Below are 71,601 nucleotides of genomic sequence, written 5' to 3'. Positions count from 1 at the left end.
GCGGGACCCTGTATTTATGTATTTGGAATTTTACCCCAGTTTTCTCAATATATATCCACGATGAAGAAGTAAAACAAAGCTAATAATTTCTTCAGACTAGTATCTCAACAACCATTTTTAACCTCTCTCTCTCTCTCTCTTTCTTTTTTTTATTTTTTTTTATTTTTTTATTTTTTATTTTTTTTTTATATATAAGGGAAAATGTTGTTCTTCATCCTGAATATTTTCATTCCCAATTACACCAAGTTGATGTAAGACCATTTAAACTGTCCGACATCAAACGATGTAGTATAACAAATTCTCGATGAAAAGTAGCATATGGTTTGCACAAGATTACAAAGGAATTTGATGCTTGATTTCAGCTACTAACTGGTGGCGTGCGGTGATTGATGAATCCAACTAGCTATCGAAAGTAATTTAATCTGCACACTGTTTCAGTCATATAAGGTCTCTAAATTCAGTGTTGAACTACTGTTTAATAGTAAATTAACAATAATAATAATAAAAAATGTTGAACAACTAGTAGCATTACAATTATTGAAATCGATCCTAATGACCGATTCATGTTATTCATCAATTGTGATGGCATTGAACTTCATCTTAGTAGCTGGTCTTGAAGAGCTTATCAGAATGAAGATCAACAACAACCACAGCAATTGAGCCAGCAGAATATCACCACTTATACCAAACATTTAAGTGGATGGGAAGAGAGAGATTTTATTATTTACTTTATATCTTAAGTGAGGTGAACTCAAAAGGCAGAATATCCATGCAGCATCAAATGAATCATGTAAAAAAGGGATGTGACTTCAAGACTGCAACGCCAAGTACAGTAGCATTTTTTCATTGGCCTAGCCTCTGTTGGTGGGGATTCAACCATGTCGTGGTTTAAAACATATGATGCTGATTCTTAGTACCAATTGGCAGGGAATGGTGATTAATGAATCCGACTGCAAATCCAACTGCAGTTCAATTTTCTCAATATAAAGGTCCCGCCAGATGGCCAACGTACATAAATATACAGATACGGCACCTTCATGAGCACCATTGAAGGTGCACAGCTTATTTCAACACTGACAAATAAAGGGAAGCGGCGTAGACAATCAAGACCATAGAATGCACAATTGATCTGATGAGACTAGCTATATAGAAAACATAAGAAAAGCTATGACAACCCTTGTAGGAGTACCCAAGATGTGGGTTAGAACCACTAACAGTAAGTGACGGGTCAGCTTCAGTAGCCATTAACCAACCATCCATCTGAATGGGATACCCCACCACCACTAAAGAGTAACAGTGGTGGAAAATTACCACTTGAAAATGATATCCGTATATGGAAAATAGCACACCTAGAGAACTTTTTTTCCTTTTAGGGATACTAGTTTTCCAAAGGGACAATGACCTTCTTTTAGTCCCAACTGAACAGCCAGAAAGGCAGTGTGTACTTGGGATTAGAAAAAAATGGCAAACCAAGACAGCAGTTCAAGTGAGTGCTGGATCTTGAAACATGTGCAGCACTACTTACTCAACATTCAACTCCATGTTCATAACTTTATTGAGTAACTGGTGCAAGTATCTGAGCCATGATGATATAAAGGAAATATACAAAACAGATTGTTATGTTTTGATTTCAAGTAAAGAAATGGAGCATTTGCTGAAAAGGTTTAGCTGTTTAGCACTTAATCTCCTACCACTTTTTCTTCGAGATCATGCTGGAAAAAGAAAAGGAAAAAATCTTATCGCCATGCTAAACACTAAACAGCTAAACCTTTTCAGTAAATGAAAAAGAGAAAGTTCTTGGGTTTAAGATCTCAGCCAGCTGGTCTGGTATTTTTTTCATTTTATTTTTCACATGCTCTAATACACTCATATACAAACACAATCTATTGGGGGGAAAGAAACTAAAGATAGCTACCCCTTAAATTTGGAGATTCCTGATCAGTAAGCGGACACCTCAGGCCTTTCCACAAAGAACTCATGACAGGTTGTTGAAATACTTTCTGCACGTTTCCCATGCACTGCATGAGGATAGATATGTGGACATGGAAGTAAGGTACTTTCCTATAAAGAATTTTGAACACGAGGATAGAGAAAAAGAAAAAAATCCATTTACAAGTTCGCTTATTGACACGCCCAACATATTATTGATGTATATACACACATGCATGCTTTAATATGTCTGATTGTAGTGGAGTGGGAGGAAAGTGGCCAAACCCGTGGCAGCCGGAGGTAAGTGGTAGGCGTTTGGAGGCAACCATCGGATGTGGCTAAAAGAATTCTTTTAGTACTTTTCCCACTAGTGGGCTGTTGTTAATGGTGAGGTGGGCTTTCCATGGAAGGAGCTCCCTCTTTGCCAGTAGTGATGGAAAAATGTTTTATTGGCTCTTTTTGTGTATCATAATTGCTTATTGGCGGTGGAGCCGTAAAGAAGAATCTCCAAGATTCAATGGGACGATGAAAAGTCTCTCAAAATTTACTGTAGGATCTGCGCTGGGACTCTAGAGCAAGTTAAGGCACAGCTCATGAGTTTTGTATCGTGCAACACTTTCCCTTTTGCTTTTAATAAATTAGCAAAGTGAAGCTACATCGACTATACGTTTGAATTAATACATGATTTTATATTTTTATTCCATATGAATTTATCATCTTGCCAACTTGTGACCTCACATCAAGGTAATGCAAATATAGTGAGATATGTGCATACATAAGCAGCATATGGATAACACAATAAATCATAAGCTCAATGGCCAATTTTGGGCTGCTGAAGAATCTTGATACAAGTGACATTCATACTTGCCAAAAAAATCAATAACACAACTTTTTTAACACTATAAACAACGCGCCCAATAAAATGTTAAGACTGCAGCTTTACCATGGGAACAAAAGATTCTAGCATAAGAACAATTGGGATGTTGAATTCAATCTTAATGGGGGGATGTATCCTCTAAACCTTGAATTATCTACAAACTTCATGTATCAGTATTATTTTACATGACTTCCCAAAAGACCTTAATCTTACATTAGATTCTGAGCATACCTTATCAGGCATCCTGCAAACAGGGATAGTGTTTCAAAATCGGCTGAATAGCAATTCTACTGGTAAAGCACTGCCTCTTCCTTGGCCAAAGGAAAACTTGAAACTGCAATCCAATGTGTTCCAGAAGCACAAAATGAACAAATTACCAGTGGTATCTAAGAAAGTTCCTCCACATTGAACTTTTCCAAGCTTCCTATATTAGAATCAAATCAAATCAAGAATGAAAACCAACATGTAACAAGATGCAGCAATTGTTATCGAAGGGAAAAAAGAGGATGATAACTTCTATATGTACTTTCCCATTGAGAATGAAGAATTATTAGATCAAATGAGAAATAGTGCAATAGTAGACATATGGTTAACAAAAGAATCATATTCAACTTCATAAATATTTACAAACTTTTCATATGAATTGGCAGATTCTTCCAGGTGAAGAGATTTTGAAATATGCTTCCCATAATCATTTTGGGAGTTGTGGTATATTACTTATGACATAGTCTTTGTCTCAATACACCCTCACAAATTCAACGGTAGCTTGCAACTGTTGAAGTTGTGCCGGATAGAGGAGAAATGAGTTGTTAGTCAATGCATCAGCCAGATGATCTTTAGAGGAATGAAAGTGTACAAAGAGGGATCGTGATGCCACTTGATCACGGACAAAGTGAAAATCAATGGAGATGTGCTTAGTCCTAGAGTGAAATAGAGGATTGGCCGTTAGATATGTCGCTCTGATGTTATTGCACCATATAGTTGTAGGATGAGGTAGCTTGAGACCAAGTTTGGTGAGAATGGATTGACCTAAAGAAGCTTGGCAGTTGTGTTAGCACTAGCCTTGTATTTTGCTTCCGTACTTGAGTGGGAGACTGTCTTTTGCTTGCAAGGACACCATGAAAGAATATTTGATCCAAAATAGATGTAGTAGCCTATTGTGGAGCGGCGATCATCAGGGTATCCAGCTCAGTCGGAATTCAAGAATGCTTAGAGGTTGTGAGAGGTAGAACATTTAAGAAGAAGACCATGGTGAGTAGTGAGCCGAAGGTAGTGAAGAATTCTCTTGATGGCACACCAATGATCAGTCATGCATAAATCAACATACTTTACTAATAGCAAAGGCAATGTCCAGTCGAGTGAAACTTAAGTATTGTAATGATCTCACCATACTTTTGTAGAGAGTTGGATCCGAGAAGGGATCTCCATGATGTTGTGACAAGGCAGACGTGGAAACCATTTGAGAAGAAATGGGCTTGGCGTTGTGCATATTAGCCATGTGGAGAAGGTCCTGAATGTAGCATTGTTGTGACAAGAAAAGACCATTAGCCGTGAAATGGGCTTCTACACCAAGGAAGTAGTAAACAAGGTGAGCTCTGTGAGATCGGGCCCAAAAGAAGAATTCTCTGTAAGGTAGGCATGGTGTTGGCGGGCCACAGTGCCATCAAAAAATTGCCTAGGTTTGAAGATCTTGTTGCGCGCACGAGTATGAATGAGAAGTTGCGACACTCAAGAAGGCACTAGACTAGGAGCAAAAGGTATAGTTGGTGTTGGAGAAGAGTTGGCAAGGACCACAGGCTGCCTTTGTCAGGTCATTTGGTGGGGATATGCGAATTGTAGAGGGTAAAATAGTACCTGTAGATAGGTTAGAAGAAGAAGGAGCATGCACATGTGGCTCAGCAAATGAAAAGACTAACTCATCAAAGACAACATTTGTAGAAATATATATGTGACCAGTGGAAATGTCTAAACACTTGTAACCTTTGTGGTTGGTGCTATATCCAAGCAAAACACACTGAGAAGAACGAAAGCCCATCTTGTGTTTATTGTATAGGCAAAGGTGAGGCCAACAAGCACATCCAAAGGCTTTTAAGAATTTGTAGTCTGGAATCTTGTTATAAAGGAGTTCCATGAGAGACTTATGGTTGGCGATAGGTGATGGTAATTGATTTATGAGGTAGGTAGTAGTGGTAAAATAGTCATCCCAGTATTGTTTAGGAACATATGCTGTAGCCAGTAGTGTGAGACTGGTTTCCATTAAGTGTCTATGTTTATGTTCAACCGAACTATTTTGTTGATGAAGGTGAGGACAAGAAAGGCGATGTGATATGCCAAGTGAAGTCAAAATAGGATGTAATTTGCGGAACCCAACCCCTCAATCAGATTGTATAGCTTTAATAGGTCAGCCAAAGAATCTTTCAACCGATTTTTGAAATTAATAAAAACAGTGAAGACAACAGATTTAGAGGAGATTGTTATAAGATAAATATATTTGCAATAATCATCCATAAAGTAACGGTAATAAAGATTTTCATTGATAGAAGGTTGGGGAGATGGACCCCACATGTAATACTCAAGGCCATAACTTGGCCTAGGCTGCAAAAATTTTAGCCCTTTTGGTGAATGACGACGAACGGTTTCTACTCCCTCTTCCATTCCCCAATGGTTTTACTCTTTTTTTTTTTTTTTGGTATCGTATTGTGTTTCTTATCCTCTCACATTCAAACCCACTATAGCAGATGCCCTCCCACTCTTGAGTTTTGGCCGATTCTATGATCTATCAGTTTCATTGGTGCGTGTCTTCAACTTCACTCCGAGTCCCTCCACTCCAACCCAAATTGCTGGCCACTATACGGGCATATATATAGATCAACCACAAGCAATTTCCTCCCCAAAACCCATAGCCTCTGTCACCTTCTACCCACAACCCTAGTTACACCACCGTGCATGACCTCCACCCCTCAAGCCATGCTGTACACTGTTGATCTTGTCCAGTCGTTGCTTCTATCGTCCCTGGTCATTTCTCTTTGTGAGTTCGTCGTCGTACAACCGTTGGTTTTGAAGTTTATGTAAAACTCATGCATGTCTTTTAAGTTGTTAGAATAAATTCGTGTGTACGTTTTTACACTTATTTTTAATCTACGACATATATCATATTTTAGACTTACTAATTTATCTACTGGCCATAGTACTAGTAGTCTCATTGATCGTTGTACCTTGTTTAAAAAAATATTATATTTTTAAACATGCTGTTAAAAAGTTAAGATTATTTTTAATGTTAATAGTATTTATTAGATTTCTAATAAGTAGATAGTTATCAAAGCTATTTTTCCGTAGTATGAATTTAAGTAGATGGAGAGTTTTAGCAGTCATTTTATAAACTTAGTAAAGTTTAGTATTCCATATAGGTGACAATTGGTATTCATTCGGCATGATTATGGAAAGATTAAAAAAGAGCTAAAAAGTCCAGGTAAGCGGGGTCCCTATGCTAAGCTTTAAATGAATTGTTTTAGATTGAGGTTGACTTTTTGAAAATTTTGCATGTTTTGGTATGAAATGAGAACTTGGGAAAAACAACCTCAGTCGTATATTTGCATTACTCATTAAATCTGTATGAAAGAGGAAAATGTTTTCTGACATGCATTGTATAGACATAAACTTCATTTTGTCATGATATCTTTGAATTGTGAAAAAGAGCAATATTCAAATTCTGAAAAATTGTGCATTGATTAGAAAGATGCTCTGGCTTTTGTTTTCAGTATGTGAGAATGATCTGAATATATTTTGATACTTAGTTTAGTTTTGATATGACATATGAAAACATTTGGCATGGTGTACTAATTTTGTATTTGACTCTGTATCTGCTCTGTTCTGTTATGCTTTATTTGAGTTGGTACCAACTTCTTTATCTTTGAGTACACCCACTTTGAAAGTAGGGTGGTTTATTTGTCTTTCCTATGTGTACACTTGGGACTCTGAGAATAATAAGAGAAATATTTCACCTTTGTCTCTACCCAGTTTGGCTGCCAGGGTTAGCACAACCCTACCACGATGGTGAAACATGGTCTCTACTTTGTGAGATACTTTGTTTTGATGTGATGATGATACTTAGGTTATGTTATGCCAAAGTACTTTGGATTTTATATGTCTTAAAACCATCGCTCTGTTACGTTTGAAAAGATGTTTTGTTTGCTTGATAACTCTGGAAAATATTTTGTTCTGCATACTATATTCTGCAAATGCTCATGTTTACATACTAGCATATCTGCTTTGCTTACTGAGTTGTTAATAACTTACCTCTTATCTCTATGATATTTTTTAGATATTTGGATATTTCAGTTGATGGTCAGATTATGAAGCATTGGGTAAGATATTTTAAGACTGGTGGATTAAGCATAGAGAATTTTTATATGAGTATTGGCGAAGTTTATCAAAAAATTTTTATTGTGTTCTTATAACTTAGCATTTAGGGATATTAATTATATTAAGAAAATTATTTGAATCACAATTTTTATATGATATTAGAAATTTGGAGTCTGTAATTATATTGTTAAAATATGAGTTTCAATGGTAGGAAGTAACTCTCCAACCCCTGCGGGACTGGGGTGTTACGCCATATATCTGTAAATAGCAAATCTAATAGACCTTCAGAAATAGATAGAGATAAATAAAAAGGAAGTCTACGACTCTTGCCTAGTTGACAAGAATGACAAACATTATTGACAGATTTTTGGGATGCGTCTAAGTGACGTGTAGATAAAATATTACAAACAATACATAAGAAAAAGTGACCAAGATGATTGTGCCACTGAAGTAGAGAAGCCTGAGCACTGAAGAAAGCTGCAGGTGAACAAGAAAGCTTGGACAAATTCTGTAATGGGTAGAGACCATTGCTACTCTTACCTTTGAGTAGTGTAGCTCTAGAGAATTGATCCTTAACACAAAAGACGGAAGGGTGAAACTTAAAATAGACAATTGTCTTTGGTAAATTGATATACGGAAAGAAGATTCTCTTTGATATTAGGAAGATGTAAAATTTAATTTAAAAATAAGGATTTAGAGGAAGAGAAAAGAGTGAAGGAGCCAACATGGTGAATACACAAACCTTTTCCATTACCAACCATAAGCTGATCTTGTCCAGTGTATTATTCAGTGTTTAGATTTAGATTGCCCAAGTCAGATGTAATATGGTGAGAAGTACTAGTATCCGGATACCATGACTAATTTGATGGAGCTTGTGTGTTGGCAGCATATGTTTGAGGTGGTCAAGGAGTTTGATATTCTTGATCAAACCGGTAACAATATTTAGGTGTTGTGTGCCCCACTTTGAGACAAATCTAGCAAAATAGTCGAGAAAAGCCAGATGAGTTTGTTGGTGAAGAAGATGAGTTAGAGCGATCACAGCCTTGACCACGATTACATCCACCAAAGCCACGAGATGACTTATTTGAATTGTTGTGACCACGACCATTTAGTGAAAAATTCCAAGTAGCCATATTAGTAGATGGAAGGCTAACATCGGAAGTAGCAGCAATTTGCTCTAGGCAAAGTTTGTGTATGATCAAATGGCCGTAAAGTTCATCAAGCGGCATAGGCTTGAAGTGAGTGTTGACCGAGGTAATAATAGGATTATATTCAATACGTAATCCATGAGTTCAGAGTCACCAAATGGTTGACCAATAGTAGATAACACATCAGCAAAGCTCTTAGCTTTTTGAAAATAATCTTGGATTGAGAGATTACATTTTTTCAACGTGCTAAGTTGGTATAAGGTATTCATTTGTCAGGCATGATATGTAGTGAAAAACATCTTCTTAAGAGTCATACAGACATCATAGGAGGTTTCAAGACCGACGACCTATGTAAGAATAGATTCTAAAAGAGAGGAGATTAGGGCGCTCAAGATCGATTGATCTTATTCAAACCATAATTCATACTTGGGATTTGGAAGACGAGCTTCGGAGGGAGAGGAGGTTGGTAAGAATTGTGGAGGGGTAGGATGACTGCCATTAACAAAGCAGTAAAATTTCTAGCCATGTTGGTAAGGAAGGAGTTGGGCTTTCCAAGAGAGGTAGTTGTCACTATTTATTTTAAAGGTAATTTGATGAGTAGGATGAATGAGAGAGGCTAAAGGGTGAGACATGGAGGAGAAGGTGGTGAAGGAGAACATAGCAGTAAGTAGGGATCAATTGGCTCTAGATACCATGAAGAGAATTTGAAATATGCTTCCCATAATCATTTTGAGAGTTGTGGTGTATTATTTATAGATGAATATACATGTGATTAGTTACAACAATCAAATTAAAAAATAAAGATATATATATATATATATATATATGTTATCTAATCTTATCATCATCTATTAATAAAGCAAATGAAGGAGATAAATTTGTGCAGTTGGAATTATCTTCGGAATCTTTCTCTGGTTTTGAATTTGAATTTGTTGTAGATGAGGATGACTTGGTCTTTATCTGAATACCCGATGATTGAATTTAATGAAAAACTAATACAGAATGGTTTCTTTGATTGGTAGACCTACTTGCACTTTTGTTAGCTAAACTACCTCGGGAGATTATATCCACTCTATAAAAATGTTTGAAATCATGAAAATGCACATGGGATTGTGTTAACTAAATAAGGACAATGCTGGACAATTAACAAAATTAGCATCGGGTAGAAATAATTAATTTGCAATGTCTTAAAAGAAGCACTATTGTAGAGCACTTTTTCATTGTCAATTAAACCACAAACCATTTAATAATACCAAAGACTTGTCAAACCTATTGGTTTTTAAATTTCAACATTTAGGAATTAAAGAAGCAAATACCCATATGAATCTTCATTTAAATTAATTGAAAATGCTAGTAGAGTGATTGCTTAGTTAGAATTTGCTAGTACAATCGTTAGTTTAATGTATGCAATGCATTGCACCAAACTAGATATTTCATTTGTAGTATGTAAACTTTCTAAATATACAGGTAATCCTAGTATGAAGCATTGGAAAGCAATTGGTAGAGTCCTAGGGTACTTTAAAAGAACTAATTAGTTAGGATTGTGTTATACCAATTTTCCTGCTATACTAGAAGGATATTGTGATTTTAGTTGGATTACTAATGCAAGTGATAATAAGGCTATGTCTGGTTGGGTTTTCACCTTTGGTAGTGGAACTATTTCATGGGTTTCTAAGAAATAGACATGTACTTCACATTCTACAATGTAACATGAATTTGTAGCCTTGGCTGCAATGGGCAAAGAGGCAGAATGACTGATGAATTTGTTATTTTATATTAAGTTGTGGCCACAACCGATGTCAGCCATTTCTTTGTGCAGTGATAGTGAACCTATTATGTCTAGGGTTTATAGTAAAGTCTATAATGGAAAATTTAGACATATTAGTTTTAGACATGAATATGTCAAACAATTAATAAGTGGTGATATTATCACTATTATATATATGGGGTCAAATAAAAACTTGGTGGATCCTTTCACAAAGGGGATCTCGAGAGATTTGGGGAATAGTACATCTAGGAGAATGGGTTTGAAACGTTTCTTTTAAAAAAGTCACTTGTAATAGGAACTCAATCTTACACTATTAATAAATAGTCTAAGGTTTAATGAGTAATAACAAGTTACAATTATGTGGTTAGAATATCAGTAAAATTTAATTTAATGTGAGAACCCTTCCAAGATGGTCAGTGTTGGCTATTACGCTAAATGTAGGATGACTATTATACTCATAATGAAGTTCAATAGTTGTATAAGTGTCTAAAGTATCAGAGACACAGAAGGAATTTTACCTATGTAAACATAAGAGGTGGGGATAGCTTCTAGCAAAAGTTTAAAGTTTACTTTTGTAAATGTTCATGAATGCTGGGATGGTGCACGTGGATTAGTGCAAATAATTGGTGAGTTATCTTGCTAAAATTGGATGGAATCATGTGTGTGCTATTTCCATTCTTAACGTATAGAGTCTTGGTTTAATCCTAGGCCACCATTGACTTTGTTAAGAATTTGAGATACTTATACTAATTGAATATTTAAGTCGAGAGATACATTCTTCTATGTATGTGGATATCAATATTTGATCGAAAATTTAATATCGCAATCTAAGTGGAGATTGTTATATTTATTATAGATTGTGATATTAAATATGTGAATTTATTGAATGTGGGTTATTATTTATTTTTGTGAACTATTATCTCAAAGAGATACATTGGTTCAGTGGTAAGAATATGTTGTTTCAAATGAAAGGGTATGAATTCAAATTATTATGGCTACACTTTGGTGCTTTCATTTTAACATGACTATGGAATAGCTTAAGGGGTGCATGTGGGCCAAGTCTGAAGAGGCACAATGTTTGGGTCGAAGAGATACCACGTATAGGCTGAAGATACACCACATTTGGCACAATGTTTGGGCCAAAGAGGTACCATGCATGGCATGGGCCGAAGATACACCATGCATGGGCTGAACCAGCCTGTGTGAAGACCCATTTGGATTGATGCAATGCTTCAAAATAAATTCAACTGAAATGTTGAATAGGTATTTCTAACCAGTGACCTCCCTTGGGAAAGGGAGGTGTCCAACCATTTGACCAGGCATGTTCTTTGGTTTCTAAATGAAACAACATGATTTTTAAACTATAACTATCAGTTGAAAAGTTACAAGTTAAGAGTTGAAATTTTTCACATGATATCACTTAATTCTCTAAAAATCGCAGATGAGACCCAGGAATTTATTAATTCTATTCTTCTATATTTTCAGTCACTTACACCATTTTGTAGAGAAACTCGAAAGGAAAAATTTTAGAATTGTTATATGTAGTTAGTGACTTTGTTGTATCTTGGAAGTGAATTGCTTGTAACTTGATAGCAAACTCTTTCTAGTAGGAGAAATTATCACCTTAAAGATAGTGGTCTACATGTCTAAAAGTCACATTATTTTTTAGATTACTGTATCCGTGCAATTTCTTCAACAAATTTAAGGTGATAATCGCAATGGAATCAAAATTTGATATAGCGACTTTCAAGATGAAGAATCAAGAATTTGTCAAAGTTGATAGGTTTGATGGAATAAATTGTACTCGCTAGAAAGACAAGTTGATGTTCATTCTTACTACATTGAAGATTTCGTATGTTTTGGATTAGAACTTGCTAATACTTCCAGAACCCAAATCTGACGATAATGATCAACTCAAGGCAGACCACAAGAAGTGCGAAGAAGATGAAGTGGTATGTAGAGGGTACATTCTAAATATACTTTTTTTTTTTAATCATCTTTACGATTTGTTTACATCAATCAAGTTACCAAAAGAGATTTGAGAGGCATTAGAATTCAAGTATAGAATTGAGGATAAATATTTTAAATTTTGCAATGAATGATAATACTTCTTTGATGGATCAAGTCTATGAATTGTAATTTTTGGTGAATAAACTTCGAGATCTTAATGTTGAAGTTTCTAAACCTTTTGAGTGGGGACAATTATTACCTTAAAGATAGTGTTCTACATACCTCAAAGTTGCATTATTTTTCAGATTACTATATCCAATCAATTTTCTTCAACAAAGTCTTGAAGCTGAAATGTTAGGAAATTAAATTGCCTAATAATTAACAAATGCTAGTAACCATCAGAACCATAGAGCAGCCTCAAAAAGTATCAGACTGGATAATGGAAGGTATAGCCAGAGATACAAGATTCTTACTCTAGAATTTTAAAAGCTAGTTAGCAGTAAAAATACATGGATTTTAGAATCGACGCGCGCATTCCATTATGTAATAGGAATCTTTAAGCAACATGTATGAAAGCATCCCGCTAATAAAAATCCCACAATGCTTGCTAAATTTTGGAAGGATCCTCCTGTATAATTATTTTCTAGTCTACATATGTTGCTTGTATATCGTGGTTTATTAATGAAGTCTATTACTTGTGAAAGAAAAAAATATATATTTAACCAATGCTAGTGAATATGTCAAGCTATGAAGGCCAAAGCAATACAAGCAATAGAATAGCAACAAGGTCCCCCAGAATGCACCATTTTAGACTATAAATGAGTAAATAGAAATTGAGGAAATCAATGAACATATTTTATATATATCGCATTCATAAAAAAATAAGTAAATAGAAAGAAATTAAGCTCATCAATCCCATAAAATAAAATAAAGTTTCCGCTAAGGAAGAAAAGTGTAAAGGACGATTGAAAACACACATTGCATGATCCTGAGTCCTTCAATGGCAGCCCAATCTGCTTTTCATCTTTCTTCAGTACTTTCTCCTTCAACTTCTTGGAAATGAAACATGCACATCAATAAGACATTACCTCCAAAAATTGAAGTAAGGTCATCAACCATGAGTGGTGCAGAAGAAGACTTCTTTATGCTTGCTGAGGCCTCAGATGGCATCCTTTAGGGGACTTCAGGACTTCTCTTGTGAACTGGTGCATCAAATAGAGTGTCCTAAAAAGTGCAAGAGAAAGTGAATAATATAATCCGATTAGTATTAAAATAAGAATGGTGATGATTTTCACATCCAAGGTTCTTGCCAAAGTAGTAGCCCTTGATCTTGGTACACTGTTTGCTCTAGAACCCACACTGAAAAAAGATTCTAGATCATCTCCACCTTATTGCATAGTGCAGTTTGATGCATATTCAGCTCCATTATGCAAACTAGATTTGGTGGTTGATGTCCTTACCGCCTTTTCCACTAGTGTGTACATCTAATTATTTGTCGACTTTATTTCACAGTCTACTCATGGTGAAGTCCTCAAGTTCGTCAATTGAAGATGCATGAGAGCTTTTAACTGCTTCAAACAGACCATCTTGCAAACTACTAAGGTTATGAAGGAATTGAAAGTAAAAGAAGAATTTCATAAGTTTTAAGGAAAAACCTATTTGTGCATTCAAAACTTGCATTGGTTTTGGAGGGGACCTCAATATGGAGATAGCACCAAGTTTTGTGCCCTCAGATTTATTCGACCTGCCAAGGCCCGGTTTGGATATGGAGCTGAGTTGAATCATTTATGAATAGTAATGAGTTGAAATGGTGGAGTGAGTTTTGTGGAGTCCACCTAAAATAAGTTTAGATATGTTTGGATATTAAAATGAGTTTAGATATATTTATGGGAAGTTAAAAAATGTTGTGGGCCTTGCCTGTAATGAGTTGTTGAGTTGAAAAATGTTGTGAGTTTTACGTGTAAAGAGGTTTTGAATTGAGATAAGTTTAATAATTTAAGAGTTGAGTATTTAGATGTTAGACTCAGTTTAAAATTAGACTAAATTGAGTTGATCTCAACTGAATCTAAGTTCCAAACAGATAAGGTGTTCAAGGGGATCGGAGAACAATTCTTAGGAGGTAGAGGGGCGGACCTACATGCTCTACAAAGTATACCCTATTTTTTAATCATAATTTTATAAATATAGAAAATGCCCCCCCCCCCCCCCCCCCGGCAAAAAAAATTTATGATCTCCATATGCTCTATAAAATTTTATAAAATTTCAATATACTTAGAAATGTCTCTCAATTTTTTTCCTATAATGTCATTGTTGCCCAGATGACTAACACAAGAGGGGGGTGAATTGAGTTGTATTTAAAAAAAATAACAATTATAAATAAAATATACAACATAAAATATAAACAAAATACGAAACAGCAATAAATATAAAGAGTAAGGGTAAGAGAGAAGTAAACTCAGTATGTTAACGAGATTTGGCCCCACTGCCTACGTCCTTGCCTCAAGCTACCCCTTGAAGATCCCAAATTCACTATTCAACCTCCTTCAGGTGGAGATAGAAACTTATTACACTTTTAAACAATACCGCTACAAAGGATCCGTGTAGAACACCCTCTATACTTGCAATCACCTTATACGTGGTGATTCAATTATTATCTGTGTAGAATAATTTTTACACACACAAGGGTTATACACACCCTTTTACTGATACAAGAGCTGATAATGGGTAGGTTATCAGAAAATACTTCTCAATGAGTGAAATAAGAACAATACACCGTAAACTATATCTCTCTCAAAATGAACAAGGATTAAGGCTCAATACTTAGAGAAGAGAGAATGAAGGTTTTGAATGAATGTTGTATGCTCTAGATATTGTAAATGTGAAGCTCTCAAGTGATTGATTTATAGGCATATAAGACTTCATATTCAAATTTAAAAAGATTCACATGTCGAAAACAATATCATTCACTTTTTCAAAAAATTCAAATAAAAGGTTCTTCTTTTTCAATTGTCAAGAGACAACATCATTCATTTTTCAAATACTTCAAACCTAATCTTTTACTTTTGACATATGAAAAAATGAGCACATTTTACTTTTAAAAAAATTCAAATCTAATCTTTTACCTTTTGCATAAATTAAAAAAAGTACCAATCACTTTTGAAAATATTCAAATAAAACATGCACATGTGAAAGATAATAATCAATCATCTTTAATATTTTCAAAGTTCAAACCTTTAATCAAGGAATGTACATGTGAAAGATGACAATCAATCATCTTTCAAAATTTTTAAATTTAACTTTTAAAATATTCATGCACATGTGGAAAATGTATTTTAATATTTTATGATAAAATATTAATTTTGAGCCTTAATCCTAATTTCAAATTTTTAAAAGATTTACAACATTACTCTATGACTTTAATGTGAATTTGTTCCCTTCTTGCTCATGCTTGTTTCCTTGATGTGCTTGACTCCATTGTGTAAACAACTTGAACTTGAGACTCCTTTATTCTTTGAATTCATTTGTTATCATCAAAATTTATGTGTAGATATATAATTACATAAAACTTGAAACCTTGGGTTCAATAGTCATAATTTTGTACAATTTCTATATATTATTTATTTTCAAGAGTGTGGTCTCATCAAAATTTTTAATATTTTCAAAGTTCAAATCTTTAATTAAGGCATGTACCTGTGAAAGATGACAATCAATCATCTTTCAAAATTTTTAAATTTAACTTTTAAAATATTCATGCACATGTGGAAAATGTATTTTAATATTTTATGATAAAATATTAATTTTGAGCCTTAATCCTAATTTCAAATTTTTAAAAGATTTACAACATTACTCTATGACTTTAATGTGAATTTGTTCCCTTCTTGCTCATGCTTGTTTCCTTGATGTGCTTGACTCCATTGTGTAAACAACTTGAATTTGAGACTCATTTATTCTTTGAATTCATTTGTTATCATCAAAATTTATGTGTAGATATATAATTACATAAAACTTGAAACCTTGGGTTCAATAGTCATAATTTTGTACAATTTCTATATATTATTTATTTTCAAGAGTGTGGTCTCACCAAAATTAAATCAAAACTAACTTTAGAAAAAATAATAAACTTATTAACATGAATCTCTAAGTTTTTTGTTATACAATATTAGACTTCTTAATATAGATTCTAAAGTAAAAATACAACAAAAATTATTTAAATTTGGTAATCTATATGGAAAATAGTTAAGAGATTTTATTTTCTAGACTTCATTGAGCAAGAAAAAACTTATTTAATGTCTATGTTATAGTATTATATGCTTAATGTGACATGAAAATATCTAGAGTTTACATGAAAGTTAATAAATTAGTTTACATACTAGAATAAAAGATGTCATTCTCAAAGATCACTTGATAATTTATATGAAGTAAATAAATTATAAATATTTCATTATAAAAATAATAATTGATGAATATTATTTCATGAAGCATTATCATAAAAAATCTGAAACATATATTAAGATGTTATATTTCTAGAATTTTATTTCTATATGTAAATTTATAAATTATCGAGATCTAATTTTAAATATAAATTTTTATGAGTTTTAAATTTTAATGTGTCGCATGTTAAAAAATTTGACCATCCTAAAAAAAAGTTATAGGTTTTGCCACTAAGGAGGCACATGTAGGCTTTGAGAACAGTCCAATGAACAGGTGATTGCTGAGGCTGACTAGCCCTGCTCCCAACGTTTATTGTGTGAAAAATTTATCAAACTAATAATAACAAAACAAATAGGTTGAAGCTGCTATATTTTACAGAGGAAAAGGGTCACATAAAGTATGCTTCATACTCATAGACAGGTACAGATCTGGACATGATTATCCATTCAAATACATAGAAATAAACAGAGAAAGCACAATCACCTCCCGTGATTCAAGCATTTCTAATTAATACTCCAGCCAACAGTCAAGGTCCACCTATACATGCATGATACCAGGAATTCTCTCTGTTTCCATAATAGTAGCTACTATGTATAGACCCATTTTAATTGGCAATATATACCATGAAATTCATGCAAGTAAGGAATACAAAGCCTGCTCTCTATCTCAACCTGAGATAGAATTTCTCAATGTGAGATACAATCAAGCGTCACTCTGTATAAAATCCAGTTTTTCATAAACGCTCTAAGCATATTGAATTGACTGCCATATTATTCGAGAAAAATTACGTGTTCACCTCATCTCCATTCTCCATGGCTCATGTTCCACTACTTCTCAACTTGCCGATGTCTTCACGAAGGCCTTGGATCGTGAACAATTTCTATAACTCATTGGCAAGTTGGGCATTCGGAACATTCATGCTTCAACTTGTGGGTGAGTAATAACGAATATACTCATCTCCTTGTAAAGTATGCTGACCATATTTCCATGTATAGATTCCTTAGCTGTGTAGGTTTATTGTGTTGATTTTCTCTTGTGTAATTACCTTAGTTAAATGCTTGATTTGCTCCTTATTGTACAAGAAAATACAGATATTTTTTTGTAAATGATACATAAAAGTTGTTGTGAAAAACGATGGCAATAAATTGAAAAGAATATGGAACGAGAAAAACAATCACACACGACACAAGATTTACGTGGTTCGACAAATTGCCTACGTCCACGGGAGCTGTAGAGGATTTTATTATTGAGAAATATCACATTACAATGATGAATCAATCACTGTACGTTCACAATGTTTCTACAATACGGCCATATGATATAATAATCATATATATAATCAAACGACGGAAAAAACCTTAGAGCTGTGTAAAATGCATGATCGCTCGAGCGATGTGTCGAGCAAACTTCCTTCCTGCATCCGCTCGAGCTCACTGTCGAGTTAACATCGAGCGTTCAACTCTGCCTGACTTCGCTCGAGCTGCCAATGCCTCCGCTCGAGTGAAACTTCCTTCCGCCTCTGCTCGAGCTCATTGTCGAGCTAACATCGAGCGTTCGAATCTATCTGACTTCGCTCGAGCGGCCAATGCCTCTGCTCGAGCGGTGTGGATCAGACTCCACAGTACTCAACAATTCTCCCACTTGGAGATTGGTACACTCGCTGTATCGCCATCTTCTTCAAACATGATATCCTCCACCTCTGCAACTCACTACCCCTGTCTTCATGCTAGAAGACCAACTGAAATTGCGCACAACTTCAGTTTCTCAAGTGTAACACCCCTTGTCAACATATCAGCAGGGTTCTTGCTTCCACAAATCTTCTCAAGTAACAACTGTCTGTCATCTAACAATGATCGTATAAAGTGATACCTGATCTGAATGTGTTTGGTCCTGGAATGAAATGCTAGATTCTTGGCAAGAAATATGGCACTCTCACTATCACTGTAGAGAGTGCCTTGCTAATTCTTTGTACCCAATTCCTCCAAAAAGCCTTGTAGCCATATCATCTCCTTTGCAGCCTCTGACACTGCAATATACTCAGCTTCTGTAGTAGACAAAGAAACTGTTTTCTGTAGATTAGAATCTCAATACACTGCAGTACCACCAAGTGTATAAATAAAACTCGTGGTACTCTTTCTGCTATCAATATCTCCAGCTAGATCAGCATCAACATAGCCCTGCACCTCTAAGCTCTCTCAGATAAACACAAACAGGTTTTTGAGGAGCCCTTTAGGTACCTCAAAATCTATTTCACTGCTTCCCAATGTTTCTTTCCTAGGTTACTCATGTATCTACTCACAACTCCTACTGCATGGGCAATATCCGGTCTCGTACAAACGATAGCATACATAAGTGAACCAATAGCTGAGGCATAAGGAACCTTACTCATGTAATCTTGTTCCTCCTTTGACTCAGGTGACTGATTTTTGCTGAATCTGAAGTGACTGTCCAAGGGTGTGCCAACTGGTTTGGCCTTGTCCATATTGAACCTGCTAAGTACCTTTTTCACATACTCAGCCTGTAAGAGTCTCAACGTACCTCTGACTCTATCTCTGACAATTCTCATGCCAATAATTTGCTTTGCAGCTCCCAAATCCTTCATTGCTAAGTGTTCTGACATCTGCTTCTTCAGATTATTGATCTCATCAATACTAGCCCCTGCAATAAGCATGTCATCCACATACAACAACAGAATAATGTAAGAATTGTCAAAGTGCCTGACATAGCAACAATGATCTGCCTGACATCGAATGTACCCAGCACTGTGCATGAAGTTATCAAATTTCTTATACCACTGTTTAGGAGCTTGCTTCAGGCCATACAAGCTCTTCCTCAGTTTGCAAACTGAACCTTCATTTCCTTGTACTACAAACCCCTCAAGCTGGTGCATGTAGATGTCTTCTTTAAGGTCTCCATGAAGAAAAGCTATCTTCACATCTAACTGCTTAAGAAATAAATCTTCAGTAGCAACCATAGCCAGTACCATCCTGATGGTTGTGATCTTCACCACAGGAGAAAAGATCTCAGAGTAATCAATACTCTGCTTCTGTTGAAAGCCTTTTACAACAAGTCTGGCCTTGTACCTCTTACTGCCATCATGCTCAGTCTTCACCCGGTACACCCACTTGTTGTGTAATGCCTTCTTCCCTGATGGAAGTTCTATCAACTCCCATGTCTAATTCCCTAACAGGGAATCCATCTAATATTTCATGGCCAGCTCCCACTTGTTAGAATTTTCATATTGCAAGGTTTCTTCGTAACTCTGTGGTTCTCCACCATCTGTCAATAGAATGTAATTCAAAGTAGGTGAGAAACACTGTGGAGGACGTATAGTCTTAACTGACCTGCGAACTGCAACTGTAGAAGTGGACGGTTCTGAAACTGACTGCGGAATAATAGGAATGGGTGCACTGGACCCACTCTCCCCGTCACTCACATCTCTACACTGCATTGTAACTTCCGGTAGGTCATCCAATCTTACAAACTCGGACTCCTGAGGAGCTACTATAGAAGCTGTACTAGACTTATCCTTGTACATAATTTTCTCATTAAAAATCACATTTCTACTTCTTATGATTTTTCGACCCTGATCATCCCAAAAACGATAGCCAAATGCCTCATCTCCATAGCCAATGAAATAACATTTTTTTGACTTAGCCTCAAGTTTACTATGAGCATCAGAATCAATAAGCACATAAGAAAGACAACCAAAAGTTTTAAGGTAAGAAAATTTGACCTCTTTCCCGCTCCAAACCTCCTCAGGCAGTTCACAATCCAGTGGAACTGATGGCCATCTGTTTATCAAGTAAACGACAATGCTGACTGCATCTGCCCAGAAAATAGATGGTAGTCCAGCGTGCAACCTCATGCTTCTAGCACGCTCATTAATGGTTCTGTTCATACGCTCAGCAACTCCATTTTGTTGTGGTGTCCCAGGAATGGTCTTCTCCATTCTGATGCCCAGAGCTGCACAATACTCCTTGAACCCACCATCGACATACTCACCACCATTGTCAAACCTCAAACATTTCAGTTTCAAACCTGTCTCTGTCTCAACCATGGCTTTCCAAATTTTGAACACATTAAATACATCATATTTATGCTTCAAAAAATAAACCCATACCTTCCTACTATGATCATCAATGAACATGACATAGTAGCGAGAACCTCCAAGAGATGCCATTGGGGAAGAACCCCACACATCTGTGTGCACAAGATCTAGTCTTCCTGTCTTAGGCGTCCTGCCACTTTTCAAGAAGCTGACCTTTTTTTATTTCCCCATAACACAACTCTCACATATACTGAGATCAACTGACTTCAGTTCTGGTAGCTTGCCTCTAGACAGAAGTTCTTTTATACCCTTCTGACTCATATGGCCAAGCCTGTAATGTCACAAATCTATTGTGCTCTCTGCAACGGTAGTAGCAATAGTGTCAATCAAATCAATAGTCATATATAATGTACCAGTTTTCTTACCCCGAGCCAGTACCAATGCCCCTTTTGTGACCTTCAAGGTGCTATCTGAGAACACTACTGAATGACCACACTCATCGAGCTGCCCAACAAAAATGAGGTTCTTCTTCAACTCAAGAATGTGCCTGACCTTTTGCAAGGTCCATTTGTTCTTGTCAGGGAGTGCAATATCAATGTCTCTCATCACCACTACGTTCAAAGCCTCTCCATCAGCCAAATATACTTTCCCAAAATCACCTGCAACATAGTTCCGCATTAACTCCCGGTGGGAAGATGTATGGAAAGAAGCCCCTGAATCCAGTATTCAGTCATCAACTGGACTATGAATTGCAAGCAATAGTGCATCCTGTACTTCTTCAGTTACCATATTAGCACTATCATTCTCGGTCTTCTTAGGGTTTTTGCAGTTCTTCTTTACGTAGCCAGCTTTGCCACAATTCCAGCAAGTTGCTTGCTGACCAGGCCTCGACTTGCTCTTACCCTATACTTTGATTTTGATCTTCCTCTATTTGAGTTCCTGTCTTGTGATCTCTCTCGAGAATCAACATTTAGAGCTGAACTTAAACCCGAGGTCTCACCTGAATCTTTCCTGCACACCTCTTTAACCAAAATCAAATCACGAATATCATCATATTTCAATTTAGATTTACCAGCAGAATTACTGGCAGTCATTCTCATAACTTCCCAACTATTTGGCAGTAAAGCCAATAGTATCAGTGCACGTATCTCATCATCAAATTCAATTTCAACAGACGACAATTGATTTGTGATAGTATTAAAATCATTCAGATGTTGTGCAACAGATGTACCATCTGCCATCTTCAAATTGAATAACTTTTTCATCAAATATACCTTGTTATTCGATGACGACTTTTCATACATACCTGACAAAGCCGCCATGAGATCCGCAGTCGTCTTCTCCTTGATGACGTTGTGTGCAACTGATCTCGATAGGGTTAATCAAATAAACCCCAGAACTTGTGGATCCAACAGGTTTCAATTAGCATCATCCATCTTTTCCGATTGTTTTCCCAATAGTGGAAGATGAAGTTTCTTCCCATAAACGTAGTCCTCTATTTGCATCCTCTATTATTCAAAATTCGTGCCATCAAAATTCGTGCCATCAAACTTCTCGATCCTCGATGCCTTCAATTCATCTCCAGCCATCATTTTTTCTCAAACCCGAACCTTGGCTCTTGATACCAATTTTTGTGAAAAACGATGGCAATAAATTGAAAAGAATATGAAACGAGAAAGACAATCACATATAACACAAGATTTACGTGGTTCGACAAATTGTCTACGTCCACGGGAGCTGCAAAGGATTTTATTATTGAGAAATATCACACTACAATGATGGATCAATCACTGTATGTCCACAGTGTTTCTACAGTACGGCCATATAATATAATAATCATATATATAGTTAAACGGCGGAAAAAAACCCTAGAGATGTGTAAAATGCATGATCGCTTGAGCAGCGTGTCAAGCGCGCGTCGAGCCAACTTCCTTCCTGCATCCGCTCGAGCTCACTGTCGAGTTGACATCCAGCGTTCAACTCTGCCTGACTTCGCTCGAGCGGCCAATGCCTCCGGTCTAGCCAAACTTCCTTCCGCCTCTGCTTGAGCTCACTGTCGAGCTAACATCGAACGTTCGAATCTGTCTGATTTCGCTCAAGCGGCCAATACCTCTGCTCAAGCGGTGTGGACTAGACTCCACAGTACTCAACAAAAGTTTATCCATCATTCGCTTCTCTTCTTTTAACAATAACTCTGCTTTAGATCCATCACAGAAAATACCCTTTTCTTGAACTCTCCGTTTATTACTTCTTAGATTTGCATTTTACCCGGTGCGCATACTTAACATGTGATTCTTTTGGATCTCATACAAAAAAGGCTCGTCTGTGTCGGCTCCCTTTCCTGAACAAAGATGTCTGGGAACACTACTACAAAGGACAATCTTCCCCACAACTGAGTTTTCAACGTCTCCGTCGACGAAAATCCACAAGGTGGCTCCAAGTGCTTTGACGACGACGGCCGTCTCAAGCGAACTGGTAGATTACTTCAGCATAATCTCTCTATCAATCTTCCATTAGCATTTCAAAACTGCTTTCCCCAAAAATGCTAACCAAAAGGTAGTTTGGAGTTGAATGTGTTTTTCACTAGCTCTCTGTTTGTCATGATTCAGGGACTGTTTGGACTGCTAGTGCTCACATAATAAGAGCCGTGATCGGGTCTGGGGTTCTGTCCTTGGCCTGGGCCACAACTCAGTTGGGATGGATTGCTGGTCTGTTGCCATGTTCTTGTTCTCCCTCGTGACTTACTACTCTTCCACGCTCCAATCTGCATGTTATTGTTAGGGGGACCCTGCCACTGGCAAGAGAAACTATACCTACATGGATGCTGTGAGATCAAACCTGGGTAAATTTTGTTATGTTTTAGTTTCTCAAAATAAATTGTATGTGGTTGTGCTTTTATTGAAGTTTTTAATCTCAATCTGTTTGTGGGTTTTGATTTTCTAGGTGGAGAAAAGGTTAAGATATGTGGACTAGTCCAGTACTTGAACCTTTTTGGATCTGCCTATTAGATTGTAATAGTGACCTCACCTCAAGGTGATGCAATATGGTGAGGTATATGCATACACAAGCATCATATAGATAAAATACTTCTGTAATTGCAGGGATTTATAAAAATTATTGTAATTATGATTATATGTCTCCGTGTCAATAGTAATATTTATGTGGTGCCTATTGAAAAAAGAAGAAGTACGTGGTACCCATTGCATGATGGAGAGGTAGTTCTAAATCCGTGCTATGGGAGGATATAGTTTAAGACATTTAAAAGTAAGATTTAATTAATTAAAATGCCTTTTTTTTTTTTTTTTAATTTTTGAATATATTTAAAAAGTAATGTTACATATAATTATGGAGTTCGTAAATACTATGCAGTCATTTTGAAAAAGAATAAGATCTATTATTAAAAATTTAATTTTTTTTATATAGATATCGTATTTATTCACTTCTTCTAAAATAATTGTACGGCATTTACGCATTCACGACTATAAATATCATTTCACTTATTTGAATACCAACTATGGTCAAGTCAATATTGGGATTTTTCCACTTGTCTACCATAAATTTAAAGAATACTAATATTTCTTACGATTTATAGCATCCAAGGGATCAATCAAACTTGGAAAATTGGGAAGCAAACACAGGCAATTTGGTTGCTGTTGAAAATGCTGTTGAAAGTAAATGGTGGTGCAACGCTTATGCACATAAAAGCCATATTTTGTTATTGCACCAGCCCGGGCTATGACAGTCTTTTCTGGAATTAAAAACACTTATTTATTTGGTTAAACAGTTCAAATAATATGAAAAAAATAATTTGTTAAAAATTAAATAAAATATTATTATAATATAATTTTTTAATATAATTTTTATTTTAAAATTAGAACATGTTATATTATTTATTATATTTTGCGTGGAAGTTTAGAATAATTATAATGATTATATGAAATGAAATGAAATGATATAGTTTAGCTTTGTGTAACCAAAGCTACACAAATGCATGATATCGTCCACTTGGTTAAAAGAAAAAATATATATCTTGTTTGGAATCAAATATATTATTGTCGAATATGATAAATTAGACCAAAAAACCAGGTAAAATGAATTGTATCATAATTCATAGGCTACTTACAACCCTTCCGATCGTTTTTTTATGAGTATCTGTCGATCTGTTGAGTTTTTTCGGAAATATGATCCATGAAAAATTGTCATATGCAAAATAAATCATAAGCTCAATGGCCAATTAGGGGCTGTCTAAGAATTTGGATACAAGTGACATTCGTACTCGCAAACAAAATCAACAACTTTGTGAACACTGTAAACAAAGCGCCCAAATCAAATCTTACGACTAGCAATTACAGTGGAAACTGGGAACAAAAGATTCTAGTATAAGAACAATTGGGATGGTTGATTCAATCATAATTTTTATTGCTGTGTTTGTGGTGGTGGTGGTGGTGGTGGGAAAGGGGGGGTGGGGTTTTGTTGTGTGTGTTGGAATGTATCCTGTAAAATTTGAATTTCCTACAAACTTCATGTATCAACATTACTTCACATGACTTCCCAAAGACATTTATCTTACATTATATTCGAGTATACCTTACCGGGCATGCGGCAGGCAGGGGCAATATTTTAAAACCGGCAGAAAATCAAATTCTACTGGTAAAGCCCTGTCTCTTCCATGGTGAAAGGGGAACTTGAAACTGCAAACCAATATGTTCCAAAAACACAATATGAACAAATCACCAGCGGTATCTAAGAAAGTTCCTCCACATTGAACTTCTTCCAAGCTTCCTGTATTAGAATCAAATCAATCAAGAATAAAAACCAGCAAGTAACAAGATGCAGCAATAGTTGTCAAAGGGAAAAAAGAGGATGATAATTTCTATATGTACTTTCCCACCGAGAATGAAGAATTATTAGATCAGATGAGAAATAGCGCAACAGTAGACATATGGTTACAAAAGAATCAAATTTAGAATATGTAATAGGCACTTCATATATATTTACAAATTTTTCATATGAATTCGCAGATTATTCCTGGTGATTGAATTTAATTAAAAACTAGTACGGAATGGTTTCTTTGACTGGTAGAACTGCTAGCACTTTTGTTAGCTAAACTACCTCAGGAGGTCATAACCACTCTATACAAATGTTTGAAATCACTAAAACGCACATGGGGTCATGTTAACTGAACAAGGACCATGCTGGACAATTAACAAAATTAGTATTCGGTAGAAATAACTAATTAGCAATGTCCTAGAGAACCACTATTGTACACCACTTTTTCATTGTCAAGTAAACCACAAACCATTCTATTATACCAAAGACTTGTCATGAGGCATGTGTGGGCATTTAATGAGAAGACTACGCCATTTTGTTGCTGGCAGAAATTAGAGAAAAATAAAATATGCATTACCTACAACCCATCACCTAGAGCAGAGCCCAAATGATGGTAGGAACTTTTCTCTTGCAAGACCAGTTACGGAAACGTCACAGACTTGAATCATTATAAGGGGGTCAAATTGGGGAAAGCATTAGTGGTTATCTTTTTTTCTACTAACCGTTTTAGAACCTTGTATAACTGCAGGGTTCATCCATAGACAGCAGAAAGGGAGACACATTTGAGATAATCAAATTTGTACCAGATTTATGAAACATCATTCAACAGTAACATAATTGCATTCTGCGGTTGAGGGTGACTAATGTGAACATTACTGGCTGTCAGTTCCAACAAATATACCAATAAGATCACCATATGCTAAAAAAAATACATTAATGGGAAAAGGTCATATCTATGGAATGAAGAACTGTAAAGACTAATGCATCTCAGATACATGAATTACCAATATCAGGTCTTTCTTTTAAATATCTGTGAAATACCAATAAGGTACCTTAAGGATATCAAAAACTTTCTCTGCTGTATATTTTTGCTCGAGAGTAGCACCTTTCTGCTGAACCTTATCAGGATGGATAAATAATGTCGCCTTTCTATAAACCTTTTTAACTGAGGCAGAGGTGATCATATCTGTCAGTGACACGGGCTGCCAATCGCATTCAGGCCAAAGCACCTGATATATATTGTATTTATGGTTATTATAGTTAGAAGGATCAAATACCACACTTACAAGGATTCAGTAGTTGAATATATCAGCCTCATTTAAGCAAAAAACAACTGATGGTTATCTACCGAGAGAATACTGTTCAGCTACAGTCTGTACAGGAACTTTTAGAGACTCTTTTCTGAACTTTACTTAATATGATAGTTTTTAAAGAGATTTTTTGGTCCACACATAGATCTTACAAAAGCAAACTTACAAAATGATCAAGGACGTGAAAAAACCAACCACTTTAGGAAGCTACAGTAGATTGTGAGGAGTAAAATTGAGCATCAATAGTTTATTCTTGACAAGTAAAAATAAACTGTTTATACGTTGGGAAACTCACAGATTGCAATGATGATAACAATGCACGCATATTGCCCTCCCTCCCTGCTGCCCACTGCTTTATTCGAATGTCCACGGTCTCAGCAATCCTCTGCCAACATTATGATTATAAAATACTAAGTAGCTATATGGCAGGATAAAATCAATGGTAATATACAAAATAAAAAGTATCAGAGCACATATAAGCATTGCTTGTAAACTAAACGCCACCTCACCTAACCAGGGAGGAAAAGGTAAATAAATTAAAAAAATGTGATAAAAAGATTTGTCAACGAATAATTTTAGAAACGATATGGTAATAGATCCTAGATGAATAAATAAAACATATGGCTCAACACAACAAACACTCACACGCCTCTCTTCTTGCTCCCACTGTGTTTGAAAGTCACGCTGGTTCATATCAGCCACTGCTTGTGCCTGAAAACACATATGCCACAAATTATCAGACCATCCCACTAATGCGTATAGACATATAGCACAAAAACTCAATAATAGATAGTGTCAAGCCAATACACAAGGGAAATTGGCTTTCAGTAGCAAATCTAACGTCAAGGCCATGAAGCTAAGTCTTGAAGCTGAAAGGCTAGGTAATTAAATTGCCTAATAATTAACCAATGATCGTAGATATGTCAAGCTCTGAAGGCCAAAGCAGTACAGGGGATAGAATGGCAACAAAGCCTCCAGAATAAATGAATAAATGAAAATTGAGGAAATCAATTAACATATTTATATATTGCATTTAGAAAAAATAAGTACAGAGAGACAAAATAAGCTCATCCATCCCAGAATATAAAATGTAGTGTCACCTAAGGAAGAAAAGTGTATAGAAAGGACAAGGGTGAAAACACAAACCGCACGATCCTGAGTCCTTTGATGACGGCCCAATCTGGCTCTTCGTCTTTCTTCACTTTCTCCTTCAACTTCCTGAAATTCTCCAAATAATGGAGCAGCTTTTGCAAACAAAAAACATTATAGAAATTGGCTTTAGAAGAGATACCAACAAAATTTACCATGCTGGAAATGAAAACAGCACATCAATAAGAAATTACCTCCAAATATCAAAGAAAGGTCATCAACCATGAATGGTACAGAAGAAGACTTCTTTATACTGGCTGAGGCCTCAGATGGCATCCTCTGGGGCACTTCAGGACTTCTCTTATGAACCGGTGCATCAAATAGAGTGTCCTAAAGGGTGCAAGAGAAAGTGAATAATATAATCTGATTGGTGTTAATATAGAATGGCGATGATTGTCACATCCATGTTTCTCACCAAAGTAGTAACCCTTGATCTTGGTACACTGTTTGATCTAGAACCTACACTGAAAAAGGATTCTAGATCATCTCCACCCTGCTGCATAGTGTGGCCTGAAGCATATTCAGCTTCATTATGCAAACTAGATTTGGTGTCTGATTTCTTTATAGCCTTTTCACTAGTGCGTACATCTGATTGTTTGCCGGCTTTATTTCGCACTCTACTCATGGCAAAGTCCTCAAGTTCATCAATTGAAGATGAGTGAGAGCTTTTAACTGCATCAAACAAACCATCTTGTAACTATTAAGGTAATGAGGTAACTGAAAGAAAAAGAGGAATTTCATTAGGGAAAAGCTAAGAACCTTTTTGTGCATTCAAAACTTGCATTGGTTTTGGAGGGGCCCTCAATATAGGGATAGCACCAAGTTTCGTGCCCTCAGATTTATTTGGCCTACTAAGTTGTTCAAGGGGATCGGAGAACAGTTCTGAGGAGGTATATGCTGGCTTTGAGATTGATTCTAATATTGTGAAGGGGTCTTCCGAAGAAATAAAGGTTGATTTAGCTGAATGAACACGTGATTGCTGAGGCTGAATAGTCCTGCTCCTAAGATTTGTCATGTGAAAAAATTTTCAAACTAAGAATAACGGATTTGTTGAACAAATTAACAAAACAAAAAGGTTGAAGCAGCTATATTTGACAGAGAAAAAGGGCCACATAAGGTATGTTTCATATTCATAGAAAGATACAGATTTTTTTTTAATAATTATTATTATTTTATTATTATTGTTTTTTTATTGTCCCCGGATGTCTAAGAACAAAGTCTTGACTAATCCCGGAGGTCAGCAAGAAGTTTCCCACAAGTGCACCTCGAGTAATTCAAGGGAAAGTTCCCCCAGTCCAATGGCCCCTAAAACTTGTTTGCACCCAAGAGGATTCGAACTTTATACCTAGAGGGAGCATACCACCAAGACCAAGACCTTTACCACTTCAGCCAACCCGTAGGGGTTCATAGACAGATACAGATCTGAAACTGGTTATCCGGTCTAATAAATAGAAATAACAATGACAAGAAAAACAATACCTATAATGAAAGGCACTTAAAAAAGTAATAGGACCACATTCAAAAGAAGAGTTAGGAAGTAACTGGAAGGATAAACTTAAAATGAGATGCAAATGATCCCTCCTAGCACAGCACCTCTTTTCAATCAGAGCTGGAAGGTCATGCTCTTCATTCCATCAGGGTACTGCTGAGATTGTATTAGCCTAAAAATTTTGGGTAATCCATGCAACAAGTGGGAAAGTTTGGGATTTTTTTACCCCTGAACCAAAAAAAGTATATTTTTCTTGCACATGTTCCATAGAATCTTCTTGTCTAAAAATATGTAGACAGAGGAATTTTGCATTACCATAGGCTTTTCCAACCATAGCTGTTCAGTGAGAACTGCTAGTAATGCAAAACATAAAAAAGCAATTAATCATTTTTATTACAAAGTGATAATTATGACAACCACCAGTTAATAACCGGTAGTTTACTGTTATCTATACTCTTAACAATTATTCCACAAGTCCATACAGCTTACTTGTGTACACTGCTATCTTCTACTCTCAGAGAAATAATCAAATTGAGGGGAGGGGTTAGAATTTATATGCACTACTAATCAGAAAAGAATCTAACTTTGGAGATCTTCAGAAGTGACAAACTCCACATGCCACTGCTCAGGAACAAAGAACAACAGTACTACTTGCATAAGCTAATAACAGCTGAACCATAACTACAGAAGGGTAAATGAAGAGAATGACTAATTACTTCCTTCTACATAACTAATATCTGTCTACCAAAATTGAGGGAATTTTATGAGACACTTATGAAACTATCTCTGGTTATGAGATGAAAACTTCAACGTGATTTTTTATGGAGTGGAATAGGAGAGGAGTTTAAGTTTCATTTAGTGGGCTGGGATAAGGTGTGCATTTCCTTGAGAGATGGCGGATTGGGGGTTAGGAATGTGAGGATTCTTAATAGGTCTTTATTAGGAAAATGGCTTTGCGATATAACAATGAGAGTGGAGCCTTATGGAAAGGGGTGATAGATTTGAAATATGGTTGTGAAATGGGGAGTTGGTGTACAAAAGAGGGAAGGGGGTCCTATGGAGTGGGGTTGTGGAAGTTCATACGGAAAGGATGGGATTCTTTTGCTAGTAATACTCGATTGAGCTTGGGGGATGGAAGAAGGATACGCTTTTGGAAGGATTGTTGGGTGGGTGACACAGTGTTGCAGGAGGCTTATCCCGCTATTTACAGTATTGCAAGGGATCCAGATGCCATGGTAGCTGATTTGAGGGTAACTATACAAGGTTCACAAGAGTGGAATATCAGCCTAAATAGGGAGGTACACGACTGGGAAGTGAACATGCTGGTGGATTTTTTTAATTTGCTGTATAACATTCCTATTGCTGCCACAACTGAAGATGTGATGATTTGGAGACCTTCGAGGAAAGGAAAATTCACAGTACGCTCGTTTTATAATGCTATTACTGGGCAACAAGGACATTCTTTCCCCTGGAAGAACATTTGGAGGACTAAAGCACCAACAAAGGCTGCCTTTTTTGTTTGGACAGCAGCCTTAGGCAAGATACTGACTAATGATAATCTGAGGAGAAGGGGCCTTGTTATCACGGACTGGTGTTGTATGTGTCAGAAGAGTGGGGAAACGGTGGATCATCTACTTTTACACTGTGAGCATGCTAGAGACATGTGGAACTACTTTTTCAGCAAGATGGAAATAGCATGGGTGATGCCAGGCCGGGTGGTTGATCTTCTGGCATGCTGGAGAGGTATTATGGGACACCACAGATTGCAGCTGTTTGGAAAATGGCCCCTATTTGTATTCTTTGGTGTATTTGGAGTGAACGTAACGAGAGATTCTTTGAGGACCATGAACGTTCCTTGGAAGAGTTTAGGAGTTTCTTTTGGAAGACTCTAGTTATGTGGGCTATTGGGTTGGATTTAAATGGGCTTAGTTTTCATGATTTTCTTGTAACTGTTACTAGTTCTTAAAAAGGTGTATGCTTTTGTATACCTCTAGTGTACTTGGGCTATGCCTATCCTTTTATCAATGAAATATCATATTACTTATCAAAAAAAAAAAAATGAGATGAAAATGAAAGGCAATAATCAGTAAACGTATTCTCCACTAGATGCTCCACTAAATATGAACATTTCAATTAACCCGGTTTGAAATGCCTACAGAATTTTGCAAACACTTTTTATTATAAAAATATTCACTTTTATTCATGTTCTTCTCAAACACTCCTCGCTATCAATAAAATTCATTATTCACAGAGAAAATTTTACCCAACATATCTAGCAAATTGAACAACTTTTACAAGAACCAAGATCACGTCGTGAGTTCATACTAAACCCAGTACCATTATCGTTATTGGCATTATGGGCATGGGCATGGGAATTCTACCAAAGTCTTTATAATACTTTTACATACCCACTATTTGGTGTACTGCTTCCACCAAACCCAGGTATCAAGTCATTGAAATCACTCTCATTCTTCACTGATCGATTCTGGTCCCGACTCTTCGATCTTGCCTCTCCTCCACCGAAATTACCCAACAGATCATCAATCGAAGCACTCTGCTTCGGTGGCGAAGCAAAAGACGAAAACACATCGTCATTATTCGCAGAAACCGAGCTCTTCAACCCGGGCATTCCTCCAAATATGTCGTCACCATTATAAATAGGCAACGAAGAAGGAATCCCACTAGAATTATTCGAAAATATGGAATCGTAATCAAATGAAGTATCAGATTGCTTCGTGGACTTATTGGGTTCCCGGAATAATAAATCACCGTAATCATCAAATCCTCCATAGTTCTGGGTTCTCGTATTTGAAAGCGAGGAAGATCTGGATGAATAGGCAGACGGGTGGTTAAAGCCAGAATCAAACCCCAAATTGCGGCTATGGAAATTGCTTGAGCTGGTGGGTAGTTTTGATTCCTTCGACGCTGCCATTGGAGCAGCTTTCCCTTGCGGTTTCAAGCCGAACCGCTCTGTTAGGACGTCAAATTCGTCCATTTTTGCGCTTATGAATCGAAATCTCGAGAATTGGATTCTAAAGTTGAGGCTAAATTGCAACCAACCGAGGTTGGTTTACAGGAACTTGAAATATGGGTTGTGGAAAAACTGTGAGGTTTTGTATATTGAATGAAAGTTGAATAACGGGAGTGAGTGATCTTTGCGCTGAGGATCAGAAAACGAACCGTAATTTTCAATGAATTTCCAGACGAATGGCAGGGAGAGAGAGTTTTTGGTCTCAGGTGGTCTGGCGGGAATTGGGTAACGAAGAGGGATAGGGATAGGAGATTTTACAGGAGAGATTTGGATCAGAGATTCCTCTCGCTCTCTTTCTAGAGTCTCGGCACAGGTCTCTGTTTCTTGTCTTTAGTCCTTTTCTCACGGAGGCAAAGGCAAAAGCTCGTGAAACGTGGATTCTACTCTACAACGTTGTGCGGTGCGCACAATCTGTGGCAACCTTCAGAATTTCTTTGTCGGTGTGACTGTAACGAATTTCTCATATCCTAATAAAAACAATTTATAAAATAGTTTATTATCCACTTTTATGAATTTTTAGTGTTAGAAAATAATTTTAAGATATATAAATTTCGTATAAATTTTTAAAAAATTACAATCCACCTGAATAACTAACTTTTTCTTAAGATAGATTGTATTTTTATAAAAAAAATTAATATTTACAATAGTATAATGTATAAATATCATGTAATTTTTTTTTTAAAAATTAATAAATATGAAAAAATTAATTTTTTAATAATAAATATTTTTTTTAATTTTCAAATAATTACTTAATATTTACATATTTTATAATTATATATAATATTACTCTAAAATTTTATATATGATTTACATGTAAATTTGTATTTGATATCACTCCACTTTTACTTTGCGGGCCGGAAGTGTGTGGTTGATCACCACATGGATGTGGGCTAAAAGTGTTTAATTCATCACTAATTGTGGGCTTGACTCTCCTATAAAATAAAACCTTAATCGAAACGGTTAATGATCCATCAACTAAACATGTACAACTCCCTATTTTCTTTCTTTTTACACGAGGATTTGAATTGACCTCCTCAACCTGATCCAAACATTGCGTTGTCTTTTTGAAGCATCCCCCACAAAGTTCAGTGTTGTTGACCGTTGAAAAGTCATATGAGTTTTTTTTTTTAATAAAAACCATAAAATAATTGCAACTCCTAATTTAAAGCGGAAAGAATTCATTATTTGTTTAGAATATTTGAGTACGTGACACATGTACATGCATACAAAGTTTTTTTAATATAAATAATATTAGATATAATCGTAAAATATACAATTATCTTATATTTTTTTAAAAAAATAGTGTGATTCATAATTTAAAAAATCAGTTACTTTTTTTTTTATATGACCATTACGCACTATATGATAGTAAATATAATTTCTCATTGAGTATATATAGAATTGTTTTGGACTATCTTAAAGAAAACCTCTATTTATAATATTTTTAACGTCATTCTCTTAATATTTCTTGATATGATATTTAAAAAATTATTTATAAATAAAATATAATAAATAGTCTCTATTTATTAAATATTACGTCATAAAATAGGATGAGAATGATAATAAAAAAGAAGGTAGGTAACACTACTACTCTATCTTAATAATATTCATACGTGGATTAATATATGGATTTAACAAGCAAATTTTGCAGCATAAACTCTTTGAATCTCTCATATTTTTCTTTTAATAATTTTCAAAGGAATCATCGTGAACTCTTTGAATTTCTAGAAAGAAATATCAACGTTTATTGGTCAAATATTCATTTTAGCCCCAAGTCTTTTCCTAAACATAGTTAGTTCAAAATGAACACGGAGTATGAATTGTTTATTCAGCAAAGCAGTTTGCGACCTTTGAACCAATTTTAAAAAACCATTAAAATGTGAACTTAGGTGTTCATGCCCCCGACAGTATCGTGGAAGTTTCCTCCTGCTTTGATGGTCTTGGTATTATATGATGTAAAGTCTGGTCGAGAATGAACAGTGTGAAGACAAAGCTGTCACTGCTCAACATTAGGCCAGCAGCTGGACCTTTTGAAAACAAGTGTTATAGTTATATAGATAAGAATATCTTATAAAAATAAATTTATAAATTAACATGATATCATATAATACATAATTAGATTTATTTTACAATTTACAATCTAATATATTATATCAAATCACATCACATCAATCTGTGAATTTATATTTGTAAAATCTTTTATAATTTCTTTTTGAATAAAAAAGGTATATGAATCCTAAAAATAATAATAAAATAATTGTAAATTGTGGGTTCTATTTTGGCTAATGCCCAAAGATCTACCTTCGTTTTTAAACGTTGGACCACCAACAGAAAGTGTACGTTTTCAAGAAATCTCAAATCCCACGTGCCCTTTTGACTACAACCAACCAAGCCAGTCAAATTTGATGGTTTGCTCCCCAAAATCCAATTCTATATTACATGTACTCCATGTGGTTCTAACACTGTTTTGAATCAACACACAGAGTTTGGGGGATATGGGAGAGTCCAGCTTCTCTTTCCTTTCTATACTTTTTCTCTTATTCTTCTCCATTTTTGGTTTAACCAATTCCTCATGTCCCATAGATCTCAGCTATGTCGAAACCTTCCCATGGAACACTACACAGTGTCAAGAACCAGATGTGAAGCACTGCTGCCAGACCCTTCTCAGCCTTATTGGCATAGGACTTGCGCAACACCTGAAAGACACCTCCATGTTCCAACTCCCAGATGCTGCAGCTTCATCTTCCTGCCTTTCCGATCTCCAAACCAAGCTTGTTTCCTTGTCAATCCAACCCTCTGTGGTCCCTATCTGCTTTGAGAATTCAACCCAGTTCGTTGCTAATCAGTCCTTTTGTGCTGGAATCATGACAACCCAAGATTGGACTGAAAAGCTTGGTTCAAAGACTCCACTGGACGAGAATTGCCAGGGAGACTTGAAAGGACTAACTCGGTGTAGCTCCTGCGTGGATGCTGGCAAGAGGGTTACTTCCCAGTTGGCAGGCCTAGACCCAAATGGCACAAAATGCTTTTACTTCACAGTCTTATATGCTGCAGGAATTGTTAATGAGTTCGGTCCAAAAGATACGAGGACTGCTACTTGCATCCTGGGCTTATCTTTGTCTAGCTCAGCAGACAAATCATCGAGCAATTGGAGCAAAAAGACTTCAACCAAGTTGATTTTTGGATGCTTGGGTGCTGTTCTTGGTGTTTTGCTTGCTTTGGGAGTGATCATCCTGTACAGGAAATGGGAAAAGAAACAAAGGCAAAATGCTTTGCATGAAGAATATGTGCGCAGTTTCAGAGCTAGTGTGTTGCCTAGCACAGGTGTAAAGTGGTTTCAGGTATCGGAGCTTGAACAAGCTACGAAAGGATTTTCTCAGAGGAATTTGATTGGTCAAGGCTCATTTGGGGTTGTGTACAAAGGAACTCTTGCAGATGGCACTTTGGTTGCTGTGAAACAAATTCTTGATCTGGACTCAAAAGGGGATGAAGAGTTCTGCAATGAAGTTGAGATCATTAGCAAAATAAGGCACAGAAACCTTCTTTCTCTTCGAGGTTGCTGCGTTACAAGCGATAACCTGAAAGGTAAGAGGAGGTTTTTGGTTTATGATTTCATGTCAAATGGCAGTCTCAACGACCAATTGTATACTTCTGGCTCCTATGAACATAGCAGAAATAAACTGACATGGCCTCAGCGCAAGAACATAATCCTTGATGTGGCCAAAGGGCTTGGTTACTTACATTATGGAATCCAACCCGCCATTTATCACCGAGACATAAAGACAACCAACATACTTTTAGACTCGGAAATGAAGGCTAAAGTTGCAGATTTTGGGTTAGCAAAGCAAAACAATGCAGGCCAATCTCATCTTACCACCAGAGTTGCAGGCACGCATGGATATTTGGCACCTGAGTACGCCCTCTATGGACAACTAACAGAGAAGAGCGATGTCTACAGCTTTGGGATTGTGATTCTTGAGATTATGAGTGGAAGGAAAGTGCTGGACACATCAAACTCCTCAGTGTTGTTGATCACTGATTGGGCTTGGATGCTTGCAAAATCAGGACGTGTGAAGGAAATCTTTGATGAATCAATACGGGAAGAAGGGCCCAAAGGTGTGATGGAGAGGTTTGTGCTTGTGGGGATGCTTTGTGCCCATGTTATGGTGGCTTTTAGGCCTACCATTGCAGAGGCACTCAAAATGTTGGAGGGTGACATTGATATTCCTAAATTACCAGACAGGCCATTGCCACTTAGTCACGAGTCCTTTATATCTTCCCTGCTGAATAGTGTGTCAACACCAACAAGTGAGAGATCAAGGCTCAGCTCAAGCATTAGCAGCGTGTAGATTTGAAATCTTTGCATGAGACTCTGAAAAACTTGGTAGTGAGAAATTTTATTGGGTTTGCATTTTATTGGGTAAACATCCAAACCCACTACTAGCCACCTTTTGAATATTCAAATCAGGTTCTTCAAAGGTGGCTGTTGTTGATATGTACTAAAACTTTTCATTTCCCACCCCCATTTTTTTTTTTTTTGAAGTTTGTTGTACTAGTCAACTCTGAAATCACATGGACAGAATGCAATTAGAGATAGAAGTTGATAGCTTTGTCATCTAAAATATTTCCTTTTCTATTTTCAGTGAACACATAACATTCATTAAAAATAAAAATAAAAAATACAAGGAGGGTGAGGAAATCAATTATGATTTTCATATCTATTAAAATCTCACATCTTCATTTGCATTCCCACCAATAAATAATACACAATTAGAACCACTTTCACAAAAACGTCAAACTATATTTTGGGAAATTATTTTTTAAAACACATTCTATAGAACTCATTAGTTTTAGAGTGATGTTACGTATTAACGTGCGGAAGTTTTATATATTTTATTTTAAAAAAATAAGATCCATTTAAAAAAAAAAAAAGAATTTTTTGTATGGATCCAAGATTTATTCAATTTTTTTCAAAAGAATTGAATGATATTCATACATTATAAAACAGTAAATATGATTTATTTCCTTTTTATAAGTACAAAAAGAAAGTTTAAAAGAAGTTTTTCTTTTATAAGCAACCAAATTTTTAATTTAACCATCAGTTTTACGTAACGCCGGAAAATCTCGCAACAAGTTCTGCGCGGAAACAAAAGCAGAGGCACACAAGAGTGAGTTTTTGAGCCGAGTCCTATGCTCCAGGCCTCGATCTCAATCGAGCGTGCTGAATTTCTCCGACATAAACAAAAATTATGAGAAATAAATAAATTTGGGGTTTTGCGGCGTACCTATAGAAAAGTACGATGCGCTTAATTGATCACGGACAAGTTCTCTCTGGAAGTGCTTCACTTCTCTGAGCTCCACCATAGTCATTGCCCAATAGGTAATTCCAAAACTTTCTTGAAGGTTGGCCTTGTCGAATCGTGGGTCCATTGGCAAGATTTAGAGAGCCTCGAAGAGCATAATCTAATATCTTTTTGTATGGCAGACCAAGTGTTTGACTACATTTCTATGTAGCAGTGAACCTGCATCTCAGTGACGCCGCACATTTTATTTTATTTTTAATCTTGCAAGCATTCGATTCAAAAAGTAGGTTGCGCATTCTGGATCATTACAATGAATCCAATCCCATGGAGATAAATTTTCCAAGAAATGGAAAGAGTACCTTTTGTGTCCCATTAAACACATTATTTTTGCTTTCCTGTTGATTTTGGGAAATCAAGATTAAGCATGGCTGTTCCTTTTGGTAAGAATTTGATTGGCTTGGCTTTGTTTGCTTTCCACTTTAAAAGGTCCAGAACATAAAACTAAGAAGTGGTTTTCACATTTCCAAAAGAACCTTGCGCCTGCTGCGTCCTTTAGTTAGTTTCATAATAATAGCGTGGCATTGCTTCTTCAAAGTTTAAAATAAATATAAACATTGGGTGGAGTCATTGGAAATCTTTGTTTTCCCCAATTCTAGCTGAGGTTACAATTTTTATTGTCGTTCTTGTTTTTAGCCTATGTGCTCCTAGTGATAAGATTCTTAGTAATTGTCAACGCAAAAACAAAGCACAGATATAAGATTCTTAGTGATAGAGGAAATGTGAAGGAGATTTCGAAGAAGAAAGGAAGAGGAGATAGAAGAGAAAGAAGAGTCAACGAAGTTTTGTATTGGAAGACTTGAGCCATCCCCCCCATCCGTATAGTGTCATCACCACTGTATTGTTCCGATGAGAGATTCAAGTTGGCCAGTTCTTTGGTGATGTGGTGTGTTGCCACAGAGTTGGGGTACCAAACGTTGCCTGAGATAGAGCTAGGAGCAGTGAAATTAGCAGAAAAATTTCTTGGAGATTCAAACTGATAGGAATGGTTGAACCTGTAGCGGCATTGGGGAGCCATATGCCCAAATTTGCTGCAGACTTGACAAGTTCGCCGCGGTGTTGTGGTCTGCTACGATGGATTGTTGAAGGCAGTAGTATGTCTACCTCGACCATTGGAGGAATGCCTTCCTTGACCATGACCTTGTCTCCCAGCTCTCTGGAAAGGACGGCCTCGAGAACCAGTGGATGAGTACTGGTTAAGGTTGGCAGAGAAAATCACGACCTTGTCTCCTTCTCTTGATTTCTCTGCCAATTTTCTGAAAAGCACGACCTTGTCTCCCAGCTCTCTGAAAAGGACGGCCAATGTGAGAGAGAGAAGATGTGATGGAAGGCACCAAAGAAGGGGAGGAGGAAGATGAGGCTATGGATCAAGGACGTATGAGTCAGAGGGCTCTGGATACTATGTTGAGATAAAGGAATTTGGAAAGAAATCTTCTCTATCTTTCATTACAGAAACTGTGTCTATATATAGACGTTACAAAAGAATCAAGGAATGTTTGTTAAATCACAGTAGAGAATAACCATCACAATGTACTCTGCAGTACCTATTCTAGAATATGCTGTTGCTGTGCTGTGTGTGTGTGTTGGTGGTCTGCTGTGTAACAGATTTATCACTAGGAGCACATAGGCTAATACTTGTGACTATTATTTTGTTGCTTTGCAGGTAGCGAGGGGGGGGATTGATACTGAATTTCTGTCTTTTCTTTCCTGCAGTTCATCTGAAATGGCCTATTCAGAACTTTTCTATGACATTCGATGGGGGATTCTACGTTGCTGTGTTGAAAGCTCTCTCATTTCTTCCAATTGATTTAGAACTGGTCCTCCTGTTTGAGAAATTAATTCTGTCTACTTTCAGGTAGTGCTTTGGATATGGGTGCTTGAAGCTTTCCTATCTATGCTATTGTAAACACTCTTATTGTGTATTTGAGTGTTTGGGAAATCGGTCCTTTTTCTACATGTAAGTAGTAATATCACAATATCTGCATGTTAATCTGTAGCAAAAAAGGAATACTATTTGTAATGACTAATGTTAAGATAATTCCACTCTTCCATTGTGTTGCACATAATCAGGGGAAGAAATAACCCGGAAGGTTGAGGGTTGTTTCGTTCAAATATTCAACCATGATATTTATTATCCTCTACTTGTCAGGGCTTCTGGTGAATTGTGATACTCTGTTCAGATCAACAATATGAGTATGATTTACAGCTTCCGCAACAAATTACTTTTTAGAGGGATTATGTCCATCAGAATGTACAGTTCAAGTGAACTAAGAGCAGAGGTTTCAGATCCCTTGAAAAGAATATGTGAAATTATGATGTCTTGCCCAGCATTAGCTCTTGATACTGCTCTTAACCAAAGTGGTATTAAGGTTTCTCCAGATATAGTTGAGGATGTCCTCAAGAGATTTGAGAATGCCGGTATGTTGGCGTATCGGTTCTTTGAATGGGCCGGTAAACAACAAAATTATGTGCACAGTGTCAGGGCTTACCACACCATGATCAATTCCCTGGCCAAGATAAGGCAGTATCAGATAATGTGGGACCTTGTGAATACTATGAAGAACATGGGGATGCTAAATGTTGAGACATTTTGCATTATGATGAGAAAGTATGCCAGATCTCAGAAGGTGGAGGAGGCAGTTTACACATTTAATGTCATGGAGAAATATAACATCCCCCCAAATCTAGCAGCATTCAATGGCCTTCTAAGTGCTTTGTGCAAGTCCAAGAATATAAGGAAGGCACAGGAGATCTTTGACGGTATGAAGGATCGATTTGTTCCTGACTCAAAGACTTACAGTATATTACTTGAGGGATGGGGAAAGGCTCCAAATCTGCCAAAGGCGAGGGAGATTTTCCGGGAAATGGTTGACGTGGGATGTAACCTTGATATAGTTACTTATGGCATCATGGTTGACGTTCTTTGCAAGGCAGGGAGAGTTGATGAAGCTGTTGGAATTGTTAAGAACATGGATACTAGTGCTTGCAAGCCAACATCTTTAATTTATACTGTTTTGATTCATACATATGGGATAGAAGACCGCATTGAAGATGCTGTAGATACGTTCTTAGAGATGGAAAGAAATGGGATTAAGCCTGATGTGGCAGTGTACAATGCCTTGATCAGTGCTTTCTGTAATGTAAAAAGGTTAAAGAATGTGTATAGGGTCTTAAATGATATGAATTCCAAGGGCATTACACCCAATTCAAGAACCTGCAACATTATTCTAAATAGCTTGATCATTGGTGGGGAGACTGATGAGGCATTTAGAATCTTTCGTAGGATGATCAAGGTATGTGAACCAGATGCAGACACATACACAATGATGATAAAGATGTTTTGTGAGAGGGATCAGCTAGATATGGCTCTTAAAGTGTGGAAGTACATGAGATTGAAGCGTTTTGTCCCAAGCATGCACACATTTTCGGTTCTTATAAATGGACTGTGCCAGAAGGGGAATGCTACTAAAGCTTGTGTCTTATTGGAAGAAATGATAGAGAAGGGAATCCGACCATCAAGGTGGACATTTGACAGGTTGCGACAATTGCTTCTAAAGGAAGGTAGAGAAGATGTACTTAAATTTCTTCAAGAGAAAATGGATCTTCTTGTTAAGGAGCCTTTATGTGACTGAGAAGCTATGCCTAAGCTATAGCAACTTATTGACATGCTTTGATGTGGTACGTCATATTAGAAAACTCTTTAATATAAAGTAGATCTGACGTTTTACATTCAATTGCATCAGTTTGCAAGTTTATTTTTATAAAATCTCTTTATATACCAAACATTTCTCCTTCTTTAATGCTTTAATTATTTAACTTCCACATTAGGGATTTATCCCTTTAGTGCCAGATGATGCTACTCGGTTCCAAATATCGGGCTGTTTGTAATGATAATGGGCAATAAATCAAAATGTTCCGTAACATGTAACATTTTGTTGTTCCAATCTAGCTAGTGCTCCTAATGCTTTCAATATATTCTTACACCTGCTTTGATGGGGAAAAAGTTGTATAACCCTATCTTATGTTTAATTGCATGCCATGTTACGATAGAAATGCATTGGACCTTGCTAGCAGCCATAAGTGCAACTGCTTCTGCTGTCGTGACTGCCAAAGAGAGGTAAACCGAACTGCTCGATTATCCCAAGAGAAATTTATGAGAAGCCTATAAGTTACAGTTGATTGTACACAATGATCCATTTTTCTTTTTTTGGTTCAAGATAACAGTTATATTGAACTAAAGGATTGTTATGATGCGTGCTCTGTAATCGATCCCTGTTAAGTTAGTTGTCGTAGAACACCAGTTTGACATTTTCGGATCAAGTAGCTTTGTGGAATTAGAAGATTACAAGGAAAGTCTATACCGACTTATACCAGGATGAAGTGCATGGCACATATTCAACAATAAGTTATGTACTACTGAGGAACACACGTTGAAGTACAAAATATTTACCAGGCGAAAAGGAGAAAAAATATTTTAAACAATTTGATGCAATTAGAGTCGTAGTAAATAGTCGATCTATTTGGCAACTCACTCAATATGCGCTCAGTAAAACCTTGAATCATGAAGCATAACCCACTTGATTAGTAAATTATACATACAGTATACCTAATTAAACTCGCTCATTACTTCAACTAGACTAAGGCTCACTAATGCCAAATATTTTTTAAGCGCATGCAACCCAATGCTCGACTCGTTAGCTCGATCTTTCATATAAGTTAGAGATATAGGACATATATACATAGGTTAAGAGTACCAATCATCTTGTACGTATAATAAGTGAGTCATATAGCTAGGCTACAGCTTATTGTGTCAGCTTATAGGAAGAGTTGATAGAGAATGGAACTATCCGATCGACCCACTAATGTGACATTTGGGAGGTTGCGACCAGTGGAGAAGGGATTTTTTATTTTTTATTTTTTTAATGGGCAAAGTCTATCTAAAATTCATAAATATTGTAATACATATCAATCCTATTTTTATCAGCCACTATTAAATAAGAAAAAATCTATTCAGCATCCTCTTATTATCTCATGGTGTAACATTAAACGATAGATTCACAAGTGAAATATAATAAATAGTCTTAAATTATTTAATGTCACATTATGAGATTTTGAGAAGAGAATGAGAATTGAGATGATGAGTAGTATTATTCATTAAATAACGAGTCTCCATAACTTCAAAAGAGATAGCTAGCGTCGCAATCATGATAACATATGGCTATATAAAAGGGAAGCTGATCATATACTGTTTAGGAAAAAGAATTACTCAAAACTAATTGAAAACTTCTAGTAGAAGAGAAAATAGACATATAACGTGAGTTCTACAACATCTCTTATGTACTCATTTTATTTATACAAACAACGACACACATAAATGTTGTAGGGCTCACTTTATAATTTATATGTCTATCTTTCTTCCAGTACTTGAAACCCTCACATTTGAACCAAAATTCGAGAGGATCTAGATCCAAATTTTTATACCTTTAACTTGTTCCAAATTTTTATACCGTTAACTTGTCAAGTATCTAAGAAGAGGTTTGAGTAGAAAGGCAAGTGACCATACCAGAAACTCATGAGGAGATGACTTGGTTATTGGAAGGTGAAGAAGAGGGCTAAGCTATAGTTAGTGATGCCATGGCTGAGCTGGTGTCCTTGGAATGCAAAAGGGCAATCAGTTGCTGGTACTGACTCTTGGTGAGAGCCATGGATTCAGTGGAGTCTTCATCTTGATCACTGTCTGGCTGTGCTCGAGGATGAGTGACAACTACTGCAATGTTTTTGGTTTTACCATGGAGCATGTGTCTAGAAGGATAACCATGTAGTTTATAGCATTTCATAATGTTGTGACTAGTTATGTGGCAATGTGTGCACTCTGGTGGAGCAGCATTTCTTGCTTTAGAACATGTATCAAGGAAATGGCCATGAATTTTACAATGAGAACAATAAGGGTGATTGGTTTTTTGGTTACTGAACTTGGCAGAGGGTTTGGATGAATTATATCATGGTTTGCTCATCATAGCCATGGAATCAGAGGGGTTGGGACTGGAAATAATTTGATGTTGATGTTCTTGTTGCTGAACCATAGAGAAAACACGGTTAAGAGGGGATAAAGGGTCAAGAAGCATAAATTGTTCTCTAGTGTTAGAGCAAGAATCGGATAAACCCATCAGGAACTGGATGACACAGTCACAATCGTATCGGTCATGGAGGATTCATAATCAGTAAGAGGGTCATACATAGCAAGTTCATCCCATAGTCCTTTAAGATTACCAGAGTAGATGCTAACAGAATCGTGATTTTGGGATAAATTAGCTAAATCTTGTTTGAGTTGGAAAATTTGAGGACCGTTTTGTTGAGTAAAACGATCTTGAAGTTCCAACCACAAAATGCGAGAATAATCAACTAAAGCCAAGCTAGATTTCACAGAGGAACTTACGGAATTTTGCAATCAGAAGACGACTAAATCGTTGCAGCGCTCCCAAGCCTCGAACAGGGGATTTGATGGAGTAGTGGGTTTAAGCAATGTACCATTGTTGAACCCGAGTTTATTCTTCTCATGAAGGACTCGGCTAATGGTACGTGACTAGCTAACATAGTTATTAGTGGTTAGAAGTGTTGGGAATTTAGACCTCCAAATTCACTCCCCCTAGGATCTACCATTTGTAGGAGTAACAAGAAAAATAGAGAAATAATAACAACACAAGAAATTTACGTGGAAACTCCAAAACAGGAGAAAAAACCACCAGACCCAGAGAAGAAAATACACTATGTGAAAAATTATTACAATCACATAATTTCTCCCCTCACCCCAAACACACCCACAAAGCTTTCCCCACTAGAAAAACTCTAACTCACACCTCTTTCCATTTTACAAAAATGGACAACAGAGGAATTTAACTAGAGTCAAAAGTTACTAGTTAAGCATTTGACTGGTGCACTTAAACTAAGAGGCTAAGCCTCTTATTTATAAGCCTTGAGAGCTTGCTCCTTCCCATTTCCCATCCATGTGGGACTAATCAAAGGAGCAAAAAGTCTAACAATCTCCACCTTGCGACTTTGACTGGTCCCACAGCCAAGCTCCACCTTAATGAAGATCTTCATAGCTTCCGCTATCATGCTTCACCATAAAAGCATACCCACTTAGAATAAACCAATTCCAAGCATTTCACTTCGGCCCATGTCGAAAACAACCTTGCTGAAAATTATGGTGTAACTTCCACGTTTGACTCTCCTGGAAGTTCATCAGCCATCGACATGAATTTTCACCACACACCCTGCATTAATGCCAAACCAATACCCGTGTGCAAACTTGTGGACCTGCTAATATTAACACATCCTCTATTATGACAACTTTGAGAATTAGCAACATGCCATAAGGATGTACATGTCTCATTTTTCATGGAGAGAGACACAACATTAGCATCAATACCAGTATCTCCATTTATTGACTTGGAGCCACTTGCCGAACCAGCTCCTTGTACTAGCCGTTTCACCAGTCGCTAGAATCACTGCTGACTTCAGGGGTTGATCTGCCCTTCCACACCTTGTGTAAACCAATTTCTCCACCTCATTCCTAATCTCGTCTTGATAAATTTTTACCGTGGAAATGAATAGTACCTCACTAAGTCAGTTCCCAAGAAAGATTGGAGGGTCACAATGGACACACTTAAAATTTCCAATCTCCTAGACATAACCTACTTAGACTGTACGTATCCACACTACCACACCAAAACTCCACCCCACAAAAAGAACCTAGTGGCTCTGATACCAATTGTTGGGAATTTAGACCTCCAAATTCACCCCCCCTAGGATCTACCCTTTGTAGGAGTAACAAGAAAAATAGAGAAATAATAACAACACAAGAAATTTACGTAGAAACTCCAAAACAGGAGAAAAAACCACCAGACCCAGAGAAGAAAATACACTATGTGAAAAATTATTACAATCACATAATTTCTCCCCTCACCCCAAATACACCCACAAAGCTTTCCCCACTAGAAAAACTCTAACTTACACATCTTTCTATTTTACAAAAATGGACAACAGAGGAATTTAACTAGAGTCAAAAGTTACTAGTTAAGCATTTGACTGGTGCACTTAAATTAAGAGGCTAAGCCTCTTATTTATAAGCCTTGAGAGCTTGCTCTTTCCCATTTTCCATCCATGTGGGACTAATCAAAAGAGCAAAAAGTCTAACAAGAAGGTCAGAAACCAGGGCAGCAGTTGGATTATCGCCATTCTCAATTCGGAATGGGTTGAAAGGGTCTGAGAAATTGAGGTATCGATTTAGGGAAGATTTGTTAGTGTTGTCTTCAGTGGCCATCGGATCGATGGGGCTCTTGTACCATGTAACAAAAGGATTTGAAAAAGGAAAAACACAGAGGAAGAAGAATTACAGAGGAAAATTTTTCTTGTGTGTTGTATATTCATTAAGCAATGAAACAGTGCGTGTATATATATAGTAATGAAAGAATATTCTGACTAACTCTATCTATGAAAAGATAGTAGTGCCCTCTATATACAACTCAGCAAATGAAAAGTAAAAAATTAATAGAATTACAAAAGAGAATGACAGCAACATATTTGATAAATTTCACGTGATTGCAACTTCCTTCCTTTATTGGTGTGTTGCTGTGATTCATTCTCAAATAATTTAACCTTGACGGCCTCAAAATTAAAAGTAATGTTACATATAGCCGTAGAGTGTATAAGTATTGTTTAGTTTTTTTGAAAAAGAGTAGAGTCTACTATTAAAAATTTAATTATTTTAAATATGGGTCCAGTATTTATTTATTTTTTTCAAAACGATTGCGTAGCTTTTATACAATTACGATTGCAACTATCATTTCTCCAAAATTAAATATTAGTTCTATTAAAACACCAGGTTTCACAATTTTCAAACCACGGGATCAATAGTTAATAATTTTTTTTTGAGAAAAATAGTTAATAATTAATATGTGTGTGCATGTGTGCATATGCATATTTGCATGTATACATATATAGTTTTTTTTCCAAACAGGAGGAATTTCTTTAACCCAATTTATGATTTTATAAATTAGGCAATCACAGCTTGTTTGGAAACTTGAAACATTTACAATTTTGTAAACAGTAATAAAATGAAAATTTAAGTTAAGATATTTTATTTGATTTTGAAAAATGAGAGGAAAAAATTAAATAAAAATATTATAAATTTAATTATTATATTTTAATATTATTTTATTTTAAAATTTGATAACAATATATTGAATCTTAACTATAACTTTTTATCTGAAAAAGACAAGGTAATTGACTCTAAAATTAATGGCCGATAAGCCTGATATGATTAATCTCGCCAAATCGAGAGAGGATGCTGCACCATGCAGTTGAGAACAAAACGCATTAAATTTATAAACTACAATATCGGAGAGTACTTCTTCATCTTTTCGTATTGAAACTTGACTTAGGATAAAAGCACATGCATCACCGAAGAACACGGTACGATTGAGGAAGGTTGTCCATCGATCGTCTTGGTCTTTCTCTATTCGAAGCATTTTTTAATTCTTGCCACATGTTTTGTCCTTTTATTCTTGGTCTTTCTTTATTCCAATAATTTATTATTATATATATCATGTTTTGGAATTTGTTGAAAGAAAGTAATAGAAAAACGGGTGAAATATGTTTGTAATAACATGTGGAGTAATATTTAAAGGTGTGTTCTCACTTTCGCAAAGACTTTTGAATCTGGAAAGAAAGAAAAAAGATCAAAAGAAAAGAGGGACTTCAATCGGAAAGGGAGACTTCTGTTTGCATGCAGGTACGAAGGTAGGTGATGGTTATAATTTACCAATTAGTAAAGAAGATGGAAAAGGTCAAATGCTGAATTAGTGAAATTGAAGGTGAGAAAAGCAACGCTTTAAAAAACATGTTTTAGCTATAAAAAATTATATAAAAAAATTTATAAATTGATTTAATTTAATATGATACGTTAAATAGTAAAATTAATTTTATTATAAAATAGATCTAACGTATTATATAAAATTATGTGATTTATTTGTGAGTTTATCTTTATAAGATTTTTTTATAATTGTAATACTTAAAATAAAAAAAGTTTTATTACGCATCATTTTTGCATGCCATAAATTATACTTATTTTTAATTTTTTTTAATTTTATCATTTTTAAATTAATTAAATTATTCTACACATTATCTATATATTATATATTTATTTAAAAAAAAATTATACACCACGTGTAAAGTGAGAATGATGGATAAAAATTTTTTTTATTAAAAAATTGTGCAGGGAATGACGTGACTTCCCAATAACTTTCGACTGACTCTTTCTTTTTCTTGTTTTTCCTTTCTTGTTTCTTTTTCTTTTTTTTTTTTTTTTTGAAATAAACCTCATGTATTCATTTGAAAGAATCATCTATTACAAATTTTGTCTCTCAACAGATCACTCTTTACAATGTCTGGAGCTTCCTCAATCCATATTCTCTCGTAATTTAATTATAAAGCTGCCCTAGCTAGTATATGAGCCACTGTATTCTTTTCTCTCTTTACAAATCTCACCTCCCACACATTTCTATTTCTAAGGTATACCTTTATCTCTTGTATGATGTTCTCGTAACTAGACATGTCTTCCTCTTCTCTATTAACTGCATCTATAATCAGTTTAGCATCTCCCTCCAATATTAATTTTGTAAAATTCAGGTCTGTACAAATCTCTACTGCCCTCCTTAATGCTAGACTTTCGGTTGTTGCTGGTTGATGAAAAAACTCCCTCTGTGCACATGCTGCTGCTAGAACTTCCCCCTTTTCATCTCTAATAATTATTCCAAAACCAGCTTTCTTATTTTTCAAATCGACTGCTGCATCCCAGTTAGTTTTGACATAATGCTCCCTTGGCACCTCCCAGTTCTGACCCTGCCTTGCACCCAAGACTGTACTGTTACCTCTCTTTAGCAACTGGTTTGCAGCTTGATACTCCTGTAGTGTTTCCATTGATGATCTAATCACCCCCGTGGGGTTTCTAAACTTATTTTCAAAAACTGACTCGTTTCTCCTCAGCCATAGGGCCCTCATCGTTGCTGCTGTCAACTCCAACTCAGTCCCTGTAAGTTTTTCTTTCATCCTACCCCACAAACTTAGGAGGTCATCTTCTGCTACTTGCCACTTCTGCAGAGGACTTGTCATTCTTGACCATACATCATTGGCTGCCGGACACTTCCATAGGAGATGCATGACTGTCTCATTTTCTGACTGACATATGGGGCATATTGGATCATCCAGAATTTTCCTCTTGAAAAGGTTCCATCTTGTGGCTAACAACTCGTTGCCTGCTTTCCACATAAAAGTTTTAACTTTCCCCGGTACATTAAGGTCCCATATACTCTTCCATCTGCCATCATGCTTGCTTCCCTCTGATGTTTCACCTATGGCTGCCTTCTTCATATTTACCTCCACTAGATAAGCACTTTTTAATGAGAATGACCCCTTCTCTGATGGGCCCCAAATTAGCTTATCCTCTACATTCACCCCACTCAACAGGATGCTGCAAATCTGCTCCACCTCTTCTTGTGAGAAGATACTCTTGATTAGATCTACATTCCAACCGTGGGTTTGGAGGTTGATGAGTTCTTTAACCTTTGCATTTGCTTCCAAGATTCTTATTGGGGATTGCACTTGGTATGAGACAGGTTTGGACAACCATTTGTGCCCCCATATGTTAATACTGTGCCCATTTCCCACTCTCCACTTCAACCCTACAGTCAACAGTCCCATTGCACCCCTCACACTCATCCAAATTAATGATGGTTTGGTTCCCAACTTAGACTCCAGAAAACTACTTGTTTTAAAGTATTTTTCCTTGAATATCACTATCACCAAACTCTTAGGATTCGTTATAAATCTCCAGCCTTGTTTGGCTAACAAGGCCATGTTAAAGCACTCCAAGTCTCTGAATCCTAAACCTCCATTCCCTTTCTGTTTTCCCATTTTTCCCAACTTCTCCACTGCATACAGCTTCTTTTTTTATTATTTCCCCACCAAAACTTTGCAAACATGTTGTTTAGCTCCTGACAAAGGTTCTTAGGAAGCTTGAAGACACTCATTGTATATGTTGGGATTGCTTGTAACACTGCTTTTATCATTATTTCCTTTCCTGCACCAGACAAATAGCCATTTTTCCAGTTGTTGATTCTTTGCCACATTCTCTCCTTGATGCACTTAAAGGTGTTGTATTTTGATCTACCTACCATGGTAGGTAGACCAAGATACCTTTCAAAGTTGCCCCTCACGGTTGCTCCCCCTGCTGCTAGTACATCCCTTTTGTCTTCTGTTTTGGTGTTGGAACTGAAGAATATTGCTGTCTTATCTCTATTCAAAAACTGACCTGAAGCCTTTTCATATCTGCTTAGAATTCTTTGAATTTTCAACCATTCGTCCAGTCTAGCCCTTCCAAACAACATGCAATCGTCCGCAAACAGTAGATGATTTATCCTTGTACCTCCTCTTGCCACAGTCACCCCCCTTGTTTCTCCCTTGTAATCTGAGTTATTAAGCATGGAGCTTAATCCCTCTGCACACAAAATGAACAGATAAGGCGACAAAGGGTCGCCTTGTCTTAGACCCCTTGCTGGAACAAATCTTTTTCCTGGCTTGCCATTTAACAAGACAGAATATGACACCGTAGTTACACACAACATAATCTTTTCAATCCATTTACTGCAGAAGCCCATTTTCCCCATGATTTTTTCTAGGAAAATCCATTCTATTTTGTCATAGGCTTTAGACATATCTATCTTTATAGCCATACTTCCATGTACTCCTTTTTTCCTAACTTTCTTGGAGTGCATTACTTCATATGTTACCATAATGTTGTCAGATATCAATCTCCCAGACATGAAAGCACTTTGGTTGAGAGATATAATATCATTTAATACATTCTTCAACCTATTGGCCAGCATCTTTGAAATGATTTTATAAAGGACATTACACAAGCTGATTGGTCTATATTCATTTGTGTACTTAGGATTCTTTAATTTGGGAATAAGAGCTATGTGAGTAAAATTAACAGCCGGGTTAAAGTCATTACCATTCAGGTAGGACAACACTGCTGAGCTCACCTCATCTCCTATGGTCCTCCAATGGTTTTGATAAAAGCATGCGCCGAATCCATCTGGGCCTAGAGATTTATAGGGAGCCATCTGATTTATTGCCATTTCAACTTCTGTTCTGGTATAAGGCCTAGTCAACTTCTCATTCATCCCACTTGTCACTCTTGGTTCGAGATCCCTCAAGCAGTCCTCAATGTCTGCTGTGTGTGGCTGACTGGATGTAAAGATATTTTCAAAATGGGTCCTGAAGGCACCTTCTACTTCATCTGGTTTTGTGAAGGAATTATTTTGATCATCTATCACTTGTGTGATCTGGTTCTTTTTTCTTCTCTGACTTGCACACGCATGAAAGAACTTTGTGTTCATATCCCCATACTGATACCAGTTCCTCTTCGCCCTTTGTCTCCATTTCAAATCTTCCTTATCAAGTAAAACTCCTATCTCCTCCTGAAGCTTTTTGATCTGACCTGCATTGTACCCATTCTCTACAGCTTGTAGTATTTTTAACATTTCAGTTTTTTCTCCCAATTCTTTACCTCTTTCTACTTCTAAGTGTCTACTCCACCTACTGAGAGCTCCTCTACTTCCTTCCATTAACCTTTGCACTCATTCCATACTCATTTTGTTTTGGCTTAAGTTTTGCCATGCTCTCTTTAAGACAACTTTGCACTCTTCTTCAAGTGCCCAACTAGCTTCATATCTAAATTGTCTACTCCCTTTCCACCCCCTTTTATCAACCTGTTTTGTACTCAGCATAATGGGTTTGTGGTCAGAACTCCTTGCAGCTAAAACTTCCACTTCATTACCTTGGAACATTTCTGACCATTTAATATTAGCTACAACCCTATCCAACCTTTCTTTAATGAAAGTATTATCTTCATGTTTGTTGCTCCACGTATACTTATCCCCCTTCCAACCCAAATCAAATAGACCTCCACTTTCCAAGGCCCCCCTAAAGCTGTCCATCAACCTTTCTTGTCTTAAACAACCTCCTATTTTTTCACTTTGGGATAGGATCTCATTGAAATCCCCTATTACACACCATCCTAGATTTTCTTCTGGTTTCAGACTTGTAAGCAACCTCCATGCCTCTTCCCTTTTGTTTACCTCAGGTTCACCATAAAATCCAGTAAGTAACCATTTCCTTCTCCCCTCCTCTACTGTAATCCATGCACTGATATGTCTTAATGAGTAATTCAGAACTTCTACATAAGTATCACAGTCCCACATTAATGCTAAACCCCCCTTTCTTCCAACTGGTTCAACTGTAAAGCAGCCATCAAACTTAAGTCTTCTCTTCACTCTACCACATCTATCTGAATTTATCTTAGTCTCCATCAAGAAGACTATGTTGGGTCTCTTCTCCTTCGCCATATGACAAAGGTCTTGAACTGTTCGAGGGTTCCCAAGCTCTCGACAGTTCCAGCTTAGAGTTTTCATGGGGATTGGCGGGGCTGTGCAATAGCCTCCGCCACTTCTCCATTAACTATTTTTGATCCTTCCCCTAAGTTTCTTTTCAGTTTTTTCAACCCCACCTTTTCATCCCCCCTTCCCTCCTCCTCCCTCTGATTTCTCTTCCCGGCCTTTATAAAACTGGAAATGAGAATATCTTCCCCTTTGTTTCTTGCCCTCCTCTTCCATGATCCCCTCCTCTGAGCCCCAAATAAAATTTCCCCATCCAATGTATCCTCTACCTCCTCTACTTGCCCCACACTTTCCCGATCACCCTCTCTCTCACTTGTTTCTATCCTCCCCTTAAAACCATTCCATCCCGATCCTTCAAAACCCCCCTCTACCTCTACCATAACTCCTCCCATATTGCACAACTGTTTTTCTCCCATACCTTCAGACCCTTGCACCCTTAGTGTCATATTCCCCATTACTCCCTTTTCTATTCTTTCTCCTCTTTTTTCCACCTCCCCCTCCTCCTTACCCTCCCCCGATTCAGATTGTACCTCACCCCCTGCTCCCCACTTACTCCCCTGCCCTCTAAACCTTCTGAATTAGGCTCTCCCCATCCTCCTTTTTTAGTATCTTCAGAATAACCCGCACCCCCATTCTCAAATCTTTTGATTCTTGGTCCCGCCCTCAACCAAGCCCCATATTGATTGGGACCTTTGTCTCACCCTTACACCCCCGGTTCCCATGAACAATACATCCACATACAAAACACATTCTCGGTAGCTTCTCATACCTTAAGGAGACCCAAAGCCTTTCCCCTTTAATACAAATTGTTCTCCCTTTTGCCAAAGGCTTTGTCAAATCCACTACAATGCTAACCCTTAAACATCTACCCCATCCACAGCTGTTGCCCATCACATCTACTTCTTCCACCCTACCTATAGACTCCCCTATCAGTTTTCCCCTCCCCTCATTCACGCAAGCTAACGGAAGGTTGTACATCTGAACCCACATTTTTTTTTGGCTAAAATCCATTTTATGCGGTGGCCTTAAACCATCATAGAGTTTCATTACCAACAGATGGTTGTCAAACAACCACGGCCTACCCTCCCAAACCCGTATTTTATCTGCTAGGTTTGCAAAAGTAATTACAAAGGTATTGGGGCATACCTCCAGAAATTTAGCTCGCCTGCTGATTCTCCAGATTTTCGCCAAAGTTGATTCAATCACCTCTTGGCTAATGCTCCTCTCGATACAGACCCTTCCGACCAGGCTTCTCTCTTCTTTTTCGAACAGGTCATCAGGCAGCTCATCCTCAATGTCAATCCCTTGCCCTTCTTCCTCTGTAAGCCGCATTCTCCTCCAATTTTCTTCCAGTTCATTCATCGTTCTTCTCCGGACAATCTCTTGGCACTGCTTCCACCGATGCCCTCTTTTCTCCCGCCCGAACACTAACTCCCTCTGCCACACAACTCTGTCTCCACCGCTGCTCTCTCCTTCCGTCGTAACCTGCAGCCTAGCCACTATCTCACTCTGCCCACACTACTCTGCCTCCACCGCGTCGCACTCCTTTCGTCACTAGCTGTCCCCTCTCTCATCCACTACCCACGCCGCGGCTGACCACTATTCGGTTAGAATATTAGTGGTCCCCCCGAAAGGAACTTCACCCCCCTTTTACCCTCTAGAGAGAAAAGGGAGAGAAGAGTTTTTTAGCAAGCATAATATTTAGTTGTTTCCTTTCTTGTTTCTTATTATAATGATTAAGAGTAAGTTACGGGTAAAATTGTTTCTTGTTTTTTTCTTGTTTCTTGACCTTTTATTCTTGGTCTTTCTTTATTCCAAGCATTAATTTATTGACTTGAATACCCATATAGTGAATTAACAGCTAAACCACGTGATTAAAAGACATTAATAAAACAACTTGACATAATCAATGTGCTTTATTCTGTATTCTAATTTGGACAATATAGTTATTGTAATATATATATATATATATATATATCATGATCGCTAGGATATCAATCTATAAAGCTAATCCATTCTTTGTACCAAAACTCTGGTGCAAGGTTGAGATCAGTACCAAAAACCTCATTTCCTTGAAGTACACGCAGTCTCTCTGAAGCTAAGCTCTCATCAATTTCTAAGTGCGCCTAGAATACATAGAAGCTGTAAGTCATGTTGTTCACCACCTCGAATATTAAATCTTTAGCACATGAATAGATCTTCTAGTTCTAGATCATCATGCCTCCACCGATTTCTTTCTTCAACTTTCTGCAATCGATATAAAGTACATATTCCACTTCAAAAATTCTTTAGAGCGCAAGTTTTGGCAGTTTCGGTTGGTCTCATGCTAATTATATTTGCTCATAACCAGTATTATCGCATGCGCGCGTGAATGTATTTTAGAGATTTTTATTTCTGTTTTTCTTTTTTTTTAACGCAATCGTGATCAGTACCCATATATATATATATATTGTCTATTTATTATCCTAGTATTTAAGCATCTCATGCATACATACGTAATATCGTGTTAATTCTTCTAATTTTCAGTATTCTTAGAAAAGATCAACGAAAATAATGGAAGAGGGTAATAGCTCATTATCTCGATCTCCTGCTGTTTATGTTCCTCTCCTTCGAGCTATCCTAGAAGATAACTGGAAAGCTGCTGAAGATTTTATTAAGAAAAACCCAAACTGCCTTGTAGCCGCCATAACAAAAGACAACGATACAGCTCTTCATTTTGCTGCAGCTCTAAAACGCACCCGCTTTGTAAAAAATCTTGTGAGCAAGATGGAACCGAAACAATTAGAATTGAAAGCCAACAACGGCAGGACCATGGCCCTTTATTTTGCCGCTCAAACAAAAATCGTAAAAATTGCAGAGGTGATGGTGAAAAAGAACAAGAAACTGCCATCGATATTTCCCAAGGCTTCCATCAAAAATTTACCACTTTACGCGGCAATAGTGACTGGAAATAGAGACATGGTGTCGTATTTATATTCTGTGACTCCTATTGAAGACTTGGTTTCTTCGGATCGCATTAAGCTCCTTAAGGCTGCTATTTCCACTGATTTGTATGGTATGCCATCCTACACATCAATACTTGGAATCATCAGTTTGAGAGAATATTTAGTAATGAACATTAATGCTATTAATTTTGTAATATGACATACTTTAAATAACTTCATATATCAACCAATTAAATGGTAGTTACTTAAAATAGGCTAAATAACAATGAAAAAATTATTTGCAATATTACCCATTGTCTTTTGTTTGACCTGATAATGAACTTTTAATTCCTAGCAAATGCACTCTCACACACACTGTGTGTGTGTGTGTATATATATATAAGAAAATGATCATATTAATTTGGTTTTTATGAACAGATACGGCACTCAAAATTCTGAATACATTTGAAGAGAAGAAACTACATTTTTGGTCTGATCCATTGAAAATGTTGGCCAGAAAACCTTCGGAAATTGGCAGCAAAAGTCAACCATCGTTATGGGAAAGATGCTTATACTCCTGTTAGTTTCTCTCCAACCCAAACTAATTATAACTTTACTTGTGTGTTTCTATAGATATACACACACACACACACACACACACACACACACATATATATATATATGTTTGAATGTATGCATGGATATATATATATATATATTTATATATATATTATAGCGGTAAAGCCACTTTTATGGACTTTTATGGGTCAAAAATAGTGGCTAGTTGAGCTTGCATTCACATTTGCTTCCGCCATCTTCCACTTGCTTCCGCTATCTTCTTTATGGGTCAAAAATGGTGGCTAGTTGACAACCTATATCAAGCTTGCGTTCACATTTGCTTCCGCCATCTTCCACTTGCTTCCGCCATCTTCCACCTCCTTTAACTCCTATAAATACATGTTTTTGTTTTTAGAAACCCATCCCATTTTGAAAGAAAAATTTAGAGAAAGAGAGAGAGTTTTAGAGAGAAAAATAGTGAGGTTTCTCCTATATATTGTCTCTCCTTTTATAAGAAAGAGTGAGTTTTCTCCTTTTATAATAGAGGGTATTGTCAATTGTGCTCTCCTTCTTTAAGAGAGAAATTCTTGTAATCTTTTTGCTATAAGTGAAATTCTTCTACAATTGGAGTTCCTTATTATCTTTTTTATTTTTTCTCATTTCTACTTCAGTTGTAATTGTATGCCCCGTACCACAACCTCCTAACAGTGGTATCAGAGCATCAGGTTTATAGCCGTTTTTTGTGCTACAGTTAGATCCAGTTAGTGGAAAGGAGGCATCTTCAATAATGGCGACGAAGTACGAAATAGAGAAGTTCAATGGGAGTAATTTCTCATTGTGGAAAATGAGAATAAAAGCAATTTTGAGGAAAGATAATTGCTTGACGGCAATTGGAGATAGGCCCGATGAGATCACTGACGACGGCAAGTGGAACGAGATGGATGGCAATGCTATTGCTAATCTGCACCTAGCACTAGCTGATGGAGTATTGTCAAGTGTGGCAGAGAAAAAGACAGCAAAAGAGATATGGGATACTCTGACAAAATTGTACGAGGCCAAATCACTACACAACAAAATTTTCTTGAGAAGAAAACTCTACACCCTTCGGATGATGGAGTCAACTATGGTGACAGACCACATCAACACCCTCAACACTTTATTTTCATAGCTCACAGCAATGGGGCATAACATAGAGACGGGTGAACGTGCTGAAATTCTACTTCAAAGTCTACCTGATTCGTATGATTAACTCATCATCAACTTAACCAACAACATTGAAGTTCTAGTCTTCGATGATATTGCAGCTGCAGTTCTTGAAGAAGAAAGTCGGCGCAAAAGCAAAGAAGATAGACCAGGAGGTTCACAACAAGCCGAAACTTTGGTAATGAGAGGGAGATCAACGGAACGTGGCCCCAGTGGGAGTCAAAATCAGAGTAGATCAAAATCCAGAAGTAAGAAGAATGTCAAGTGTCATCACTGTGGCAAGAAAGGACACTACAAAAGAGAGTGTTGGTATCTCAAGAAGAACGAAGAAGCCAAAGGAAAAGGCCCTGAGTTGTCAAAAGCTCAGGGTTGTGTAGCAAGCACCTCAGATGATAGTGAAATTTTATACAGTGAGGCAACAATAGTTACTGAAGGTAGAAGAAGATTCGCTGATATCTGGATTATTGACTCAGGAGCAACATGGCATATGACTCCCCGGAGAGAATGGTTCCATCAATATGAACCTATCTCAGGAGGATCTGTGTTCATGGGAGACGATCATGCCTTGGAGATTGTTGGTATTGGTACCATCAAATTGAAGATGTGTGACGGTACAGTTCGCACCATTCAGGAGGTACGACATGTGAAAGGCCTGAAGAAAAATCTATTGTCTTTACGACAATTAGATAATAGTGGGTGTAAAACCCATATTCAAGATGGGATCATGAAAATAGTTAAAGGCGCGCTTGTAATGATGAAAGTGGAAAAGATAGCTGCAAATTTGTACATGCTTAAAGGAGAAACACAACAAGAAGGAGAAGCATCCACTGCGTTGGCAAGTTTGGCAGAAGAATTAACAATGATGTGGCACCGTAAGCTTGGCCACATGTCGGAACGAGGTTTGAAGATTCTTGCTGAACAAAAGCTTCTTCCAGGGCTCAAAAAGGTTTCATTACCCTTTTGTGAGCATTGTGTTACTAGTAAACAGTACAAATTGAAATTCAGTAGTTCCTCTACTAGAAGTAAAGCTATCTTAGAACTAATCCATTCTGATGTTTGGCAAGCACCAGTTTTGTCCCTAGGAGGAGCAAAATACTTTGTGTCATTTATTGACAATTACTCCAGGAGATGTTGGGTGTATCCAATAAAAAATAAAGCAAATGTATTTCCAGTTTTCAAAATATTCAAAGCACGGGTTGAGCTTGAATCTGAAAAGAAGATCAAGTATTTAAGGACAGATAATGGAGGAGAATATACTGGTATTGAATTTGATAGCTTCTGTCAACAAGAAGGTATCAAAAGGCAGCTCACAGTGGCATACACTCCACAACAAAATGGAGTAGCAGAGCGGATGAACAGAACCTTGTTAGAACGAACAAGAGCGATGTTGAGAACTGCAGGAATGGCCAAGTCATTTTGGGCAGAAGCAGTCAAGACTGCCTGTTATGTGATCAATCGATCACCATCAACCGCAATTGATCTGAAAACGCCGATGGAGATGTGGACTGATAAGCCAGCTGATTATTCTCACTTACATACATTTGGAAGTCCAGTTTATGTTATGTACAACGCCCAAGAAACATCAAAGCTAGATCCAAAATCTAGAAAATGTATTTTCTTAGGGTATGCTGATGGAGTCAAGGGGTATCGCCTGTGGGATCCCACTGCCCGTAAGGTGTAAATCAGCAGGGATGTTGTATTTGTAGAAGATAAGGTACAAGAAAAAGAAAGTGATAGTGCTTCAAAAGAGAAACTAGAGACTACTACAGTTCAAATTGAAGAAAGACAAGAATTAGAAGTTCCAGATTCTTCTGAAGCAATATCAGAGCACGAAGTACAAGAACAAGCTGAGTGTGCAATTCCACAAGTTCGACGGTCAACTCGGGACAGAAGAAAACCAACTTGGCACTCAAAGTACATCATGGAGGGAAATGTCGCATACTGTCTACTAACAGAAGATGGAGAACCGTCAAATTTCCATGAGGCTACAAATAGCCAAGAAGCTTCTCTGTGGATGGTTGCAATGCAAGAAGAAATTGAAGCTCTCCATAAAAACAAAACATGGGATCTTGTACCACTACCACAAGGAAGAAAGGCCATCGGAAACAAATGGGTTTACAAGATCAAACGAAATGGCAATGATCAAGTGGAGCGGTATCGTGCTAGATTGGTGGTGAAAGGATTCGCTCAGAAAGAAGGCATAGACTTCAACGAAATATTCTCTCCTGTTGTTCGACTCTCAACGGTTCGAGCAATCCTTGCGATGTGTGCTACATTTGACTTGTACTTAGAACAACTGGACGTGAAAACTGCATTTCTTCATGGAGAAATTGAAGAAGAAATTTACATGCTCCAATCAGAAGGTTTTGAAGAAAAAGAAAAATAGAACTTGGTTTGCAGGTTGAACAAATCTCTATACGGTCTCATACAGGCGCCGAGATGTTGGTATAAGAGATTTGATTCCTTTATCATGAGCCTTGGATACAACAGACATAGTTCAGATCCTTGTGTTTACTACAAGAGATTTGGTGATGGTAATTTCATTATTCTGTTATTGTATGTTGACGACATGTTGGTAGCAGGCCCCAACAAAGATCGTATTACAGACTTAAAGGCACAGTTGGCTAGGGAGTTTGAAATGAAGGACTTGGGACCAGCAAACAAGATTCTAGGGATGCAAATTTACCGAGAAAGAAATAATAGGAAGATATGGCTTTCTCAGAAAAATTATTTGAAGAAAATCTTGCGACGCTTCAACATGCAAGATTGTAAGCCAATTTCTACCCCTCTTCCTATTAATTTCAAGTTATCCTCAAGTATGAGTCCTACCAATGAAGTAGAGAGAATGGAAATGTCTCGAGTACCGTATGCATCAGCAGTGGGTAGCTTAATGTTCGCTATGGTTTGTACAAGACCAGACATTGCACAATCAGTGGGAGTGGTTAGTCGATACATGGCGAATCCTGGTAAAGAGCATTGGAGTGCTGTAAAGAGGATCCTGAGATATGTCAAGGGTACCTCAAATGTCGCATTATGTTATGAAGGATCAGACTTTACTGTCAGAGGCTATGTTGATTCAGATTATGCAGGTGATCTTGACAAGAGCAAGTCCACCTCAGGTTATGTGTTTACTCTTGCTGGAGGAGCTGTAAGCTGGGTTTCAAAATTGCAGTCTATCGTGGCTACTTCTACAACAGAGGCAGAATATGTCGCAGCTACACAAGCTAGCAAAGAGGCAATATGGTTGCAAATGCTACTGGAAGAGCTCGGACACGTACAAGAGAAGGTTGATTTATTTTGTGATAGTCAGAGCGCTTTGCATTTGGCAAAGAATCCAGCATTTCATTCAATGACAAAGCACATACGAGTTCAATATCACTTCGTTCGTGAGAAGGTGGAAGAAGGAAGTGTGGATATACAAAAAATCCATACAAAAGACAACCTAGCAGATATATTAACAAAGCCAATTAATAATGACAAGTTTATTTGGTGTCGATCCTCCTTAGGCCTAGCAGATATGTAAGCGGCATAGAGATGGAAAGTGTAGAAAAGATAGAAGGATTACAAAAGTGACTTTGAATGGGAGATATGTAGCGGTAAAGCCACTTTTATGGACTTTTATGGGTCAAAAATGGTGGCTAGTTGAGCTTGCATTCACATTTGCTTCCACCATCTTCCACTTGCTTCCGCTATCTTCTTTATGGGTCAAAAATGGTGGCTAGTTGACAACCTACATCAAGCTTGCGTTCACATCTGCTTCCGCCATCTTCCACTTGCTTTCGCCATCTTCCACCTCCTTTAACTCCTATAAATACATGTTTTTGCTTTTAGAAACCCATCCCATTTTGAAAGAAAAATTTAGAGAAAGAGAGAGAGTTTTAGAGAGAAAAATAGTGAGGTTTCTCCTATATATTGTCTCTCCTTTTATAAGAAAGAGTGAGTTTTCTCCTTTTATAATAGAGGGTATTGTCAATTGTGCTCTCCTTATTCAAGAGAGAAATTCTTGTAATCCTTTTGCTATAAGTGAAATTCTTCTACAATTGGAGTTCCTTATTATCTTTTTTATTCTTTCTCATTTCTACTTCAGTTGTAATTGTATGCCCCGTACCACAACCTCCTAACATATATAACTGAACTGGAGGAATTTCTTCAATATTAATCAGCTGCAGGTATATAAATGTGTGAAGAAGCACGGTTTAATTAGCTTATTAAATTGACACTTTATCCCAAGTATCCGGCCAGTCGTTTTATTACAAATATAATAACAATTCGGCCAGTAGTCTTACATCATTTTATTATTGGATAAGCTATTTTGTATTTGAAATCATGTCTTAAACAATTCTAAGACTTACTGCTTCCTTTGCACACGTAGAATATGCATGCAAGAGCATACCAGATTTTTTGGGTTGAAGCTATATCTTTCTCTTCACTTTTTTTCATTTTATGGATAAAGGGGAATATTGAACACATGATAAAATTAAGGAAGTCAGAAGGGATGTAGTTGTGATGGTTCAAGATCTCACACATATTTTGTACGTTGTTCATCATGCATGGGTCAGAGGTGTTCGGCCAGTTGGAATACAGAAAACTTGTGAAAAACTTCAGTAAATCATTCAGTGATCTCGGTTACATTTATACACAATGAAAAGGAAATAACACTACAAGAAAAATGGCCTTTTGCGATCAATTTATAGCAACGAAAAGACTAAAAGGCCATTTTTCTTGTAGTGTAAATGAATGAAAAATAAATTCGGATAACTTGAGACAAAGAAATTAACAACTTTCTCTACGATTATCTACAAAAAGAAAATTCTGCTGTTGGTTGTAAATGGACACGGAACATGATGTCGCTGTATGCGTTGGCAGAGTTGCATATTCTGCCCGCCAGCTATTTGGCTGAATGTGGAGGTGATTCGGTTATGCTGATATGCCCCCCTCGAGTCCAAGGGAGTGTCTACTACGTTGAGACTCGACCGAAAGCGATGAAATTTTTCTGCAACCAGTGGCTTTGTCAAAACATCTGCAATCTAATCATTTGAGCTGCAGAAGGAGACTTGTAACAATTTTGCAGCTACACGATCCCTAACAAAATGGAAGTCTATGTCCATATGCTTTGTCTCGGAGTGAAAAACTGGATTTACAGAGAGATAGTTAGCTCCTAAATTGTCACACCATAGAGTTGGAGCTCTTGAGAGAGAGATGCCAAGATCACGAAGGATAGTTAATTTGCAGCCATATTGCTTCAGTAGCAGAGGAGGCAAGAGATTTGTACTCTGCTTCAGTAGAAGAGCGTGCTCAGTAGAAAAGCGTGCAACTGTGCTTTGCTTTTTGGAGCTCCATAAAATTAAATGAGAACCCAGATAAATACAGAAGCCACCAGTCGATTTTTGATCATCAGGACAACCCCCCCAATCGGCATCACAGTAGGTTTGAAAGTGTAAATCATGCTGAGGTTTAAACAATAAGCCAAAATTGATTGTGCCCTTGAGATATCGAAGCACCCTTTTGACTGCACTCCAATGAGTAGTCTTTGGTGAGTGCATGAATTGACAGATTTTATTCACGAAGAAGGAGATATCCGGTCTTGTCAATGACAAATATTGAAGCCCACCAACTATAGTTCTATATAAAGTTTCATCTTCTAAAGCAGGTGAATCAAACTTGGACAACTTGAGAGAGGCTGCCATGGGAGATGAAATTGGCTTAGCAAGGAGCATGTTACTTCTGGTCAACAAGGAGTGAATGTACTTCCGTTGAGACAACATTAGGCCATTGGGAGTATGATCAACTTCAATGCCAAGGAAGTAGGAGAGGAGGCCTAAGTCCTTCATTGGAAAGGCACAGCCCAAGTCATGTATTAGATCATCAATTGCAGTTTGTTGAGAAGCAGTGATGACTATGTCATCCACATACACAAGGAAGTAGATATGCATGTTAGAATGATGTAAAATGAAAAGAGAAGGGTATGCTGTTGAGGACACGAAGCCGTAATTCAGTAACCATGCAAAGAGTTGAGCAAACCATGCTCTTGGGGCTTGTTTGAGCTTGTAAATAGCTTTGTGAAGCTTACAAATGTAATTTGGATGGACTAGATCCACGAAGCCTTGAGGTTGCTGCATGTAAACATCATCAGTTAAACATCCATGTAAAAAAGCATTTTGAATATCAAGTTGTCATAGCGACCATGAATGTGTAACAGCGATGGAAATGATCAATCTGATGGTAGATGATTTCACCACTAGACTAAAAGTCTCAGGTTAATCCAGTCTGTACTGCTGGTGAAAGCCCTTTGCGACTAATCTCGCTTTCCTTCTCTCAAAGGATCCGTCAGCTCGAGTTTTAGTGCGATAAATCCATCGACAACCAAGAACATTGGCCATGGGTGTAGGGGGAACTAGACTCCAAGTCTTGTTCTGTTGCAATGCTTCGAATTCTTGTTGCATAACATTCCACCATTTAGAGAACTTGGCAATTGCAGAAAAACTCAAAGGTTCATCAGGAATAGTAAGAGAAGTAGTGAAACAATACCTAGAGGAGTATGGTATGGTGCCATCTGAAAAAATTTGTGGTCTTTCTTAATGGGTTTGAGCATGGGTAATAATTGGTGAGCATGGTGGGATGAGTGATGTGGAAGGAGCGGGATGAGTAGAGGGAGGATTGGAAGGATTTGCAGATGAAGATGGGTTCAGATGTGAGGTAGATGATGAAGTGGAACGTGAGTGATCTGAGGAGGATGGGCTCGAGCTTAAAGGAGAATTGACTGAAGAAGATGGACTCGATCCAGGTCCAGGTCCAAGAATAGAGGGTTGTATGATAGGTAGCGGAACAGTTTGAGCTGAGGGAGAAACATATGTTGAAATGGGCTTTGTTTTAGAGAAAGGGAAGGATAGTTCATTGAAGATCACATCCCTGGAGATGTAGAGGCGGTTTGTGTTTAAATCAAGGCATTTGTATCCTTTGTGAGATGGGTTGTAGCCCAGAAAAAGGCATAAAACTGATTTGAAATTGAATTTGTTGGAAAGATAGGGCCAAATATGTGGCCAACATTCACAACCAAATACCTTTAAAAATTTATAATCCGGCTCACAATTATAGACACGGAAATGAGGTGCTTGATTTTTAATGGTAGGAGAAGGTAACAAATTAATCAAGTAAACGGTTGTTTCAAAGGCATCGGCCCAATAAGAAAAAGGTAAAGATGAATGGGCCAATAAGACAAGGCCTGTTTCGACAATATGTCGATGTTTTATCTCAACAAGGTCGTTTTATTGATGAGTATGAGGACATGAAAAACGATGTGTAATACCAAATTTTTGACATATTTGAGTTGAAGGTTTAATTTCATCCCCACCATCTGTTTGAAGAGTGATAAGTTTTGAATTAAATCACCGCTCAATATATGGCAACAGAGTGCTAAACACAAAGACAACATCAGATTTAAATTTGAGTGGAAATAGCCATGTGTAACGCATGAATTAATCAACAAAAGAAACATAATACTTGAAGAGCTTTGCTACAGGTACACGGGGTCGTGTACCTTTGAGGGAATCGACTGACGTGGCAACATATTAAAAAAAACACAAAATGAGGGGGAATCGAAATGAAATGAGAGGGAAAGGAAATGACACCCACTGGTGCCGTCTACAAGCTCGACGACGAGCACTCCCCCACGCCGTCTCATTCTCCCTGTCCAGCAACCACAACTGCATTTTCCTCCCTCATTTGCCAATCTAACGATGAAGCCACTGCACCACCCTAACGTTGGAAGCACCACCCTTGTGAAATAGCCAAATCGTGAGCCCAAAGCCTTGATGAAGATTGAATACGGACAGAATCTTTGTTGCTCACAAAACAATTGTATATTCACACACTAATTGATATACAGATAAATATACAGGTTTTATTCTAAGTAAGAAAACTAAAAGTGTGGCTGAAATTTCTATTGGTTATAGAGTCATAAATCCTTCTTTGGAGAAGAACCGGACAAGACCACCCAATACTGCCCAAGCTCCTCCTTGCCGTTACTACCCTGCACCAAGAACCACCAACCACCGCCTAGGGCCTCCACCTCACGCCGTTACTCGATGCTACAGTCGACTGAAACATACTCTGTTTTTCTATTCCGAAACAGAGCATTCTGCCAACCACCATGGAAGCCCAGTCCTCCACCACCCTCTCGGCTGCTCCATGTCGTGTTGTGCCGCCGCATATCCTCCATCCTGTAGTCTCTATCCCCGACGACTTTTGCTCTAACCAGTGGCTCTTTGCCCCTCTTGGTAAGACCCCCAAACTACCATCTCTCATCCTCTTCTCTCCACCGTTGGTCAATATCACGAAACCTAACCTTTCCCCCCACTATACAGAGCTCGTGCCTCCGTGAGCCACCATCATAGGGTATCTCCACCTTCTCGGCTGTTTTCTTGGTAAAACTCTCACTTTCTTTCTCTGACTTGGTCCCTCCTTTGAATTTGGTTTCTCTCACCGTATTCTCTTTTACGTGGGGGTGTTTCGTGTTTCATCTTAAGGAGTGTTTCAACGCACCGTTTTATTATTATACATGTGGAGGGACGGGTATGCGGGGGGTTCCCAACCCCGTGTGCAAGTAGAGTTTTTCATACTTAAAACCCATCCAAGAAACATATGGGGCTGGACCCCAAACATCAACACATGGTAACTAAAGGGGTTGAGTGTAAGAAGTCTGACTATTACAAAAAGACAATTGATGGGCCTTAGCAAGTGGACATTCAGAGCAAAAGAAATTTGACTTAAGAGAAGAGACTGGTAAACATTTTTCATGTAGAACTCATGATACAAGAGTTAAGGAAGGGTGGCCTAGCCTTCTGTGCCATTGAGCCAATGTTGTTCTTTCACCAAGATGGATAGTAGGAGATTTTGGCAGAGTTGGCTTGAAAGGAAAAACGTAGAGCCCATTACAGGTTGGCCCAGTGAGGAGCACCTTGTTGGTCTTGTTGTCCTTCACATTGAAATGAGAGGAATGAAATTCAAAATAACAAGAATTACCAATGCAAAAATGCAGGACAGATACTAAGTTTTTGGTAATATCTGGGACATGTAATAAATTGTGAAGAAAAAAAAGAAGAGGAAGGAGAGGAGAGACAAGAGTCACTGAAATTTTGGATGGTTATGCCAGAACCATCTCCAACACATATTGAGTCACTTCGAGTATACTGTTTAGATGAAACATTCAAGTTATTAAAATCATTAGTAATGTGATAAGTTGCAGCTGAGTTAGGATACCAAGATGAGTCAGAGAGCGAGTCTGGAGCTATGTAATTTGCAGAAAAAGATTGTGGAGCTTCAAATTGACATGCATGATCAAATCGATATCTGCATTGGAGAGCTACATGGCCAGACTTGTTGCAGACCTGACAGGTTGGTCGATGAGAGGTATAATGCTGCTGTGAATGACTATTGTGTGAAGTGTAAGAGTTTTATTTAAACTCTATATCCCACACACTCATCTTAATTAAATTTAAAATAGTTCAAGTTTATCAGATAAAAGATGAGTGATAACGGGATAAGAAAAATCTTAAGAGATAAAATTAAAACTTTATATCTCTAATTATAGTCAGATACAAACTCCTAAATTTTTTGATAGTCAGAAATCTATAAATAGCACTGAGGGGTTAAAGGATTCTCACCTACAACATTAGAGTGCATTTTGCCATCGTGAGACACTTGTAAGGCAAAGTTGCTAGGGTGATCATGCTCTCATAACCAGATCTAATTCTTTATCACACTGATAGAGAAATATACGTATTTATTTATTACTGTTTATCATTATATTGTTGACTAAATTGCTCCTTTGTTTAGTCCCACACCGGTGGGAAATAATGAAGGAGCAAATCCTCATGCTTATAAAAATGAGGTTTAGCCTCATGGTTAAGTGCACCAGTCAAATGCTTAACTAGTAACTTTTGACTCTAGTTAAATTTCTCTATTATCCATTTTTGTAAAATGGGAAGAGGTGTGAGTTAAAGTTTTACTGGTGGAGAAAGCTTTGTGGGTGTGTTTGGAGTGAAGAGAAAAATTGTGTGATTGTAATAATTTTTCACATAGTAAATTTTTTTCTCTGGGTCTGGTGATTTTTCTCCTGTTTTGGAGTTTTCATGTAAATTTGTTGTGTTGTTATTATTTCTCTATTTTTGTTGTTATTCTTGCAAATGATAGATTCTGGATGGATAAATTTGAGAGGTCCAAATTCCTAACAATTGGTATCAAAGCAACTTAGGTTCTTTTTGTGGGGTGGAGGTTTGATGCGATAATGTGAATATGTACAGTCTAAGAAGGTTCTGTCTAGGAGATTGAAAATTTTAAGTGTGTCTATTGTGACCCTCAAATCTTTCCTAGGAACTGACTCAGTGAGGTATTATTCATTTCTACGGTAAATTCATTAAAGTAATGTCAGAAAGTAGGCCTTCAAATATTGTCAAATTTGAGGTGGAGAAATTGGTTTACACAGGGCATTGAAGGGCAGATCAACTATTGAAGTCAGCAGTGAAACGGCTAGTACAATGAGCAGATTCAGCAAGTGGCTCCAAGTCAGTAAATGGAGATACTGATATTGATGCTAATGTTGTGTTTCTCTCCATGAAAAGAGAGACATGTATATCCTCATGGCATGCCGCTAATTCTCAAAGTTGCCATGATAAAGGATGTATTAATATTAGCGGGTCTACAAGTTTGCATACAGGTATTGGTTTGGCATTGATGCAAGATGTGTGGTAAAAATTCATGTCGATAGTTGATGAACTTCCAGGAGAGCCAAACGTGGAAGTTACACAATAATTTTCAGCAACGGTGTTTTCGACATGGGCCGAAGTGAAATGTTTGGAATTGGTTTATTCTAAGTGGGTATGCTTTTATGGTGAAATATGATAGTGGAAGTTATGAAGATCTTCATCGAGGTGGAGTTTGGCTGTGGGACCAGTCAAAGTCGCAAGGTGGAGATTCTTGACTAAATTGCTCCTTTGTTTAGTCCCACACCAGTGGGAAATAATGAAGGAGCAAATCCTCATGCTTATAAAAATGAGGTTTAGCCTCATGGTTAAGTGCACCAGTCAAATGCTTGGCTAGTAACTTTTGATTCTAGTTAAATTCCTCTGTTGTCTATTTTTGTAAAATGGGAAGAAGTGTGAGTTAAAGTTTTACTAGTGGAGAAAGCTTTTGTGGGTGTGTTTGGAGTGAGGAGAAAAATTGTGTGATTGTAATAATTTTTCACAGTGGATTTTTTTTCTCTGGTCTGGTATTTTTTTCCTGTTTTAGAGTTTCTACGTAAATTTGTTGTGTTGTTATTATTTTTCTATTTTTTTTATTATTCCTATAAAGGGTAGATCATAGAGATAAATTTGAAAGGTCTAAATTTCTAACATATAGATCATATAAAATCAAAGATCTGTTTATTAATGTTCATGTTAAATATTACATGAAGGTGAGCGACCCCCACGATTGTCGTAGAAAGGACGACCTCTGCTACGGCCTTGACGGCCATTGCGAAAAGAGCCACGTCCACGATGATCTCGATTTGCAGCAACACTGAGATTAGCAGAGAGCTCAAGGGAAGAGTTGGTACTCCTTTGATGAGATATGCGAGTTTCATGTAATAACAGTTGATATAATTCATGAGATGAAATGGGCTCTGCCCGTGTGGTAACATAGGTGATAAAGCCTTCATAAGAGGAGCCTAACCCATTTAGAAGGTAGGAGACCACTTATTTATCGGGAAGGTGATTACCTGTGGCAACTAAGGCATCGACAGGGGAGCAAACTTTGCCGAAATAATCAGTCATGGTTTGATCCCCTTTAGATAGATTTGTGAGTTGAAAACGGATCTGAAATTCCTTAGCCTGAGAGTGGGACTCAAACATGTTGGCCAAGGAGACCCAGAGAGCACGAGAAGTTCTAGACGACAGGACATGACCAAGCAAAGAGTCTGAGAGAGAAGAGAAGAGAACGCTCAGAACAAGCTGATCAGTCCGCTGCCAAGTTATGAAGGCTGGGTTGGTTTTTGGGTTTGAGGCAGACGAATTAGGTAAGAATTGAGAGGGAGCAACGTTTGTGCCATCAACATAGGAGTAAAGATCCAGACCCCTTAGGTAGGCTGATATTTGCACTTTCCATAAGAGATCATTTTCATTTGTTAATTTGGTAGTGATAATGTAAGAGAATGAGGAGAGGGAGGGTGATTGAGAGGGCGTTGGGACAGGGGATGCTGTAGGTATTTCAGCCATGAGAGCAAGTGTGGAAGGAAGGAAAAAAAAAATTGAGACCTGAAAGGGAAGACGGACGTGAGTCCTGAAAAGGCTCTGATTACCAAGTTGGAAATCAGAAAACTTGTGAAAAACTTCAGTAAATCATTCAGTGATCTTGGTTACATGATTTATACACAACTAAAAGGAAATAAATGAATGAAAAATAAATTCTGATAACTTGAGACAAAGAAATTAACAAATCTCTCTACGGTTATCTACAAAAAGAATATTCTGCTGTTGGTTGTAAATGGATGTGGAACATGATGTCGCTGTATGCGTTGGCAGAGTTGCATATTCTACCAGCCAGCTATTTGGCTAAATGTGCAGGTGACTCTGTTATGCTGCTACGACCTTCTACGTTAATGTGGTAGGAAAAAATCTTCACAACCTCCTAACACTCTACATTCTATATTTTTTTTATTTTTTTTATTTTATCTTTTATCAAATATTTAATATATAAATAATGAATAAAAGAATTAAATTAATTTAAAAAGAATAAATTCAAAAAAACTATTAAAAAATTATTAAAAAATTTTAAAAAAATAAAATGTAGAGTATTGAGAAGTTGTGTAGCATTCCTCGATGTGGTAGACTGCTGTTGCCATTAGGAAGTTATCTCATATTTTGTTGTTCATGATGCATAGTTATATACCCCACGTGGCATTGGAAAGTAGATAGGAGGCCATATTATATATATAATTAATCTCTGAGACTCTTTAAAATAAATTCTTAATCGCTAAGTTTTCAAATTGTACTTTATTATCAAGAACTAAATTACTAGTGCTAATTGCAATAACTCACTACCCACACACACATACAAACACACACACACACACACATATATATATATATATTTATCTATGTATGTATATATGTATGTATGTATGTATGTATACACTAGATGTCTATTCTCGATTGCAAAATGTGATCACACAGAATGTTAATTAATGGAGTACGTGCAATCTGCGCGCAGTACATACTATAATGGAGCATATATAATTAATTCATGAGAATGTGTGGATCTAATAATTTAATTCATATCTATAAATATATACACACACACACACTAGATGCCTATACTCGCATGCAAAATGTGACACAGAATGCTAATTAATGCAGTGCAATCTGCTAGCTGTACGTACTATAATCGAGCTATATAATTAATTCATAAGAATGTGTAGATTTAATCATTTAATTCATATATAACATTCTTTTGGCATTTATATAGAATTAATATTTCGTTTTAACCAAATTATATAACGATCTTCTCTTAATCCTAACTAGGCTTCGGAGGTCGGTTGTGCAACAACGCTATGATGCAAGCATCAGCCCATGAATTGGTTTGCCGCCTTTGGACAGAGGTTGTAGACGACGAAAATTCCTCGTCGACTTCGGTTGACAATCTAATTATGGAACTACTTGTTGAAGCTGCAAAAGTAGGGAACGTTGAATTTCTACTTATACTTATTCGCTCTTCTTACGATCGAATATGGATAGCAGACAAAAAAAATGGAACTTTATTTCACGTTGCTATTAAACATCGACAAGAGTGTGTTTTTAATTTAATATATGAGTAGGTGTTGCGAAGGGCAACCTTGCGACCTATCATGCTGAAGGGAAAAACAACATGTTGCACTTAGCTGGAGAATCGCCTTCTTTAGATCGACTGAACATCATCTCAGGAGCAGCCCTTCAAATGCAACGAGAATTGTTGTGGTTTCAAGTACGTACGGACTTCTTAATTTTCTTCTCGTCATTGCACGTACACGTATTAATGCAAAGCCTCCCCTTTCAATATTTTTTAATTTACAAGTAATTGGTTAATATTGCAGGAGATAGAAAAGATCGTGCCTAAGTCATATGTGAACAAGCTGAATGAAAAAGGAGAAACACCTAGGGATATATTTGTGAGGAACCATGAAAAACTACAGAAGAATGGTGAACAATGGATGAATAACACGGCAAACTCTTGCATGCTTGTGGCAACACTAATTGCGACTGTGGTTTTTCCAGCTGCTTTCACAGTACCGGGTGGCAACAATCAAGAAACAGGCATTCCTATATTTCTATAAATGAATTGGTTTACGGTATTCTTCATATCAGATGCAGTAGCAATGTTATTCTCTTCGTCTTCAATATTAGTTTTCTTGTCAATTCTCACGTCACGCTACACAGCAAAGGATTTCCTCATAAAATTACCTCGTAGGTTGGTGTTGGGACTCACTATGCTTTTGATCTCAATTTTAGGCATGCTGATAGCCTTCACTGCAGCCTGTTTTTTGGTCTTTAAACCCAAAACAAGTGTTCCTATCCATATACTTGTTGCGGCAGTACCTGCTGCTCCAATTAGTTTGTTTGTTATCTTACATCTTGGCCTTTGGTTTGATATATTTTGCTCAGCATTATATTTTAATGGGTTCCTTTTCCGGTCAAAAAATAG

The 71,601-nt window shown here is 37.1% G+C and overlaps 8 protein-coding genes across 16 annotated transcripts in view; 5 read left to right on the top strand and 3 right to left on the bottom strand.

The window, feature by feature from the left end:
* LOC122298403 (amino acid permease 3-like) overlaps nucleotides 1-94 on the top strand; it is a 2,589-nt gene extending 2,495 nt beyond the window's left edge. The window contains exon 6 of the mRNA XM_043108126.1: nucleotides 1-94. This exon is cut by the window's left edge and continues 835 nt beyond it. The gene's annotated coding sequence lies outside the window, so the exon portion shown is untranslated.
* A 24,626-nt stretch (nucleotides 95-24,720) lies between these two features.
* Nucleotides 24,721-32,745, bottom strand: LOC122299495 (auxilin-related protein 2). 2 transcript variants are annotated; one of them, XM_043109839.1, is made up of 9 exons: nucleotides 31,703-32,745; nucleotides 28,565-28,800; nucleotides 28,221-28,477; nucleotides 28,000-28,135; nucleotides 27,803-27,900; nucleotides 27,302-27,367; nucleotides 26,952-27,041; nucleotides 26,399-26,575; nucleotides 24,721-25,298 (listed from the first exon to the last, which is right to left on the bottom strand). In XM_043109839.1, exons 1-9 carry the CDS (start codon nucleotides 32,287-32,289, stop codon nucleotides 25,260-25,262), a joined length of 1,686 nt encoding a protein of 561 aa, XP_042965773.1. In that variant the 5' UTR covers nucleotides 32,290-32,745; the 3' UTR covers nucleotides 24,721-25,259. The 2 variants fall into 2 exon arrangements, with proteins under 2 accessions (XP_042965773.1, XP_042965772.1); XM_043109838.1 differs by having other exon boundaries at nucleotides 28,565-28,806; nucleotides 31,703-32,742.
* A 1,871-nt stretch (nucleotides 32,746-34,616) lies between these two features.
* LOC122298671 (probable receptor-like protein kinase At1g11050) lies at nucleotides 34,617-36,931 on the top strand. Its single transcript, XM_043108530.1, has one exon. It carries the CDS (start codon nucleotides 34,821-34,823, stop codon nucleotides 36,672-36,674), a length of 1,854 nt encoding a protein of 617 aa, XP_042964464.1. The 5' UTR covers nucleotides 34,617-34,820; the 3' UTR covers nucleotides 36,675-36,931.
* A 469-nt stretch (nucleotides 36,932-37,400) lies between these two features.
* On the top strand, nucleotides 37,401-41,980 carry LOC122299860 (pentatricopeptide repeat-containing protein At1g77360, mitochondrial). 8 transcript variants are annotated; one of them, XM_043110326.1, is made up of 4 exons: nucleotides 37,401-37,705; nucleotides 39,541-39,642; nucleotides 39,835-41,363; nucleotides 41,736-41,980. In XM_043110326.1, exon 3 carries the CDS (start codon nucleotides 39,875-39,877, stop codon nucleotides 41,315-41,317), a length of 1,443 nt encoding a protein of 480 aa, XP_042966260.1. In that variant the 5' UTR covers nucleotides 37,401-37,705; nucleotides 39,541-39,642; nucleotides 39,835-39,874; the 3' UTR covers nucleotides 41,318-41,363; nucleotides 41,736-41,980. The 8 variants fall into 8 exon arrangements, with proteins under 8 accessions (XP_042966260.1, XP_042966259.1, XP_042966255.1 ...); XM_043110325.1 differs by having other exon boundaries at nucleotides 39,756-41,363; XM_043110321.1 differs by lacking the exon at nucleotides 39,541-39,642 and adding an exon at nucleotides 39,399-39,540.
* A 9,405-nt stretch (nucleotides 41,981-51,385) lies between these two features.
* LOC122298707 lies at nucleotides 51,386-52,219 on the bottom strand. The gene has a single exon (XM_043108576.1). It carries the CDS (start codon nucleotides 52,217-52,219, stop codon nucleotides 51,386-51,388), a length of 834 nt encoding a protein of 277 aa, XP_042964510.1.
* A 648-nt stretch (nucleotides 52,220-52,867) lies between these two features.
* On the bottom strand, nucleotides 52,868-53,566 carry LOC122298706. Its single transcript, XM_043108575.1, has one exon. The coding sequence runs from the start codon at nucleotides 53,564-53,566 to the stop codon at nucleotides 52,868-52,870; it is 699 nt and encodes a 232-aa protein (XP_042964509.1).
* A 1,191-nt stretch (nucleotides 53,567-54,757) lies between these two features.
* Nucleotides 54,758-55,712, top strand: LOC122298705. The gene is made up of 2 exons (XM_043108574.1): nucleotides 54,758-55,259; nucleotides 55,567-55,712. Exons 1-2 carry the CDS (start codon nucleotides 54,758-54,760, stop codon nucleotides 55,710-55,712), a joined length of 648 nt encoding a protein of 215 aa, XP_042964508.1.
* A 14,765-nt stretch (nucleotides 55,713-70,477) lies between these two features.
* On the top strand, nucleotides 70,478-71,233 carry LOC122298704. Its single transcript, XM_043108573.1, has 3 exons — nucleotides 70,478-70,597; nucleotides 70,750-70,884; nucleotides 70,994-71,233. Exons 1-3 carry the CDS (start codon nucleotides 70,478-70,480, stop codon nucleotides 71,231-71,233), a joined length of 495 nt encoding a protein of 164 aa, XP_042964507.1.
* The last annotated feature ends 368 nt before the right edge of the window (nucleotides 71,234-71,601 follow it).

Source organism: Carya illinoinensis, chromosome 16, assembly GCF_018687715.1.
Source record: "Carya illinoinensis cultivar Pawnee chromosome 16, C.illinoinensisPawnee_v1, whole genome shotgun sequence".
In the NCBI taxonomy this organism is placed as follows: Eukaryota; Viridiplantae; Streptophyta; class Magnoliopsida; order Fagales; family Juglandaceae; genus Carya; species Carya illinoinensis.
The sequence above is the reverse complement of the archived record's forward strand: the minus strand, read 5'-3'. Positions and strand labels throughout refer to the sequence as shown.

Excerpts from the sequence above, each read along its gene's own strand:
- LOC122299495 (XM_043109838.1), bottom strand. The coding sequence starts at position 32,289 with ATGGACGAATTTGACGTCCTAACAGAGCGGTTCGGCTTGAAACCGCAA. Across the intron at positions 28,807-31,702 it reads AGCAGTACACCAAATAGTGG|GAGCAGGACTATTCAGCCTC; the intron begins GTATGTAAAAGT and ends GACAAATCTTAG. Across the intron at positions 26,576-26,951 it reads TGTTATCATCATTGCAATCT|GTGCTTTGGCCTGAATGCGA; the intron begins GTGAGTTTCCCA and ends AATATATATCAG.
- LOC122298671 (XM_043108530.1), top strand. The coding sequence starts at position 34,821 with ATGGGAGAGTCCAGCTTCTCTTTCCTTTCTATACTTTTTCTCTTATTC.
- LOC122299860 (XM_043110329.1), top strand. The coding sequence starts at position 39,875 with ATGAGTATGATTTACAGCTTCCGCAACAAATTACTTTTTAGAGGGATT.
- LOC122298707 (XM_043108576.1), bottom strand. The coding sequence starts at position 52,219 with ATGAAAACTCTAAGCTGGAACTGTCGAGAGCTTGGGAACCCTCGAACA.
- LOC122298706 (XM_043108575.1), bottom strand. The coding sequence starts at position 53,566 with ATGAATGAACTGGAAGAAAATTGGAGGAGAATGCGGCTTACAGAGGAA.
- LOC122298705 (XM_043108574.1), top strand. The coding sequence starts at position 54,758 with ATGGAAGAGGGTAATAGCTCATTATCTCGATCTCCTGCTGTTTATGTT. Across the intron at positions 55,260-55,566 it reads TATTTCCACTGATTTGTATG|ATACGGCACTCAAAATTCTG; the intron begins GTATGCCATCCT and ends TTTTATGAACAG.
- LOC122298704 (XM_043108573.1), top strand. The coding sequence starts at position 70,478 with ATGCAAGCATCAGCCCATGAATTGGTTTGCCGCCTTTGGACAGAGGTT. Across the intron at positions 70,598-70,749 it reads TACTTGTTGAAGCTGCAAAA|GGCAACCTTGCGACCTATCA; the intron begins GTAGGGAACGTT and ends GGTGTTGCGAAG. Across the intron at positions 70,885-70,993 it reads GAGAATTGTTGTGGTTTCAA|GAGATAGAAAAGATCGTGCC; the intron begins GTACGTACGGAC and ends TTAATATTGCAG.